The following is a 51,796-nucleotide window of genomic DNA, read 5'->3' on the forward strand; positions in this document are numbered from 1 at the left end:
AAAGCAGCGGGCCTTGAGAAGGAAAACAGCTGAGCGGTAAAACAGGTGGGTGGGATTAGGGCAGAGGAGCTGGAGGCGAAGGTCTCGGCTGGGGATCAGTCCTGTGCCAAGCAAGGTCTGCTGCACGGCGGGGGAGAAACGCAAGTGCTTTATGCCCACGAAGAGCGGGTAGAAGCTGCTCGTTCCTGTGAGCAGCGGTGCCGAGGAAGCCGGGTTTCCTCACCAGGCACCCTGAGGCTGAACTCCCCCCTGCGTCTACCACGCAGCACGAGCTCTCCTTTCTTCTTCCTCCAGCACGCTGCAGTGGGGTCTCTCTCCTCTACTCAGCTGCTGATTTTCCACAAATCCTCAGGAATGCAGTAATAACCTTTACCCTCCGGCTACGCAGGGGCAAAGTCAACAGTGAGCAGTAAGGGAGCTGCAGGCAGATCCGATCCCCCAGGGCAGCGTGGCCACCCGAGCCAAGCTCCTGCGGTCGCTCAGCACGCAACACGACTGTAAGGCACACGCAAAGAAAGCCAAGAGGAGCTTACACCCCCTCAGGTGCACCGATCAACTGAGGCAGGGGCAATATTCGGAGAGGAACTCAAGGTAACCCTGCAGCACCACCACCCCCCCGCAGCCACCGCGGCGGCGGGTGCTTGGGGACTGTTAACGACGCTGGAAAAGCTGCCGGAGAAGTTGGACACCATCATCCCACTTCAGAAAATAAACAGATAAATGTCACTCACTGTCCAAGCGCTATCAGCACAGACGCTGTTGTCAATAAATCAGAAGTATCTAGGAACAGCTTGAACAACTTTTATTTTTTTTTTTTAAAGTGCTTAAAACGTAAATAACAAGCTCTTTATAAACATTAGTTGCAACTATTAAAACACGAAACACACAGAACCCACTTCCTGCGAACGTGAAGTACAGGGAAATCAACAACTCCGAAAACCCTGACGCTTCTCTCTCCCGTTTTGGGATGTTTTTCCACCCCACGTTTATAACACGAAACACACGGCGGTTTCTTCACAGACAAGTCATAAGGCTGAGTCTACGTGACACTTCAGTATCCGCATCCCTTCAGGTTTAGTTCCAGTTTAAGGATATACCTTGGCGGTTCTTCTGGCCCATGACTCCGGGCCAGAAGGGCCAGTCAAGGCAAAAATAAATCACTTGGCCAGAGTTCTTAAAAAGCAAGAAACCCAGTTGTGGGCTGACAACAAAAGCAGAGCACAGCTGTGAGGAACAGCACCCTGCGGAAGACCTTGTGAAACAGCTCGAGCACGGAAAGAGAAAGACAAGACCAGGAGGCAAAAGAAAAATCCAGAGTAATTGTTATGGCCGTGTTTAAAACGGAACCAGTGAAAAGCTGCTGCTGGCCCATCAAAACCCTTTCGTCTGCTCGGTTCAGCAAAGAGCGACAGACCTCGGAGTGTTACCCTGCACACTGACCAGAAGTGCTGCTTGCCTCCCTATTTTTGCAAATAAATCGCTAAATATGGAGATTCGGGACATGAGCAACTTGAGAACGTTTCCCCCGCTTCTTTTTCTCATCCCCCCCTCTACGAGAAAACATCTAGGTCCTCAAAACCATTTCCCATTGGTAACTTAGAGGTTTTAACAAAAAAATTATGCAGACTCCGGCTTCAGTGCTGTTGTGTGGCGTAGCGAAACTTGCTTGCTCTTATTCAGAGAATAAAAACTGTGTGGTGGGGGAAAAAAACCCACACTTGCAGGACAGCGGGGTGGAGAAACAGAGAACGAAGACAGAAGCATCTTTAAGATGCCTTTTCCTAAGCACAAGTCATCATTTGTAGAGAGCTCTGGACTTCTGAACGCTCGAGGACAGACACGAAACATCAGGGCAGCCTTGGCTGTCCTCACTGCTTGTTTTTTTTCCATAGCCCCCCGTCTCATGTGCGATGCCAAGGCACCCGTGCCGTACCCCTGCCTCAGCCTTTGGAGATGCTCTGCTATCGCAAAGTCAAGGCGAGAACGTTTTAGCCCTGCTTGCTCCAGCCTCCTCCGAGACGGCACGGGCTCCTGCGGTGGAAGGCATTTCGGGGACTGTGGTGCGCCGCTGCAACGGAGGCAGGACACGGGAGGAAGCACGTATTGCTGAAAAGGCCGTACACCCGATACAGCCTGCTGTAGCTCTGAGATTAACTTGAATACATAAAGTGCAAAACATTCAAGCTTTGGAGAGAAAAAAAAGGCAGAGCTGACTAAGGCAGAGGGGGGATTAGGGAGGCGGTGAAACGCGATGGAAGGGAGGGGGAGAAGGCAGGGAGGAGGTGCAGCAAGATCCTTATAAACATTGGCACTTGTGTGTGGGGAGCACCTACGACGCCGATCGGTGACGGGGGAGAAGTCCCAGGAAGCAGCTATTTTTCAGGGAGCGGAGAGCCAGCGTGAGCCACTGGCCTTCGTGTGAGATTTCAGCTCTACGCCTCCCCCTTACTAATGCCCGCTTGACATAAGCCTTCACCGCTCAGCATCCCCGCCGGTCAGCGGGGCTGCCCCTTCTCCCGGCCCTCCTGCCCGCGCCACGCCGCTCTTCTGACGCTGGACTGCTTTCTGGCTGTCCACAACTCCTCCCTGCCTGCTTTCAGATAAAAGGGAGGGCTTCTCCACGAGAGATATCCACCCAGAAAAGGAACGCTGCTCTCAGGCCAGAGGATCTTTTGATTATACAGGCAGAGAGATGTTTCTGGTACTGTTCTATAAGGAGAGAGAAACACCTTCCCTCAGACCCTCACATTGTACACCAGAAGCAAAGTCCCTGCACCTGAGACACACAGAGGGAGGAGGAACATGAAGACGCAAGTAGAGAAGTGCAAAATCCCAGATTACTTCCTACGAGGGGCGAAGGCAGGTAGGAACTAAAGGCTCGTAGCCGATATCTTCCCAGGTGACAAATCCTCCTTCTCCTGTGATGGTCTACAGGCTAGATATGACCAAGCGTTGTCAGTGACAGCAACGCCAAATCTCCTCTTCACCTGATACCTCTTACTCCGACAGCCTACTTTCTCCAACCTCAGACTTTGAGCATGACCCAATATTGTCTTTATCCGGCCATATTTTGTCTTGGAACATTTGGCCTGCTCTTCCTCCAGTGTCATCTCTTAATATCTCTACCTCCCGTGTCACGTGAGCTGCCCGTGCAGCACTCCTGCCAAAGACCAAAAGCAACCTGCACACACGGGGATGGGAAGGCTCTGCTGTCTGCGTTTAAAAATAACCCTAGTTCAGATTAGCAGGCAAACGGAAGAGAAAGCTGCCCAAGACGGGCTGCGCTGAACTGAGAATTGGATTTCAGAGCCTTTTTTGGTAGGAAACTGCTATCATCCTATTGCAAAAGGCACGATTTTTCAAAGTCATGGTATACAATACGAAGGTTTTAAAAGAATCCAGTAACTTTGGGAGATGTACAGGAGAGAGAAGATGCCTTACATGTCAAGACAGCTCAAGTCCCACGCCAACCGACCCTCCGCCTGCACGGGCACCTTCTCTAGTCAAAATCCTGGCAGAACGAGAGGGAGCAACATCCTTTCTGTATCCTTCCACAGCATCTCCAAATCAAAAGCTGCGCTGTACTCTGGTGTGGCCAGGAGCATCGCTCACCAGCCTCAGGCTAACACTATCCACGGTTGTTAAACCACGTAAATCAGAGGCCTTTGGACGGTCACTCAACAGTTAGCAGCAAGAAGCATTCAACTCCCGAGAGAGGTGGCCTACAATGCCTAAGGGTGGGCCCAAGCCGCCAGAGACCTGACGCTGGCATGTGTATGTGATACGATTCAAGCGGTGTTTGGCACTAATACTGGCTTGAAGGGGGTCTACGACGATTACTGAATTGCTAGCTTTGACAGAGAGAGTGTTTGACGGCTGCCTGACCTAGCAGGATGTCATGCATAGAGGTGGCCAGGCGGTCAGACCTCCTTCTCTGCACACGAGCTTCGGTCCCAATGGCATTTTCCTGTTGCATTGAGAAAGATGACAGAAAGTCAATGGTGGGGGGGGACAGCCAGTGGAAAGCAATTCCTGTGGACGCAGGAAAGAGGGAGTGTAATACTGAGTAGAAAATTCAGCTGTGGTTTATACATACAGGAGTCCCCCCCAGGGCACACTGGTGCCAGCCAGCCCGGTGACAGGTTGGGTGGTGTGCGAGAAGATCTCCTGCAGTACTGATGGTGCACAAACCATCACTGGCCCTTCTCCCATATTGCAAGTTCAGTTTTGAGCTGGGTAACTGAGGCAGCATCGAGACTATGCATGCACACAGCGAAGGAATCGGCACCGCTCACAATCAGGCAGTGACGTCGGCTTGAGTCCTTTACGGCCTCCGACCCTGGCGCTGTCGCTTTGTGTAGCATCTCCCATACGGTCAGATACTGGCACAACTTGGAGCTGGCTCTTCAGACGAAGACTCTTCATTTGGGGGTACAACATATGGGGCAGGAAGGAAAAGAGGCATCCAACAGTAGCCCCTTCCCCTAGCTGCCCTGCCGAGCAGGCTCAGGGGACAGTAACTCGGTGGTAGACCCGTACTGAGTTTAAGCATCACCGATGTCATCAACCAAGTTAACATCATCCATCAGCCAGGGTACACCACTTCAGAGAAAAGAGATGTGGAGCGTGGGCAGAAGAGCAGCAGTAGCAGGATGAAGCCATGGGCGAGGAGGTTGGTTTCCAGCTCTCAAATGTCCATGGACCACTTAAAGCATTGGCAGGATGAGTGCCTGAGAAGAGGCCACTTGGTCACAACAACAGGAACCTAAGGAGGCCTCTGCCTCGTGTGGAAGGCTCTGCTCCTCCCCACAGGGTGGATGACAACCCACCACCCTATAGTTCCCTGGAGCCAGAGCTGGGATAAGCTTGGGCTGGGAAGGAGCAGATAACCTTTCCTGCTAAACTCTGCGAACAGAAGCCACTGGAGCCCTCTTGTAAGAGGAGGGGGGAGTGCAGGGATGTTTGCAGCCTGTTTATTGGAGAAGTGCTCTAGGCAAGTGATGCTGGTCTCTGGGGAGAGGTTACTTGGTCTTGCTTTCCCCCAGCGGGATCTGGAGGAGCGTGGGAGACTGTTCCATGATGCGCACCAGCAGCTGGTCAATGTAGTTCTCCAGTTCATGGATGTGCTCCTCCTTCTTGCTCAGCTCCTTCTCTCTCTGCAGCAGGAGCTGGATGAGTTCATCGTGGGTCAAGTGATAATACTTAGCTGACTGGTCCAGTACGGTGGGATCCTGTGGTAGAAACCAAGAGGAACATTCAGTGAGTCAAATGAAAACCACTGCTCCCTTTAGTGTTTGCAAGATGCAGCAACAACCAAAGCAATCAATGTTTTCTCTGTCTGCCTTCTTTCCAAATCTGACCTGATGGGCTGGAGACATTGTGCAGCTATCACGTTGTGTCTTTACAAAGCAGCTTTCCCACGTGCCATGCAGTCGCCCAAAAATACTGGAGACAGAACAACTGCCCAGACATCCAGGCCAATGCAGCCCTCTCCATACGGCTCGAGGTGACTGCTAAGCACTTCCACCGGCTGAGTGAATCATTTAACAGGGTTTCCCCAAAGACTGTGTCAAACCTCTTTCCCCCAGCAGTTAGAAGCTAAGGGCGTAGGCACAATGGAGCCCATTAGCCTAGCATTAATGAGGCCTGGCATTAGCTACTCCCCCTCTCTGGGGCTTCCCAGTCCTCCAGCAGCAGGCCTGGATGATGGCAGGAGAAGAGAATTAAGAGCCGAAAGACCCCTCAGGAGCTCCCAGAGGACGAGGTGAACCCCAGCAGCAGCATTTTACATGTCAAGTTGGGGAGGCAAACAGAGCAGCAGGGAAGGAGAAGGCAACCCCATGAGACTGTGCCCTCAGACACATCACACAGGTATTCCGCTTGCCTCAACATGCCAGCATTTAAAATACAGCCAGGCAAGCAACATTTGAGCAAGGCTCCAGGAAGCACCTTCCCTCTGCCTCTGTCAGCAGAAAAAAACCCTTCAGGCCTTCAATCAGGCAGCTATCACATCCTCCACCTTTCATGTCTTGCAGATAACCAGGCATTCGCTCACACACTGTACAATAAAAATCCCAAACCGAAGCAAGCAGTGGGAGAAGAACGATGGGGTGAGAAGGTCCAGAGGCCAGGTCATGGAGGGAAGCCAGTGGGAGGCTGGGCAACCAGGAGCAAGGATATCAGGGTTAATACACATGGTTCCGCTCACACTGTGGCAGGACCCCGTTCTACCTCCTCCAACACCAGTTTTCTACACCTCTGTCACCAAATATAGAACATCTCAAGCAGGCGGGAACGCAGCTCTCACCTCAGTGGCAGGTTCTTACCTTTAACTTCTTTGAGTCTGTTTTCTCCAGGTGAGAGGATGGGGCCACAGGCTGGACGCTGCTCGTGGTGACTGTCTTCAGCTTCTCTAGGCCGTTGCTCAGAGCGGTCGTCAGGCTGGACCTGTGCTGCTGCTTCTTCTCGCTGGAGACCTCTTGCACCGCAGTGCTGATGGGTTTCACTGGGTGAGGACTAAGGAGAACAAGGAGGTTGGACAGTTAACACCCTGCCAAGCTGTGGAGTGACGCGGCTGGCTCTCCCTATGGTTTTTATGGGGATGGGACCCACTTATCAAATTTAGTCAGCTCCACACAGCTAAATCCTCTGTGCCTGTGTTGCTCAAAGCTCACCTGCTCCAAGAAGAGAGAGGAGAGCCAGCGTCCTGCAGAGTAGGCAGCCCACAGCGCTTTCCAGCACTGTTTCCACCCAGAGACGAGGTAAGGAGCCCCAGGACACGTGTTCGGCCGAGATACAGAACAGGTCCCCAGTGCCCACACCTATGCAGCTCAGTCCACACTGAGAGGGCTGTGGGTCGAAGCTCCCGGCTGCCAGGTGTTGGCACAGCTGGGGGAAATTTAACCCGGGTCCAATGTAATTGGGGTCGCTACATCCACTGCCCAGAGGGGCATATTGCTGCCCAGGAGCCCCCAGATTAGTGTCTGGGGTTACCACTGACGCTTCAGGGATGCTCCTGGCCCACTGTGCATCAGTTCCTGCACTGCCTCAGCCCAAGAGCTGGGCTCCACCTGCCTGGAAGACACCACAGAGTTTGTGCCCCTCCACTAGCCAAAAGGGAAGGCGAGGAGATGGTATCTGAATGCACCTTCTCTGTCACTTAAGGAGGAATTACATTTTCATTTATTTTTGCCTCACTCTTCACCCGAAAGATTGTTTCTGGGCTTAAACAAAGTGAGTTTGCTTTTCAGCGTGATGGAAAGAGAAGTGACCTGATGCTACCTTCCTGCAAGGAACAGGCAGACCTGTGCACCATACTCGGGATGCAAAGATCGTAAAATCTACTCGGGAGCTCTGCAAAGCCTCTGCACTCATCAGATGCAGCAGCCACCCTGCAAAGGGTGATAATCCCAACTGCTGTGCGTCCAAACGACACTGCAGGGGAAGGGGCACACCTTGCTCGCAGGAGCTCTCAAGCAAGGCAGGCAAGCGCAGTCTCTCTTTACAAATGGGGACCTCAGGGTGTTGGTAGGACGGGTTGTGAGAGGAGGAATAACACCCACAGTCACCGTGTGAGCTGTTAGCCGGGCTGGGACAGACCCCTCTCAAGTCCAGCTCGTGCTGTAACCGCTCGACTGTGCTTTACTTCCGTTTCGAAAGCAGAGCAGGTGGCTTTCAACCCTGCTCCAGGTCAGAGATGATGGGTGAGGCTGGGACAAAGGTAGCATGACATAAGGCATCAGGTGGATGGCCCAAGACCTCAAGGCTGGTGTCCTCGTGCCTTGTCAGTGGTGACGGGATCAGGATGTACCAAGCAATCTCCCCGTTGTGCTGACAGGGCACGTCTAGAAGTCCTCTTCAACCACGATGATGCCTCCTGTCATCCATTTGCTAGGAGAGGACAGCAATGGTAGCCACTGACCAGCTCCAACAAGCCAAAAAATCAACAACCCTTGTCAGAGCTGTCCAAGCACGTGGACAGAGGCAAGGGTTCCCGGACAGCTTGAAAGGATGGAGAGGGATCCCACAAATCTGAGTGGGAGTCCACTGACAGTGCCAGGGGTTGGAGAAGTTGCCGTTCTGCACGTCAGCCTCAAGCACTCTCCACCCTGGACTAAACCCTTCACCAGCAGAGCTGCAAACACCATGATGCCGCATTACAAGCGATCCAGCAGTTGTCCATTTGTTATGACGTAAGATGGGGTGAGGGTGGACCGGACCAGAGGCCATGCACAGATCCTGAAAAATTGCTCATTCCCAAGTCCTTTAAAAAACAGAAGTAATGACTTTGCTTGCTTGAACTGCTGCTAGCCTCCTTCCTAGCCCCAAATGAGTGGGGTTCACTGCAGGGATATGGGGAAGACAGCTCTACTACCACTGTAGGACTTCTACCGTTCTTCAAAACACAGTGTCTGGGAAGGAGAGCGGCCGGGGAGCCACCAGGACTGCTCGTCACAGCCAGATCCGAATATAAGCAGCCCCAAATGCCACCGTCGCCTCATGCATCCCCACAGCATCCCCACAGCCAGTGCAGAGACTAAGACCAGAGTATGGAACAGAACATTGGAATTGTTGGAGTACTGGAACAGGCTGCCCAGGGAAGTGGTGGAGTCACCATCCCTGGAGGTATTTAAAAGATGCGTAGATGAGGCACTTAGGGACATGGTTTAGTGGGCATGGTGGTGTTGGGTCGATGGTTGGACTCTATGATCTTAGAGGTCTTTTCCAACCTCAATGATTCTATGGCTGCAGAAGCAGGAGACTGACACCCCTAAGCAAGAGGTCTGCAGGGCACTGACTGGCCATCACGAACACTCAAACCATTTTAAACCTCGGAAGGGGACCTCTTTTGGACCAAACTTACCAAGGCCACTCTACAGAATGAAAACCAGCAACAGCCTTGGGATGCCAGTGGGATAGCTTGGATGCATTTTGAAAGCAGGGGGACATTTCCCACTGCAAGTCTGGTCGCAGGCAGCTTTCAGCCAGTGGGAACACATCAATTTCTGCAGAGCTGGAAAAGGTATTTAAAAAAAAAAAAAAAAAATCATTATCCCATCTTTCCCGCTGAGAGGGTAGTGTGTGCAGGGCTCCTGCTGAGCAAAGCAGGGGCTCTGCCCCCTCAGCTTGTCACTCTGAGAGGTTCTGAAAGCAGGAGGCATTCCTCCACCTGCGTCCCGCCCCGGGATGGTCGGCATCGGGTACTTCCAGGGGAGCAGAGGTTACTTCACGTCTCATGGCCACATCTGAAGTCCTGACGGATCTGCTGAGAAGTTGGACCTGTTTCCATCTGCCAGTTGATGAATGTGAACTTCAGACTAGAATTAGTTGCTCACACCGACAGCCTGCCTAATCCAGTACTGCATCTCCGAGTGGACATAAGTCTACGATGAAGCTTAATGCGTTCAAGATGAAACATCTCAGGATGACAGTGGCACCGCCCTGGCCCCTCTCTCTGAGCAAGCCTTGCTGTGTCACAGTTCAGCTTTCACCAATGATCCTGAGGTCATTGCTGAGCACAGCGGAAAACTGGGGAGATTCTCCTACAGCAACTTGGAAATTAAGTCTTTATCAACCTATTAAAATGCTTCTCACAGAGAACAAGAAAACAAATCCAAGGCAATCAGTCTCTCGTGGGTAAGCTGCTGTGTCTGCAGCAGCACACAGCATCTGAGGGCCAGCCCTCCGTGGAGAAAAGGGAATGACTGAACTTGGGATCAGCAACTCTTCTCCCAGGTCTATCTGTGGATGTGGCAAGCCACTCCCTGAGCTCCAAGGGCTCCACAAGGAACACATTCAGATCACAAAGACTGGCACGTGATTTAACCTGAAACCTCGTTTTCAGAAGAGGACGATTCTGCTGCACTCCTGATGTCGGGAAGGCACAAAGCAGCGTGTGCCAATGCCACCTCGGCACCTGTGACATCCCCAATCCTGTCACCTACAAGTGCCATGACATGCTGCAATAGTCGCACATCTGAATTCCCGATCCATGGGTGAGGAGCTGCACAACTGCTGGGCTCCTCCAAGGCAGCGGAGTCCCCAGAGCACTGCCATGAGCTGTCCTATAGGTCCCACCCATACCAGGGAGGTGTGACCAGAGACACCTTCCCAGCAGTGAAGGCATCATCCCGCCCTTCCCCAAAGAGCAGAAAGGGGAGCCTCCGTACACTTGAGTGTTGCAGCTGATGCTCCAAGCACCCACCTTACCCCAGCAGCAACAGTTTTGTTGGGCGAGAGCCCTCCCTCGCTGCAGGAGAGCCGGGAAGGATCTGGAAATGCAATCCCAACACATGCTCTTCTGGACTCTGAATTCCCCGGTTGCATCTTCAAATTTGGCACACAAGAAGCTGTTCCAGGAGGGCACAACCTCCCAGCTCACTGTGACCAGGCGGTGCCCCAGCCAGACTAGGCAGGAGGTGCTGGTGTCACTCAGATATACAGGTCTACCACTTGACCTGCCATCTTGAACAAGATGATCAGCAGAGAGCCACTCTGGCCACCTGGGAAGAGACATGGGTCCCCACACTCAGTTTCCATCCCTCCCAAGGAGGGCACATAACCCCAGCACACCAGACTCTCAATAATCCACACCAGGTACTAGCTCCTCCTCTATCTGATGGAAGAGAAAGACACTTTTGACCCAGCTAAGCCTTAATGCCTGTTCTAATTTTGAAGTCTTTCCTTTCTTCTTCCACCTCTTTTCTACCGTATCTTTTCTTTGTCTGTGTGCCACTGACCAGCCTAATAGGAGATGATTCTAGGAAAGGCAAGCATCACCACGGGCACCCGGAAAAGGGCCTTTCCACCCTGCCTCTCTCCCCCTATGACAATTAGTCACATCTCCCCAACCTTATAAAGTAGTTCAGATCCTCAGAGCCTTCCACAGAGACCTCAGTAACTCTTCAAAGCTTCTCGAATCACAGCAGCAAGTATCCAAAACATCCGCGTTTTACAGGTAGAGAAACCAGAGCAGAGATGTTCAAGGACTTCTCAGACATGTCATGACAGAAGCCAGCACTGACATGACGACCAGCTCTTAGGTCCAAGCCCGCTTTCCTCCCATGAGCCAGTCAGCCCTTGGATGGAGGCACAGTCAAGCCCGAAGGTGACTGTGAGCATATACTATTGACAAAGAGAGCCCTGGGACTACACTTCTCTCATTGCCTAATTTTACCCTTTGGGATTGCAGGACACTTCTCTTTCCATGAAACCTAACAAACCACCAAAAATTCAGGTTTCTGTATACCTGCTATCTGCAAATTTTGAACAAGGTAATTTTTTGGGAGGATGAATAATCCAATTAAGAATGATTTGAGGATCTGGCCTCAATACAGAAGAAGAAAAAAGAAAATCAGCTAACAGACCCATCTCTTGCTGGTTTTTGCTCCCGAGGTCATTTTGCACATCAAACGCACGCTCGAACCAAGGAGGGATCCCCATGCAGAAGGGCTGCAGCTCAGCTAAGTTCTGTTGTCCCCATCCTCCTGCCCTCTCTCTCCCCAGGGCCATGACCAACATTGTTCTTGGGCCAGTCGGGATTTTATCATTTCAGTGCCCCCGTGAAGCTCCATTTGCCTTCTGTCGCAGAAGTGAGGCTGATCAAATAAATCACTGCTGGAAGACCCAGATCCCCATGTAAACTGTAAGAGCTTGATCCTTGATACTCTGGGCAGACAGAGCCCATGACAATCCAGGGGAAGGCGTACCAGGAAAACTAGACGAGCTGAAGGACACAGAGCAAGACTCCATGCCCTAAACTCAGCATCTTTCTCTGCTTCACGGCATTTCTACAAGCCCAAGACTGACCTGGGAGGAGGAACAGTCCCTTCTTTCCTCTGATGCACCGCCACGGTACCCCCCTTCCCATTCCTGTTATCCTTAAGGCTAAGTCCCACGTGCTTCACAACCAACGGGCATCTCGGCAGGAAGGAGGGGAGAATGGCATTTTGCCACCACCCTGGTGAAACTACTTTTTTTTTTTTTTTTTTTTTTTTTTTTGCTATGGAGAGAAGAAGGTTTTTAGTACCTGACGGTCGTTTAAAAAGGAAAGAAACCAAAGCTGAATTAATGAAAAGGGAAGGGGCAGTAGCTGCGCACATGCCATGAAGGAACTCATGAGAGCATTAACGGCTGGAAACTCTCCTGGCAGACATGGAAAAGGCACCTATTTTGCAAGCACAGGGAAGATGATGGAGCCAAAATTAGCATCGAGTGAAATGCGGATGCAATTCTGCTGTGGCTGAATTTTCAGCTGGGGCAGGTCTTGGATGCGTCAAACCGTTTGCCCCAGTTTAGGGCAAACACAGGACACCAGTGGCCATTCCCCACCGTGATCCGAGAGCGCCAAGGCTTCAAGCTGTTCAGGCTGGACTCTCTGGGACCACGGGAAGGTGAGGGGAGAGAGGACCCGCAGCAACACATGGAGCGGCCTCCTTGGAGTCAGCGCAATCGTGAGCTGCTGACACTGAGCCGGGGTCCACTTATTAGCCCCCTGATAAGAGCAGAAGGGAGACAGGGTTCACCTCTACCAAATACACACCCTTCGCCTTCCCCGGAGAGTGCTCACCTGGTCATCTGCTGGAAAAAGGGCTTCTCAGCTGGCTGTGTCTCCCTGGGCAAAACCACGAGCGCTGAAGCTTGTGTGTCACCGGACTGCGGCAAAGGGCAGGGCTGGGCGGTTGCGCGGCTGGTCGCGGCAGGGACCCCGCTGCTCGCGGGGCACGCAACAGGGGAAGGGAAATCAAACTGTTTAGGGTTAGTTGCAGCCACAAGGAAAGGGGTGGAGAAGGCCAAGGGCTGGCTGTCATGCAGGAAAGGAGGCTTGCCCAGCGGGTCCCCGGGAAGATTAGCGGGCTGGAAGCCTTGCCCAAGGGCTTCCTCGTGGAGGTTGATGAAGCTGAAGCCTCCCTGACCAAGCCTTTCGGGCAGCACAGCTTGAACAGGGAGGGGGTCTGGTGGCTTCTCCACAAAGGGATTGCTTGGGGCATTTGGGCTGAGTGCCGGAGCAAAGGGATTTCTCGGGGCTGAAGCATTCTGCTCGCACCTCTCCTCCACCCTATCTGGCTTCCAGAAATCAGCCTTCTTGAAGTCTATCCTGCTGTCTGCTGAGCATCGGCGCCATGGCCCCTCGGGCTCGCTGGCGGGGGGTCTGCCCTGCTCTGCCTCCTGGGGAGGGCCGGCCACTGCCACGGGGGCACAAGACTCAGGCTGGCCTCCCGCTCGCCCAGTGGGGCCAGCCGTTGGCTCGTGCCGTCCCTCACCATCACCCCATGCCAGCTCCGGCTGGGGTGGACTCTCCCCACACGCTAACCTTTGGGGTCGCACCGCCGGGCCGAGACCCGCAGGGTGACCGGTTGCCTCCTGCTCTTCCAGAGCCGTCCAGAAGATTTCCGGTTGGCCCAGGTCTAGCTTGGAAGGTGGGTTTAGTCCCGACATACTGAGCTCCTCAGGGAACGGCTCCTGTTTGGAGGCCGTGTCCCACTCGGCGCCGTCTGCGGCCCCCATCGGAGGAGATAAACCTGGCTGGCTCCAGCTCTCCTTAGCAGCCGACTGGCCTAATCCGTCTAGGGAGATCTTCGATGGGCAAGTCTCGAACTGCTCAGCCGCATCTGTCTTGTTTATCTCTGACCAGTCTTCCCCCAAAGAGGTGTCCCCTTTTGCCAGGTCGCTAGCTCTCGCCTCCAAATTAGCTGCTGAGTCTGCAGCGGCAGATTCGGCATCCTCAGGGACCGGGAACTCACTCCCGGCTTCAGGTATGTCCACTCCCAGTGCGGGCGGGCTGGGAGATGCCAGGACAGAGGGCTCGCTGCTCAGACGGCTCCTCGGCAGCTCCATGTCTGCCTTCGGGCCCTCCACGTCTTCTATTCGCTCTTCACTGCCTCGCTGCCTTGGCTGCGGGTTGCAAGCATCCTCCTCTTCACCGTCCCCTCCACTGCCCGTGGCTGCAAACCACCTCGGAGGTTTGGGGGGCGGCGCGGCCGAGCCAGCCGCCATCTCCTCCCTCTCTCGGGTACCTGTCCACGGAGAGAGGACAACGTGCCTCTCGCAAATGTCGGAGCTGAGTTTTACACGGCTTTCACTGGCCTCGAGCCGCATGCTAGCCTGGAGCCGGTAGACTGAAGTCCGTATGTCGAACGCTTCCTCCCCACTACCAGCACCCTGGGGCTCTGTCCCTGGCTCAGGGGCCATGGGGAACCGTTTTGCTGCCACATCGGCGAGCACCCGTGGGGGCACGGCCGCCACGTTGCTGTCCGGCGGGGTTTCGGAGACGGGTTCAGGGGCCAAGGTGCTTCTGGGCAACACACAAGCGGCGGCGCGAGATCCACTCTTCGCTTCGAAGGCGCCTTCGCTGAGGAAGGCTGGCCGCGGGCCGAACGTGCTCTCCTGACCCACGCGCTCCTGCTCAGCCACGCTTTGGGCGCTCTCTGACAGGTCAGGAGCGGTTTCAGTGGCTATGGTCATCCATCCGTTTGTCCCTGCACTAGAGAGTTCCTCCTCGTTACTGTCCCCTTCCTCCCTAGCACTATTTTCAGCAGTTAGTGGTGTTGAAGCCTCTTTTTCCCCTGGATTTCCTGATGCAAACGCGGCTGTCCAAACTGTAGGCGTGCTGCTTTTCCTCCTCCTTCCCATTGACCCCGCAGACACAGGGCTCAGCACATCTTCTATCACGGTCGCTTCCTGGGTTGTGCTCACCAAGTTTGCCCCCACATCTAAACTGGAGAAATTTGTCCAAGACCGTAGAGCTGTGGGCATTTCACTGCCGATCTGTGAATCGGCTTTTTCAAATACCTTCGTCCCCTTCTTGCGAGCCGGCTCGGCTGATCTTTCCGTTGGGCTGGCTGCATCGGGATCATCGATGAAAGCCATGCCCTCCGCTGCCACCGAAGCAAAGAAGTTTTCCTTCTTCAGTTCTGGTTTGAGCCTGCTGGTCGCAAAGGCATCAAAGGTATCGTCCCACTCCGAGAGGGGAGGGGGGACGGCGGGTTTCTCGTCTGGAGGAGGAAGGTCTTCTTGTGATGGGGGAGTAGTTTCTGGCACGGGGACACAAACGCTTTTGGCTGGAGACTCCCTCTCTGGGTCTTTATGTCTTAGGGAGGCAGAGGGACTGCAATCCTCAGAGGAATAAAAGCTCCCAGCGACCTCTGTTGAAGCATGCGGCCCAGACGGGAAACTAGAGAAAAAGTGAGTAGGTGAAGGAGAATTTAGTACCTGGTCAGCGAGGAGGTCCTCAAAGAAGGGATTGCTCTGCAGGGAGTTGAGGAATGGGTTGGTAAGGGACAAGCATCCAGACTGACTGTCTCCAATAGCGGGAGAGAGGTTAGCGCTTGGCATGCTAGCGAGGTGGGCTACAGCGGCAGGAGGAAACTGGGCAGGGGAGCAGGGAGGAAAATGAGAAGGAGCATCTGAGCTGGTTTCTACCTGAGGAGACACTTCCAGGCTGTGGAGGGAAGACAAAACAGTCCTCCTGGTTAATGCCGTGACAGTGCTGTAAGCATACACCACACACACTACAAACGCTTCGGTTCAAAGCAATGCAATGATCAAATACATACTCGTCTCTCTTGTTAGGCAGAGCAATGATTATGGAGTCAAGGCATGGAAAGGGCATGCACGACAAAAAGGAAAGGGCAGCCCTTCTTCTACAACAGTCCTTCAAATTTTCCCTTTCTGCCTTAGCAAGCCCTAAGACTCAGGAGCCTGAGAGGTTTTTCCCACCTCCTGCGGCCCAAGGACTCGGCTCATTTTTTTTGTCCCAGCACTGATGCGTACCCAGGGCAGGCTGCGCACGAGGAGCCGGGCTGGGCTCTCGGATCAGGATTACTTGAGCCAGTAAGAGCACGCAGGAGTGAGTCTTTCCCAGTTTACCCCAGTGCCTCATTACTTGTTTGGCAACATATCAGGACGACAGCGGATGTGGTGCTCCCTCTCGCACAGGAGGGATGGTAGCGTGGCTGCGGGCAGCCAAGGAACACGAGCTGAGCAGGAGGGAGCACGTGGCCAGGATGTGGCCCAGGCTCTGCTCTTGACTCTGCCCAGCCTCTCCGCATGCCCTTTGTCACGTCGCTTCTGGCCTGAGGTCCCGAGATGCCTGAACCCCTACGGGGGACCCCCGAGGGGGAAGGGATTCAGCACAGCTCGAATTCAGACTGTCAAACTCCTCCTGCACCTCGCCCTGAGTCAGGCGGCCAGTTCTTTGCTGCCTTTTCAAGAGGGACTACACTGACCTTTCCTTGGGATTTCATTGATCTTCCTTTAGGAACTCCTCCAGCAATGAGCATCACCACCCCCGTGGAAGCCTTGCCAGGCCGGGGCTGGCCGTCTTGGAGGTTTTCACATCACAAAGGGTGCGGTGTGGACACCCCGTGCCCCAGCCGGTGCTCCGACTGCTGCACTCCCTCCTCCTGAGCCCCCATCCCCTTGACTCACCCCTGCCAGGAGCAATCCCGTCCCCAGGATGGGGGCACCTGGCACCGACACACGCGGCTGTACTGCCCCGTAACCAAGCCAGCGGGATTACTTCCTTCTGCATTGGCCACGACAGCTGAGCTTCAAAGAGACCCCAGTCTTGGTTGGGAGAAATATGGACATTGATCAGCCAGCACTGGGCATATCAAAGTTTAACGAGGAATGAATATAGAGTAATTGCTTTGCCAATATGCACGGGGTATGTCCAGCCCTGGGGCTACATCACGATATTTCCCTGCCTCACCTGAGCTGCTGGTAGGGATCACAGGCGGCACTGGAAGATCACGGTCAATGCACTGTCAAATGGCAAAGTTGCTTGGACAACTGTTTTCGTCTGTTATGGATGCACAAAAAGCCTTAGACACATTTCAAAGCGCAAAAATGCCATCTTGAGGCAAAAGTTAACGATGTGTGAAGGTGCCGTCAGCATTGGTTGCATTTAAAGCAGGCAGGGTTACGTGCCGGCAGCATGCCTCGGACCATGAGCGATGCATGGATGGGCAGGAGCCCGTGCACACTGCAGCAGTGGGGTAGGACCCACTTCTCCCCACTCCTGGCAGCTTCGAAGCACCCCTCACACATCATTTTCTGTGCAGCTACCTTGGAAAGGTGCCTATTTATGCAATCAATGCCACCAAAGTCCCCTTGTCCCGGTTTTTAGGTAGGTAACACACACAGCAAGCAGCCGAGTGCCACAGGCTCAACTCCAGCACCCGTCAGACACTACGCCAGATACTATTTAGCAGAACTAGTAATTCAGGCACAAAAAAAGCCTCGAAACCTTCATTTCCACTCAAACCTGCAGCTCACTTGGTGCTGCGGGCAGAGACAGCTCGTGGGTGCCCTCTCCTGCTGTCACTAAGCAGCAGTGGTGGCCGTGGCACAGGTGCCCATTCCCATCCCTGCACAGCCTGGCCGTGCTCCGCCGTGTCTCCGCGTCCTCTCCCCGCTCGGACCACCGGTGTGTAGCAGGGTGGAAAACCCACTGCAGGCAGCCGGGCATGCACCTCTGCAGAAGATAACTCTGAGCAGCCCAGCTCTCCCTGGGTGTTTTAAGCTCTCAGCAAGCACAGAAAACCTCCAGGAGAAGTGATGGGAGAAGCTGATGGACCTTTAGGCACAAACCACCCCAGAGAGACCGGCAGCTGCTCTCTGCTTGGGAGCCAACCTCTCCGGTCATGCTGTGATCTGGGGACCGGCATGTGGTTGGGGTGCTCTGCATCTGAACCGTACCTCCAGCACAAGACCCACTCCGGACCACCCACAGGGCATCCTTGCTGTTCTGTAAAAGACCATCCATGAGGCAGCAGTGGCGCAGCACGACAGCGTTTGCGCAAGGAGACAGGGCAGCCCATCTCTCCCCAACTCTCTGTCACCGCTATCTGGTGTTTGCCATCCCAAAGGTCTCGAGGTTATGGCTCGTATTGACAAGAGTCTCTCAATTCTTCTGGTTTTTTGAGTGCAGAAGGTGCTGACAAATGCTTGCAGCTGCTGGGGGGCTCCATGCTCCTAAGCTGAACACACACACTGGAGCACAGGATCCTGTTCACTGCCACTTGCTGCAAATTGACCTTTCTCCCTAATCACCCTCAAATTTAAGCTCTCCAGAAGAGGAGCACAGCTGCCCGTGACCCAAGGTCCAGCTGGGTGAGTTCACAAGATCCACAAACGGGTTTTATCTGTGGTGGAACAGGGCAAAACACAGCAAATTTTCCTTTCCAGCTGGAAAGGGAAGGTGGCAAGGTCCAACCTGAAACACCACGATCTCAAGGTGGCTGCAAACGGCACACACCGCTGCCTTACCTCTGCTTGCTCCTGCGATTGCTCCTTCTTGCTGGCACTTGCTTTAATGTTTTGGTCCAGATTAAGATCCCTCATTTGTGATTCTGCTTTAACAGTATTTAGTGCTGAGTAAGAGCAACCGAGGCCTGATCCAGCCAGCTCTGCTGGGCTCTAGCACTAAATGGCTACAGAGCATTAATCAGCTTCAGGCTCCTAATGAGTGCTCGCTGCTAACGACCTTCACAGCTGCCAGAAGACTGAGTGGTTGAAGTTCCTTCCCCAGGAGATGGCTGGTGCCAGAGCAGCCCCTCACCCAGGCAGACACGATGGGCAGTGCCCTGAATTGCGCTGATCCCCACCCGCACAGGTGGAGGAACAGCTTCAAGGTCTCTTCAAACCCACCCAAGATGACCCTGTCTTCCTTCCCCAAGTCATGATGGGGCTCACGGGGTGCTGGACCTGCTGAGAAAGAGCAGCTCTCGGCCACGCCAGCAAGCTGGTCCCAGCCCCGAGCGTGCTGCCTGTGCGGTCCGGGCCACCAGGAATCGGGATGGTGCTTTCAGCAAGCCCCTGACTGCCCCATGCCCGTCGTGACCTACACATCAGTGTCAAGATGCAGCAAAATGAAGGCTGCACTTAGCCTGGGAAACAAGGTGGGTGAACATGAATCTTTTCTTGGAGGGAAGGAAACCAGAGCGATGTAGCTTGTGGCTCTGGCGCAGGAGGACCCAAATTTCTCCCCTGCCAGGCAGTGGTCCCGTATCAGCCTCCCCCAACACGTGCAGCCCAAGCCAAGCTAAAGATATAAAGACAGAACTTAAATCCAGCTTTTTTTGTCGGATTCCGGTTTTCCTCCTCCAAAACCCCCTGCTGAAGTTTCCTTTCCACTGCCCATCCTCATTCCTGCTGGGACCCACCGGGGCTTGCTCAGGGGCTGCACAAACCGCTCTCAGCCGCAAACTCCTGGCAGCAGAGCCCGCGTCTTTCCCCTGGGTTTTCAAAGCACCGATTGCACCATCACCATTCGATGCCTTTCCTTAGGACAAGCATCCCCTTTTGGTTACCAGCCCGGCGCTGGCAGCAGACCTGCTCTCCCCGTGAATAACCCACCCCACAAAAAGCCCCGATTCCCCTCTCTGATGAAGGGTGCTGGAAGTGCTCAGCAAAACAAGGAGCCGAGAACGGTGTTTTCCTCTAGAGGGAAACCTCCGCTTGCAGCAGCCTGATTGAAGATCTTTGCTGCATTGAAACGCTGACTCACCCTCCTCCTCCCGTACCCCAGCACACAGCTCCACCAGCCAAAATAAATAGCGGGTACCTTTCTGCCCTCATTTATTTGTTTGGCAGCACTTCAGAGATGCGTTTGAGCTTCTCAGCAGAAAAAATAAAATAAAATAAAATATTGCTGAGCAACCCCCTGATGAATAGTCTGTTTGAAACAGCTTATTCAATGCAGGGAGATTTTTTCCCTACAGATCGCAGCCTGAATTTCAGGCTGAAGGCAGCCGTCCCAGCTCCGCAGTCACAGAGCACCATCCCCAGCCATCGCAGGCCATCTGCAAGAGGGTGGGTAACTCTGCACTGTGAAGATAAAGACGACAGCACATGCGCTGAAAAAGCAGGGGTTTGGGGAGGGCAGGGCTCAAATCCAGCCATAATGTGCTGAGGTTAAGAGCTGCGCTGAAGATCAAGTGGAAGATCCCTCCTAGGAGGGCTGGATCCAGGGGAGCGCCGTGACCCTACCACTCACAAGCTGCTTTCTGCCCCATTTCCCCGTACACAAGCACGCAGCCGGGGCTCGCTGTGAGCGAGCCAGGGAAGGTGGAAAACCAGCAGGCCTGGGGTGCCGGAGGCCCCAGCGGCAGCTTCAAAGCCTGGCAGGGATCAGGAATTCCCTCCCACCAGCATGAGCAAGGCTGGCACGGCAGGATTTGCGCAGAAGGGGGTTGGGAAAAGATGGGTACAGCAGCCCAGGACATTTTTGTACGGGGTGGGAACCCAAATGAGGAGGAGTCAGAGAAAATATGCGAATGCTGCTTTTAAATAGCAATTTCTGAGGCGAGAGCAAGGGGTTTAGCTATCTGTGCAATAACCACTTTGGTTTCCTCTTGGTCCTCACCTGCCTGTCATCCCAATTAAAACAGACAAGTCCTGCTTTATAGAGATTTGCCCCAAAACCACAGGAATAAAAAAAAAAATAGCAGAGAGAGGATCTGGGCGGTAGGAGCCCAAGTAGATGCAAAGTGCTAACCCCAATACCCACTTTTAAGGGTGGAGGCAGGGCTGTGCTCTACCTGGACAGCCACAAAGCAGATTTGTTTCACCAGGGCTGAGCTGGTGCCAGCTTAGGATCCGATTCACCATCCTGCTTCATGTCCATCCCTGGGAAATGCGGGCTCAGGAGGCAAAAGGAAGGCAGAGGCATTTTAAGAGCCATTTTTCACCCTTGCAGGCTCCCTGCACCCCTCGTGCCAGAGGGAAAACGTCCAGCTCCGTCCCTGACGATTTTTACCCTGTGACTGATCCAATACAGGCGTGCAGTTTTGCAGCTCGCGTGGATACAAGACCTGTGCCAGAGATGTGACCCTGACGGCTCCCGCGATGGACTCATCCGCAGCATCACCGTTATCCATGACGCCCTGGTTCTCACGACACGGTGCTCCTCTTCATCAAACTCTGCAGCCTCCCAGGTTCTGCTCTGAAAGTCCCCATTAACGGTGCTTTGGAGGGGGCTGTCGCACACATCAGCGTTCAAGCCCACCGACAAGCTCTCCTGGTCCACCTGCGCCACTCCCCGCTGCCAGCCCGTCCGAGGAGTGTGCTCCAATCATTCAAAACCTTCTTTCCATTTCCAGCACTTAGGAAATGTACTTTTGGGAGTACATGATGAAGAGTGAGGAATTTGAGTCAATATTTGGCCTCACTGCTGGATACAAGGGTAGGGACTATGGAAAGAGGAGTGACAACCAAGGTGGGGAGTGATTTTACATTTCCCCCCCCATGAAAGCAGCAACAGAGGGAAGGGCCTTTAACCTGCAAATGGCACTAATGCAATTATTTTTACAAGAGAGAGCGCAATTTCTCTTTTTTCCTACTGCCAAGCATGAGATGCAGCCTCATTTTATCATCCCGATTCACGCTGCAGGAAGCAGGACCTGTGGAGCTCTGATAACATTGTAGGAAAGCCTGAAAATAGTTAAACCAATTGTTTTAGCCCCAGGCCTTGCTTCAAATAAACCTGCTGAGCTTCTTCCTTACATACAACCCTTGACCACACAACCTTAAAAACAACAAACCCCAAACAGTCTTTTATTCAGGTCTCCAAAGAGCAAACACTATCTTCCTACTGCTTCCATTCAAGCCAGTATCAAAGCCCGGTAGCCGCCACAGATTAGCAAAGCCGGGGCAGAAAGGCACAGACCTGCTTCCCCGTCAAGAGTCAGCGAACAAACGTGTAAATAAGGGCTGAAGGCAGAAATGTCCAGCCCTCTCCCTGGGTAAGAGAGCGGGCAGGTTTGCAGCTCGCAGGGCAGCGCCAGCTCACACGCGCTTGCCAACGGGTCAGCAAAACCCGCCCACAACAGAACAGAAAACCTTTTTATAAAGCTGAAGTGAAAACCAGCAGAAAGTCAGTGGCTTCCTTATTTTAGAAAAGGTGTGGTTTTGCAAGAGCAAGTGGTTAAAGACAAGCTGTGCCAAACTTGTCTTAGCTGCAGGCTAATTTAAACCTTAACTGTAAAGCATCTTTCTAATTACAGACCTTTTAACTAATTACAGGTTGAGCTTTTTGGTCTTGCAAAGGTGACTGCTTTTGATGCTCTCTCCCCACGTTCAGCTCTGGATGAAACTTGACCTATCCATGGTGGGCAAAAAGGTGAGGAGATGCTGCTTGCTCAGCTGACAGGAGCTGCAAAGCTGAAGCTTCCAGAATCAGGAGAGCGGGAAGGAAAAAATCCTTTCTGCAGATAAGTCTAAGACGTAAAACTGCTCGATTCAGAGGCTGGTTCTCTCTACAAAGCAAAGGTTAATCCGTCTTCAGCTCTAGAAGTTACACTGGTAACTGAATAGCTCCTCCAGATGCAGATGGACATCCATAAAACACCCACAGATAAGCACTGCTAACTTTTCAATCGCACACTTGAGGGACCATACGCATTTGATTGTCACAACACAGATGGCACCAGACAGTACGTTCAACCTGACACCATCGAGACCTAATAAACTCTTCAACAGCTTGGACTTGGATCAGTGGCATGGTCCACAAGGTCGTTCAGCGTAAGGAAGGAGAACAAAATCAGAAAAGTTAGAGTTCTGTATAATTAGAATAAGTAGTGGCGTTGTAATTAATGGTCAGAAAAAATGAAGAACCAGGAAAGCCAGACTAGAGAGAGTCCCTCTCCCTGTGATGATGGAAAGGCCATTTTTGCATCAAATTAGACTCGGTCACCATCTCCCACTGCCCAGCCTGGGCCATATGCTAGGACAAACGCTTCTTGTAATGTTCCCCAAAGGCCTTCATCTACCCCGGTCCCCAAAGCCCCAGACGCTGGGTTTCCTCCTCCCAGCCAGGCAGCTCTAGCACTTCAACATCCTCCACAAGAGACTTCTCCTAATGACTACCTTAAATCTCCCTTGCTACAGTTTAAGCTCATTACTTCCCATTTTCAAATTGCGAACTGCAATTAAAGCCCATTCAGATGCTTATAAACGCCCCAAAAGGGGCCCCTATGAATCTGTTCCCTCCAGCCCGTGCTGCTTCAAAGCAATTCCTAGTTTTGGGAGAGAAAACCCCAGCCAGAGGAGCTGCTGCCGCATGGCTCATCCAGATTTCTCCTTAGAAGACAGACGTCTGCGGACAGGGTCCTCGGCATGCCATGGCAAACTGACTCTAAGCAAAGCTTAGCTTCAGCTTAGCTTGAAATGAAACTGTGAGCACTGAAGTAGATAAAAAAACAAAACACAGAGTGAAAACCCTCTGGGAGAGGAATAACGCTGGGAATGGGTCCAGCAGCTGTCATCTGAAAAAAGGCAGAGGGTTGTTAGAAACCAGCAGTGTTTAAGGGCACCTCTGCCCTCACAGCGATTATCCTCTGGGTTGGATGCTACAGGCGTTCGGGAGCCGATTTACAGCCGGATCGGACATCCTTGCCTTGAAGACAGCAGCATCCATCAGAGGAGTGGGGCAGGCACGGCGCATGCGTCAGGTTGTAATGCACGGCCTGTGTCGGCCTCCTTCCTAGAACTGCAAAGCAGGAGGAAACCCGCAGGTTTCTCACCCATTTATCGAGGAAAAGGCCCCAGAGGGAGATGCAGAGCGCATCTCCCATCCCATCACACGCGTACATCGTAGGCTCACAGTACTTTGCTGGCTGGCTCAGGCAGCTTGTGGAGTCACCGCCTGAATACAGTAGGATTTTTTAATGGGTTTATTTTTCATACTGTATCTTTTCTATTCTAGGACTTAAATCAAACAGCAGGTTTATTATCGCAAAATGAAAAAAAAATTAAAAGAACAATCTTGAGTGGTAATATTCTGTCCTTCCTCAATCACAGCATTCAGAGACCTGAATCCATTAGTCTCATCCAGAAACAAACCTTGCACCGGGATGTGACACCAAGTAACTACTGGGGTTTCAAGTCTCCTGGAAATGAAAGACCCGTACGCAGGAATGCAGCCACAGCAGTCCCAGGACCTCGCATTCATTTCTCCTGCTGCCGGAGCAGCTCGAGGACTGAGAGCCCACATCCTGCCTGGTCCTTCCGTTCCCCATTGCCTCCCCCGTGCGAGCCGGGCTTCGCTCCCCAATGAAAGGCTTTGGGGGAAAAGAGCTCCAGGCCCTGTGAGATGGGATGTTCGTGACTCAGGGGAGCAGCTCCCCGCCTGCCTCGGTGTCCCCAGCTCTGCCCCTGCAGCTGGGAGCGCTGGCAGCGGGCAGGACCGAGCCTTACCAGCCCTTGCGGCTCCTCTCCCATCCTCGCACCGACAGCACATGCTCCTCCCGAGGGACCGCGTGTGGCACGCAGGACAAGGACACATGGCCTTCGGTCCTTGAGAAGGGGGGCAGCAGCACGTTCTTGCCTCCCGTTGGCCTTAAAGATCACTACGAGCACAACATCTTCTTGTGGGGTGAGAAGAGGAGGACTTTTGGGGCTGCCCCTGTTCTGAAGCCATATTGAGCGATGTGCTCACCCCCTCACTTATGTCTGAGGAGCACTTTAAAAGCAGTTTAACCCGTGTGGGAATCTGGTTAGGTTGAATAAACCATGAGCCTCATTAAAGGAGGCTTAGACTGAATTAAAACCCTTCTGCTTAATAAATTAGGTTAAAGTCAGCCCAGATTAGAAAATCCCTATAATAAATCAACCCTGTAGATTCAACCAGCTCTCAACTGCTAGTTATTTTCCCTGGCTGCTTTTAACCCCGTTTTCTCCCTCTTACTGAGCAATGATAACCGCACCGGGCTCTCGGTCGACCTCTGGACTGCCAGCTCACCTGCCAGGGGCCACAGGGATGGACGGGGGTGACACACTGTCACGATAAAGCCCGCACAGAAACAGCACGAACACCACGTTTTGTGTGCCACAAATACAGTGCTGAGGATTTGGAGGGATGAATCATCACGCGAAGCAAGAACAATTAGAGATTCATAATCGGGAGGAGGGAAGGCTGGGGTGGGATGAGAAAGGGAAAGAGCAGGGCTGGGATTAGTTACTTCAGAAATATTAATAATATCTCGAGTTACCAAAGTACCGCACCCCCAGGCCAGACCAGTGACGTAGAGGGGGTGCGATGTTAATAAAAAAATGTGATTACATGTCAGTATGTCCCGCATCCTACACTGACTGCCAGGGAAGGGTTTTTAGCTAATTAAAGGATAACGATCCTTTACTTTGAGGCCACAGAAATACTTGGCATGACCACGCTGAGCCTCACCTCTGCAGAGGGAAATGTCTCCCTCTCCATGAAGGGGATCCCTCCCTTCCCCAACCGGGAAACACGGCCCGGGAGGGCAAATGGAATTGGTTTGTGGCAGAAGCCAGGGGAGGATCCAGGAAAAATCACCCTCCCTTTGAGACATTTAAGACCAAGGAAGCATTTCCCCCGCTATCATCTTGTCTGAACAATGGGGACCGGTCCTCCGCTGATGCTGGAGAGCATTTAACAGCACAGCCGTTGAAGACGGGAGGCTGGGGCAGCTAGTTAATGGCCTAGACGTCAACACACCCGTTTCACTGACCTGGGTTTCTGAGGGGATTCTTTGGGCTCCTTTGAACTGAACCAGCCGCTGGTTTTATTCCTCTCATCTCCCCCTGCCGTCGCGTGGACGGACGAGTCGTGGGAGAATCCCACTTTCTCCCCCTGGCCTTTGCTCCCCACGTCACTCTTGTTGCCCCCGTGGTGGAAGAGGCCGCCCTTCGCCTTCTTGTCTTCCTTCCTCGTTTCCTCAGGTTGTTTGTCCTTCGTCGTTTCCGTGGAGAAGACCATGGGTGTTGCAGCTTGAGTCGGCTTGTTCTCTAAGCGACTGTTTTCTTCCATCTTGGCTCTGCCCAGATGGTTACTGAGAGTGACGGCTTTCGTGGAGACCTTGAGCTCTTCTTGCAAGGCTAAGCTGGGAGGAGACGGGATGAACCTGGGCTCGTCTCTCTGCTGTGTCCTCTCAAAGTTGCTGATCCCCCAAGGCACCTCGTGGAAGTCGGGATGGAGGGGAGTGAAGCCGAAGCCCTCCTCCTGCCGTCTGGGGACGCTGGGCACGGACAGCGGCGCAGAGCTCTGCGGGACAGACACGGGGCTCTTTGGTGCAGGTTCATCGCTGTAAACGTGGCTCCCGTTGATGCAGAGGGAAGACCGGGACACGGGATCGTTCTTTGGCTTCAGGCTTTGGATTGCTTTGGGCTCCAGGACCGGGCTGACTTGGGAGACATCGTCACTGAATGCTCTCTTGTGGGTCAGCTTTGGAGATGGCAAGTAGTCTTTCACTGGGGGGAAATAAAACACAAAATGAAGGTGAGGCCATCTGAGTAACAGGCACAGGTACGACAAGCATCGTTATCTTCTACTTGCAAACACTAAAAAGATCTGTGAAATCATACTGGCTTTCTCCCTCCCAGGCTCTACCGGATTATAATTAAATCACTAGAAATGCAAAGCACAGGTCACAAGTATGTGGCTATACAGGCTATATGATATTCTCCCCAAGCACATCACCTCCCACTGCAGGATCCGGAGAGGAGTCTCTATAAGACGACAAACCCCTTGTCTGAGAGGATCTGAGATCAATAATAAATGCAAGAAACTACCCAGAAGCTACTTAAAGGGTTTATGCTTCCGTGTGATTTAAGAGTTTGCATTGAATAAAAGACGACAAGCCCCCGAGCTCCGCTCTGACAGGCCAGGCTGCTGCTGTGCGTGATATAAACCAGGAGGGTCCAGCGCCTGTTTCTCCCTCCCACTGCCTGACCCTGTGGCTACTGCTAACTCTCAGCAGATTTTTGGGGTTACGTGGAGAGCCCAGTGAGAAGGACTGCCTGGACTTTAGGTGACACGCAGCTGCTCTCCCATTCTAGACGGAGATGCTGCCTCCTTCACCACGACACGAGGATGACGGGGCCAGACCGGTGCCTCCGCTTGGTCTCCGGCCACGCACGGGAACGTCACCCAGCAGAAACCGAGAAGCATCATGTGGGTGGCTTCACCAGCACAGTGAGAAGCAAGCACGTACCCAGGGACTACCACCCAATATGGGAATTTGCTGTCTCCAGCCAATTAAGCCATTTAATTATATATTTTGTTTTCAAGGGACGGCAAGAATTAATTCACTACAAGGGCCTTTTTTGTTTGCAAATCGCCGCTCTCCGAGTGCCAAGAGCTCAGATTGCTTTAATCACCAGGAACCGGTCACTGTTTCAGCTTTGCCTCCAAGCCGGAGGCGTCTCATTAGACAGCCGGGCAGCAGCGCAGCAGTAACGTGCTCTGCTTCGCCCAGCCCTCTCCCAGGGGCTTACTGCTATGAGTCAGTGTTAGCGACCCACTTTTAGGGGGCAGAGAAGAAACGGTCCTAAAGAACCCTCGTAGCCCGCAAGCTCGTGGTGCGCTGCAGGGAGCACATGCAGCATCAGCCTAAGTCAGGCTGTTCGTATACAGGCTCAGCATGAAAAGCAGAATCTTAGATGTCTCCCCCCGTTCTGGCAAGCACGTTACTGCCAGCATGCAGAAGGTCTCGGAGGGTTTGTGCAGGACGCCGCTTCTTAGGTAAGCAGTTAGTTAACAGGTTTGCAGGAAAGCCTCAACAGTCCCTTACAAAGAAAAGAAAGGGGAAAAAAGTGTGTGGGGGGAGGATTAAAACCGTTATCCTCTTACCAGAGCGCTCCGTGGACAGACTGCTGTGTCTGCTCGGGGATTTGGTTACCTCGGGAACATTTGCAGCCAAGCCCAGGCTGGCAGAAGAGATGGTGCTGTCAGATCCCAGGGAGGTGTTGGATTGCGTCAGGGATGACTTGCGCAGCTTGTTCTTCAAGAAGAAGCCCTTGACTTTGGACTTCTTGCCCCCGATGTCGTAGTCATCCTCCATGTCGAGGGCGCCCATGCTGCTGGGGATGATGGCAGAAGCCGACTCCAAGTCGTATTTCTTCTTGCCTTTCATCTTGTCCTTCAGCTTGCCGAAGGGCGACCGCGGCTTGTCCTTCATGGACAGGTCGAACATGCTGGCCGTGAGGTTGTTGCGCGTAAACTGGATGCTCACCAGGATCTCACCACGCTCCTTCTCCTTCTTCCCAGCCTTGGAGTGTAGCTTGTGCCACCTGGAGCCAGAGAGGAAAGAAAGGAGAGGCCCCTCCGTCATTTCCAAGAGCCGCAAGCCAGGAAGACCTTGGGGAGGATGCTGCTGGGTGGGAGCTAGCACAAGCGCCCCAGAAGTCACCTAAGACCTGAGTCAGAGACACGCAAACACCAAGCATGGAGGTGTCGCACGGAACCAGACCTCTCCCTGAAACGCAGCGGCTTTACAAGAGCTCTGTCTCCATCCCTGTCCTCAAGCACTTCCACTAAATAACCTGGCAAACACCACCTCGCTCACCCTGGCATCAGATACCGCCGTGAGTTTCAGGGGAAAGTTACCAGTGGCCAAATTTTTGTATGGTCAGTTGATACATTGCTGTGAGCCCATGTTTAAAAAAAGACGGTGCTTTGTGCTTGCGTTTTAAATATTCAAGAGCCAGTGACTCAGAACAAATCCTTTCAAGTCAGAGACAGTACCGTAATGGCAAAGGCACTCAACAACATTCATTAAAATAACTTTATGCCAGACCTTCCATGCCTCACCCTAAATAAAGATGCTGAAGTTTGCCTAGAAGTGTCCTTGCATCAAGCATTTAGAGGATGTTGCATCCCAAGAGCCCTTCAAGGGCAGGAGGAGCTGCCGTGCAGCACCTACCCTACCCAACCCTACCCTACCCTACCCAGGTTGCTGGATTTTTGGGAAATATCTGCATCCCCACAGCCTGCCGATGGCAGTCTCCAGCCTGTGGTACAGCTTTGGGATCTGTGATGACCTGATGTGATCGGTGACGGTGGGGGATGCAGCAAACCTATACGCCCATCACCTTCCCCTCCTCCAAATCCCTCAATTCTGCTGAAATGTCTGTAAAATTTGAGGCAACCAGAAGCCTGAGCCAAGGAGGGAAAAGGACTTTATTTTAACACCCCTCGTGCCGGTCGCCAAAGCCCAGCACCACGCCGCTGGGGCTGGTGAGAGCTCCCAAAGGAGCTATTGGCCATATCCACCAGCGCAAAAGCTTCAACCAACTCCGCAGCAGGTTACTGGGGGATGCTCCCCGCTGCTCTGCCCCAGACGAAACCCATAACGCAGACTTTGCTCCGTAGCTTTGCACACAGGGATGGAAGGAGCATGGGAAAAGCCTCCAAAACATTCACTGCAGAAGGCAAAAAACCCTCCCAACCTCCATTTAGGGCCCGATCCTTCCGCAGGGAATAGCCTGTGCACTAGCAGGGCATGGAGCAACCCCTGGTATGCGATGGGAGAGGGGACTTGCCTCCTGCCAGCTGGAATGAACGATGGGTGAAAGGACACCAAAGCAAGAGATGCCTGGAGACACCTTCTAGTTCTCCAGTTCACAGCAGTACCACGCTCAGATGGGGCAGCACGAAACACGGGCCACAAGGGAACCGTTTCTTCCCCAAAACCGCTGCCGACCCAGTGGGCCTTCGCTCCCTTCTCCTCCAGCGAGATGCCCCGTCTTTGTGCCCTGGTTCCAGGTGCCGCTTCCCAGGGTGGCTGCAGCAGGATGAGCGGGTCTGCAGCACAGCCGCTGCCCTGGCAGCTCTGATCCCTCCCGGATCAAAGAATTAAAATTCCCCTTAACAAGGCGCAAGGAAATCTGTAGGTTCAGGACAGACCCTGTTTCTCTGTGACATGCTTCACTGGAGAAACACGCAGCAATGGGAGGTGGAAGAAATTTCTAGACCTGGGTTAACAATTTCCCATTGATTTCCCAGAAAATAAAAATCCCGGTGGTGTTTTCCATCCACTCAAAAAGTAAAGTCACTGAAAAGAAAAAAAAAAAGGGGGAAGGAAAATGTGAAGGGATGGAGATGGGTGTGACCATGCTGAAATCACCAGGGCGAGGAGAAAACTTGAATCACGTCCTCCAGAAGTTCCTGAATTACTGCTGGGGAAGTTATCGCATCTCAGATGAAGGGAGGAGCTGGAAAGCCTGAGGAGGGCTTGGGAAGGGGGCACAAAACCCCTAACTCCCTGCTGGGATGCTAGGATAAATAACAGGAGCGTACAGTTGGAAGTACCCAGGTCCTTCGCCATCCAATTCTGCTGCCGCCGAAATGCAAGAGGGACAGCGCCTGGGACTTTGCTGGGCACAGACGCGGGGTTAAATCCCCAGCGAACTCATTCCTATTCCCACCATTTGCTTATTCCACCCCCATACGATGCCCTTTGAAAAATGTTCAGTACCCAGGCTTCAAGCTTGAAAATATCCAGGCATACAGAAAAAAACCCATGAAAAAAAGCAGCATTAACCCCTTACAGCAAGCCAACGGCAGCAAAGAGACACTCAAACGGGCTGATCCGCTGCCAGGGAGCAGTTAGGGGAGCAGGAGCAGGTGAGTCAGGCGGACCCTTCCCGTAGGAGCAGTGAGGAAAAGGCTGCTTGGAACAGGCTGTGGCCACAGCACATCAAATATTACGTTGCTCAGTTTGATACGAGACCTGGAAGAAGTTCAAGAAGGAAGGGCTGCAGCAGCCTGCCAGCTGGGAGAGGAGAGATTTGGGGGCTGAATCATTTAGCAGGAAAAGAAAAAAACTTCGCGAGTAGTTTTTATATCTTACGTCATCCCATGGAAAAAAAAAAAAAAAGAAAAAAAAAAAGAGAGAAAATCTGGGTGGATTAACATAAGGAAAGGCACAAGCTTGAGGATGATGAGATGTAACAGCCCGTAAGAGCCCTGCACTGGCTCAGCTCACATGGATGCGCTCTCAGCATCTCCCGTCCCATCACTTATAATGTTGTGGTCATTAAAATTAATTTGGGTGCTCGGCGGCGACACCTTTGAAAGAACAAGCCTTAAAACCTGATCTCTTCAAAAAGCATCCGTTCAAGGAAAAACCTCTGCTTATGCTGGCGCTGGATTAAGGAGCTATTTTTGGTTCCCTAGACCTAATCAGCAGTCAGCAAGCAGTCGGGACTACACCTCAAACAGGGAACAGAGCTATTTTTAGGCTGAGCTCTAAGTTTATGGCACAAAATGGGTGTTTGGGATGATTAAGTTGTTCCATGTTCGGTTTTTCTTTTTTTTTTTAATGAATCAGTTCCAGTGGAAACAGGAGGTGCAAACACTGCCTCAGCCGGGATGCGGCAGGAGGGCGGGTTTCAAGTCCCAGCCCAGCTAAACACAAACTCCCGCAGCATCTTTTCGCTATTAACCCCATCCCACACCCCTCGGTTCCCCATGTTTCTTCCACGAGCTGCCCTTGGGGGGAAGCCCTGGGTGAAGGGTTTCTGAATCAGGGCCACCCGAGCCCAAGCCTCAGAGGGGGACGCGATCTCTTTTAAGGGACTAGATGATACACCTAGGGAAAAAATAACAGCTTCTGCACATACAAACCCTTTTCCAGGTCTGAAATAGCAGCCATGGGCTTCGCAGCTCAGGCTCAGACCAATCGCTCTGAATTTAACTGGGTTATATTAATCAGACTGTGGAAGAGGTGCTGGCACTGAGGAGCGTGGGGAGATTGAGGAAGCCGTGCCAAGCACGTCCAGCACCGGGGACCCAGGACTGCAAGGACCCGCTTCTCGGAGGTGTTTTGGAGGCCTCTCTTGAGGAAGGTGCCACCAGTTTGGGTCCAGCTCCTCACTGCACGGGACATCCAGGACAAGCCACCCATCTCTGGCCACCTAGTCCCGGGGGGCTGTTCTTAGCAAGGTTTGGAGGGGCCACAGCCTGACATGGATTTTGCTAGTTAAAAAATGTTAAATTAAAGAGGGTCTCTTCTCCCGGTGCCAGAGCTGGTGGGGACAGGGAGAAGGATTGCTCCTAGCTAAGGAGATGTGTTCGGTCCCCGAGCCTGTGCTCCTTCCCTGCTCCCTGCAACTGGAAACGGGTCTCCCCCTGAACACAGAGCGGAGGATGAAACCTGCAGCTTCCCAGCCTGCTGGTCCCATATCAACACCCTCCTCCTGCTCCGTGGAGAACTTCTCCTTTCCACCCGCCAGCTGCTGCCCACCTCCACTGCAAAGGTGATGCTTCTGCTGAGACACCTCGGCCCTGGCCGTATGGGGAGCCAAGCTTGCTCAGAGATATCTCCAACGCAACAAATCCAGGGAACGCAGCTCGAGCCAGCTTGAAGACACAAGCTGCAAGTTCAGGCAATTAGCTTTTGCTAAAAAAACCCCCATTTCTTCCCTCTTATGCCCCACAGGTCCAGCGCCTCTGTGCATGGGGTGCCGGCTTGCAGCATTGCACCATGCTGGGCGTGCATCCCCCCAAAGGCAAAGGACTTCTCCCAGCATCACCCCAAGATCTGCCATCCACAGATGCTTGCGGCAGGCGGACACCCAGGCCCCAGGGATCTCTGCAGGGGGAAGGAAGCAGCAAGCCACCCCAGCACACAGGGACGGGAGAGGAAACCTCAAACAGAAAACTCCCCACAGACGCCGCAGAGAGGGGAAGCAACTGGAGGCCCCTGCGAGCTCTCGGGCAGCTCCTGGGAAGTGGGACGTGCTCCGGGGGTTTGCAAGCTCACATCCTGCTGCAGTAACACTGCTTGTGAGCACTGATGTACGGCGAAGGGCTCCCCAGCCCCCCTGCGTGACTGTGCACGCTCATTTAGGTCACCGTGATTAATCAGCACATCCAAACTGCCTCCAGACAGTTTCAGGAAAACCCTTTCCTGTGCAAAGGCTCCTCTCTCCTCCCATTTGCCTCCACCGAGAGTCAAAGAGAACAGCGAGCCACGGAGCACGGCTGCCAAAACACAGGTTTGGGAGAAAAAGCAGCAAGCACCCGGCATCTATTTTTACATTTGCTGTTGCCAGGATCAATTGGAGCAGCAAGGGAGGCACGGACAGCAGAACACAAAGCGCTGCTGTATCTCCAGGCCCCCAAAAAACACGTGCTTTCCCTCATCCTCTAGCAGCATCCCATACCGGAAAGCCAGCTAGTGCTGAGCAAAGGGAAAAAACACCCTGCCATGGAAACAAGAGCGTAGGAACTGTTTGTTAAGGAGGGAAAGCAACCCCACGGAGGATGCTGACAGGATGGATTTGCTCGGGGTCAGCGCCTGGTTCGCACCGTCCCCCCTCCTCTGCTCTTTGTCCTCCGTTGGGCTGCAGGTGACCGTTTATGGGGGGCACGGGGAGCCCCCACTCCTAAAAACCTTGCGTTGGGTATCTGAGCTACAAGGGGAAAATGCTTGGGCAGTATTTTCTCCCCATCGATGAGAAAACTCGTTTGGTTTTATGTGACACCTGGTCTGCGTGGGCTGCCCCACACCTCCCAGGATCGGAAGACAAGCTGCTGGGATGACCAGGAGGACAGAGAGCCAACCCTTAACAGAAAAGCAATGCTGACCGTGATCCGAGGCTTTCTGTCACGTTGTCCCTTCCACGTCCCCCTCCTGATCAAGCAACTCCTTCAGCACAAAACCAAGCACAAAGCCGAAGCCCCCATCCTGTCAGCAGCTTCATGGGTCGGCATCCCGAAGCCCTGGCATGATCCAAGCTCATTCCATTGGTTCAGGATTACTACAGTCGCATGCAACATCACGCAGGGGAGAAAGCCAAGCAACACCGGGACGAGATCAGGTGAGCAGGGCAGTGCACGCAACATGGCTCTCAGAGGTGCCGTGTGCACCATCAGGGCACCATCCTGCCCTACTTTCAGGGAGGACGTGGGTCCTTCCAAGAGGGATGTGGGTCCTTCCAAGGAGGACCACCTTTGCTCTCCCATGGGTCCAGCTGAGGTCCCCAAGAGATCCCCATCCACCCTCCAGCTCAGCTGGACCTACCTCACCCCAACAGACCTGTCCAACGCACACTAGGTACCTTCAGCAATGGTTCTCCAGTTTCGCTCTCGGACTGGTCCTAGTGCTTTACTAGCAGTGAGTTCAAGAGAGCTTCCTTGGGTGGTTAAGTCCCTTAGCAACTCGCAGTGTTCATGGATGCACACAGGGAAAGATGCACAGCTGGAGCGTTTCTAGAGTGCTTCAGGCATCAGGTGCTTCCCAAAAACCTCCCAAAACCACTCAGCATTGCCAGGGTGGTCAAGGTTTGCCTCAAACTGAGCAGAAATGCTCCTGCCCCACACAACTCAGCTGCCCAAGCTGCAGTACGGAGCTCAACGTGGAGCCAATGCCTCTTCCCCGACTGCACCAGCCTGTCATTTACTGCTGATTCATCCCTGCAACAAGGTCAGCCTGGCTTACGAGAAGAGCCCCAAGTCTTTAATTAAAGACTACTCGGGCCCCTACAGTGACAGAGCAGGATGGAGCACAGAAAAGGCAATCCAGGGGAAAACACGAATGCTGGCAGAAGGGGCACCGCTCCTCCTGGCACGACCCCCCTTCGATGGGCACGGCACGGGCAGCGAAGAGGCATTTCGGCGAGACAAGAGCTGAAGCAGCCCTGCGGAAACACGCACATTGCATCAGGGCCAGGAGGAAGCTCACCTACCCAAGAAGGGAAGTGTAGGGTGGAAAACAACCCAGCCCTGGGGAGTTTTGTGCTTTTTGTCTGGCTTTGTGTTTTTGACACGGCTTCCCCCACCGGTGTTGGGAAGCTTTTCTGCAGCGTAGGTTCGTTTCGTGTTGGTTTTGGATGGCCTATTTTGGAAGGTGATCCCTGTGAGCTGCTAAAAGCACAGAAGGAAAATAAACACAGGCTGATTCCCCCGCAGATGGGGAAGAAAGGACGCGAGCAGCTGAGGTGGGAAGAAGTTCATCTCTCCAAACGTTCCTCTGAGAAGTGCTCGAAAACAAACTTGAACAAACCAACCCCCCACAGCTTGTTAGATAATTCAGCTCACTGCTAACGAAGCAACTCAACCCTGCTCCTCTAATGGCTTCCAGCTTTGACACGACCAACTCAGCTGCTCAAGAGAGTGCTGGCTAAATGGGATGTCAGAAACAAAGAACAGGAGCTGTGTGCAATGAGGGGCGCAAGAGGATGGAGCTACGGACTCGGCGCTGGTGCTCCAAGCGATGTATTACCACAGCCAATGTGGGAGCACGGAACAACCGGGAACCCGCAGGAGAAAATCCCAGCACCGACTCACACCCGCGCTGGGACAGAGAAGCCGTCCATGCTCTGCCGTATCCGTGCCCTGCTGCGAGTCGTGGGACGAGACCTTCAGGCCAGGAACAGAGATGATGTCACTCCAGTGGGTCTCGATGGCAGGGAACAGCCTGCAAACCTGCAAGGCATGATGAAAACTAGGAAAAAAAACCAGCTCTGCTTGTGTCCACAGCTTACTGGCACAAGCCTGGTGCAACACCCGGGCTGTGCTACGGAGCTGGTGCTCCAGGCACGTATCCTGCGGCACCTCAGTGCTCCATGCACAAGGTCCATCCCGGAAAGGTCCTGAGCATGCTCACTCCTGCATCCCTGGAGCAGTGCCCCACAGGACCCTGCTGCCTGGCACCTCCCCTTGGCTTTGGGGGGACTGGGGTGGCCCAGACCTGTGGAGCCCCCAGACAGGCTGTTTTCTTGACCCCGTACGCAGAGGAGAGAGAGGATGGCTACCCAGCCACCCCACTGCCCCCAAATCTGCCCCTACGGCCTCCGTGCTGGCTGGCAGAAGCAAGCAGGGGTGTGTGATGGCATGGAGGGTGACAGTTTTAGGAGCAGGGATGGAGAAGAGCTGTCAGCCACCAGGACAGTGCTGGCATGAGAGCAAGGGCGGGTAACTTCATCGCAAATCAATTTAGGCTAAGAAGATCAGAGGCTTTCCCCTCTCTAGCGCAGGATGGGCAGGTAGGAAGAGGAAAGGAGGGAAGATTTAAGAAGCTGTAAAACGGAGCATGAAACATTTATGAATGGAGATAGTAATAGCAGGAGACAAAAAGAGGTCTCATCAGCTATATTTATCCGCTTACACTCCAGAGCATCCAAGGTTTGCGTCCTCCGAGTTGCAAACAAGCCAATAAGCCACGTTTGTGGTCACCGAATGACCTGAACTGCCGGGCCAGCGCTGCCCGGACATAGTGAGGCTGGGGGACGAGGGCCCCTGTGTGCGAGGATGGGAGAGGAGGCAGTGCTTGTGATCCGCTGACCCAATGCACAAGAAACCAAGGGCACAAATAAAAGTTAAAAAAAATGAGCCCCGAGCTGACTTTGCAGGATTGCAAAGCACGACCGACAGCGAGGAGCTGCTCCGCAGGTTCCCCCAGTGCACCTGCTTCCAGGGAGCTACTTCGTGCACAACTCAACGTCCACGGGATGGGCAGGAGAAACATGTTTTTGCTGTAAATCCTTTTCCGCTTCCAAACGGGAAGAGCATCACGGCAGGGCTTGCATGGAGAACCTAGTACCTAGAGGCAACGCAAGGCTTGGGAACGCAGCGCCTGTCCTCCAAAGGGGAAACCAATCCCAAGGGCTTCACACAGCTTAAAAATACCAGCTACACCCGCTTCAGCAACAGGTCACGCGTTGATTGTTCATTCATCCCATCAACAGATGCTGCAACCCGCTCTCGGGCATGAGTCACGCACGTGAAAAAGGGGGAAAAAGGGAAAAAGGAACGGATCTTAACCCAGCAGCAAGTTGCTCTAATTACACACACCTTTACCCTCGGTGGACTTGCCGGCAAAGAGACTCATGTGCTGGAAAGGCAGAGCTGGGGAGGCCGTGGGATGCTGCTCCGGGGACGGGGCTCCCAAACCCCCAGCCCGGGCTGGAAAGGCCATCCCGATGGAAACCCAAACCCCGTGTCCCCGGCCAAGCTTCTGACAAAGAAAGCGAATTCCCATGGCAGTTATTTGCACACCTTTGCCAAGCACAGGCTCCCACAAGCCCTGGAGCAGGAAGAGAGGTGGCAGCAAAGGTTTAAAAGCTATTTTCACTCGACAGACCGCATGCAGAAAGGACACAAAGTCTTTTTTGGACTCCAATTGTCAAGAAAGCCCCGTGCAGCCGCCATGCGGAGGCAACAGCCCGTGCCAGCACACCTACAACGGAACAGCATCCAGAGCAAGAGGATTTCAACAGGCGAGACGACACCAGAGCACCCAGAGCCTGCAGGGTTACTCAGGGCAAGGAGCCCGTTTTCCCGTCGCGCAGGCACCTACATAAGTGCGTTCGTGAGTCAGCTACAGCGGACGGGCAGAATAGACTAGACTCTGCCCGGTCTAGACTCTGCCCTGGCAGCAGCCACGGCACAGACACGCTCTCTGCCCCAACAGATGCTCTCCCTCCAGTGACAGTGACAAAGAAGGGGGATGCCTCCAGCAGACCCGAGCTGTGACACATCGCTCCAAGGGACCAAGCTGCTGGGGTGCAGCTGAGGGCACCTGCAGACGCCCTCCTCTGGGGCAATGCTACAATCGAGCAGATGCCCCCAGGAACCATGAAAAGCATCCCCCAAAAACTCCTCTCCTGCTTGCGGGCTCACGGACGCTGCCTGTGAGCCATCCAGCTCAGCCTAGCGTGATGACACGGCCCCTTGGAGGGCGAGAGAAGCAGAGAGCAGAGCCCACCCTGCTTTCCGGGTCACCAAAGAGGAAGCACTGGCAAGAAACATTTTGGCAGACCCCATAAGGAAGGGAGGGAGTCACCTTGGAAAGATGAACTGAGGCAGCAAGGCTCCTGGAGCACGGCGTGAGCACGAGCTGAACTCGGCACATGCAATAGCACCAGCTCCACCCGTGTCTGGAGCTTTGTACCAACAGGTCCGAGGCATTTTCTGAGCTGGCTGTGGGTTTTTCTGCAGCTGCTAAGGGAAAAAGACAGCTGGAGGCGGTTAGGGCTCTGCAGATTAGTGTGAAACAGAGAAAGAAGCCTGAATCTGCAGCTTTTTGGTTTTTAAGATGATGGAGGGTGATGGGCCAGTGCTCTCGGCCACTGACAGTCCAAACCCAGCATGCCAGACTTGCAAAGCTGGGATCAAACTGCTCAAATATCTTTTAAAAAGCAACAATGTTGTGGTTTAACCCGGCAGGCAGCTAAACACCACACAGCCGTTCGCTCACTCACCCCCACCCCAGTGGGATGGGGGAGAGAATCGGGGAAAAAAAAGTAAAATTTGTCGGTTGAGATAAACACAGTTTAATAGGACAGAAAAGGAAGGGAAAAATAATAATAACGATAAAAGAATATACAAAATAAATGATGCACAATGCAACTGCTCACCACCCACCGACCGATGCCCAGCCAGTTCCCAAGCAGCGGTCGCCGCCCCCCAACCAACTCCCCCCAGTTTATGTACTGAGCACGACGTCATACGGTATGGAATAGCCCTTTGGCCGGTTTGGGTCGGCTGTCCTGGCTGTGCCCCCTCCCAGCTTCTCACTGGCAGGGCATGGGAAGCTGAAAAGGCCTTGACTACTGTAAGCACTGCTCAGCAACAACTAAAACATCGGTGTGTTATCAACTTTGTTCTCATCCTAAATCCAAAACACGGCACTGTACCAGCTACTAGGAAGAAAATTAACTCTATCCCTGCTGAAACCAGGACAAACAAAAGCGGAGTCTTCACGGAGCAGAACACAGCAAGAGTGTTAAACCCCTTAAACCGATCTTGGCAACTGGGTGAAAACAGGGTTAACTGGGCAGGTAGGAGCAAAACTAAGCACTGCCACCATTTCGTAAGCAGCATCACCATCACTGCAGCGCCTCGGTAATCTCCCCATGGGCTCCCAGCCTAGGGGTAAAGGCTTGCCCGGGACAAGCTGGCCACCAAGGACCCTATCCCAAGGCCTGGCTGCCTCCAGCCCAGCCTTGCCTCCGGCAGCGCAGAGAGCACCTTGACCTGATTTTTGGCAGGACTAACCCTCTCCTCCCCCTGCTTGGCGGTGTTTCGACACAGCAGGGTGTTTCCTGGCTTGGCTGAGATGCAACAACCCCTCAGAGCTGCCTTTCCAGCACCGAAACAAGGATTTCATCACAGCCCAGGGCATCCAAGGAGCTCACTGCTGCTCTCAGCCACCCCAAAGACCTTCACCAGCCTTGCCGGGCACCTCTGATCACAGTCCCCAGGGAAAAGGGCTCTGTTTGCCCTCGTATTAAAACTTTCCATCCCAAAACTATCACGGAGCAGCTATTTCCCCTCCGTCCTGCTGCAAGGTCTCTTCCTCTCCTAGGCTTAAGGACAGACATGCAGAGGACACGGCTGCAGCGATTTGGCCTCGGCTCATGTCTGATAGGGAGCAGAAAGTGGGCTCAGACCCTGGGTGCAAACATCTCCCCTAGCAGATGCAGCCAGAAGCCAAGGCCACAGTAGGAACGGCAACGAGCACAAACCACCGCATCCGAGAAAGATGCCACAGCCAAGAGCCCGCAGGCCACAGCGCGTGCTCTGCTGCTAATGAACTCCACTGATGTTAATTTAATAAGGGAGGGCGACGGCCACAAGCACACCATGGGCTGACAGCAGTCCAGAGGGGTTGGCGGTAGAGACGAGAGTGGGTCCGTGCCCGAGGGAAACACGAGGGCAGTGCCACAGAAAGCACATTACCCGTCTGCTCTCACCACAGCAAGGAGGGGATGTGATGGGTACAACCAGCAAGGGGAAGGGAAAAGTGCCTGCTGTGGGGCTTAGCTCAGGAAGGACCAACAGACAGCGAGGGAGCCCCGGCAGGGATTCGGGGACTGCCCCTTGGCCCCAAGGATGCTTCTCATCCCTCCGAGGTTCCCACGCTGCTTTGCTGCTGAGTGGACGGGGCAACAACGTGAACTCCCGGAGGGCTTCTCAGTCAGCCCAGAGCCAAAACAAATTCAGAGCAACGTCCACCTGAGCCACCTCCGCCTCAGCCCGTTCCTTCCCCGCAGCCGTGCTGCTTCTCCCTCCCCATGCCAAGCCACGCAGCTGCACACAGCGACGGGGCTGACGGGCTCCCTCTCCAACCCGCTCTGCCAGCCGTCTTGGCCTGGCTCCATGACATCTTCCCCCCAAGCCCCCGAGGAAATCCCCATCCCTTTTCCACTGAGCCTTGCCCCAGAACTGAGCTCCATCAAGACATGGCGGAGAGAAGCCCCGGTGGCCTCAAGGACTTCAGCTAGAAAAGTTTAGCACCCAGAGGAAAGGTTTTGTAACCCGAGTAGCTGCTTTGCTGATGGAGAGCAAGAAGGAGAGTCTCGTTCCTGCTGCCAGGGTGGAGATGCTGCAGCTGCCCAGGTGAAGGGCTGCACGCAAGCCCAGACCCCTCCACAGTTGCGGAGGGACGGCAACGAGTAAAGGGAACTGCAGCAGGGAGGGCTTTGGGGAATTTGGAGCTGGGATAATGTTGCATGGGTAACAACTCCGCAAGACAAGTTTCCTGTCACAGAGGCACCAAAGGCCACTCGCTGCTGTTGCTCCCCGTCCAAGGCAGCAGCCAGCAAGCAACTGCAAGTCACTGCAGGAAAACACCAGAGCCAGGAATCACGACTCCTCTGCTACGCTTTCTGTCCCCTTACCCACAGGATCCCAGTGCTGCAAAGCCCTGAAGTTTGCTCTCTGGAGATCGAGCTCCAGCAGCCTGGTCTTTGCATGGCAAGCGGAGCTTCGCCCTGGAAGGCTCACGGCTTTAACCTTTCCCATTCATGAGGGGCTGTGAGGCCTTAGGGAAAGAAAGCAAATGAAAATGAGATTTCAAAGGGGGAGAAAGGAGGTAATGACAACTGTCGTTTTTCTTTACCCAGCCCAGTAAATCTTGGCTGCCCACTGCCCCTCCCCGCCATCAGCCTCGCAGCCCACGGAGCAAAATCAAGGCCCTTTCGGAGCAAAATCAAGGCCTTTTTGGGCCCCCACGCAGCGAGGTCCAGGGTCCAACCCCGCAGGTGTTACTGTGTACCTCCCAACACCAAGCCCCCACCATGCCACCCACCCAACAGACCACGCTGGCCAAGGAGAAAACACAGCCTGACGGGTGTCAGATGGAAGCTCTTGTCTCGCTGCAGCTGGAGGCATTTCCACCCTCCCCAGATGCTGCATTGACAGGGATGGACGTGGAGATAATGCTCCCCGGCTTGCTGCCACGCCGCAGGGAAGGCAGGATGAGCCCCTGCGGGGGACTGCAACGGCATTTCCTGGATGTCAGGAAGCAGAAGCGATAGCTGCCTTCTGAATACAGAAAAAACCCTCTTCTGCTGGACTGAGCCCTCGTTTCGGAGGGACTGACCACCCCGCTCTTCACCTGCCGAACTACCACGTCTCCCCCCATGCCTGTGCCGAGCCGGCAGCGCTCGAGGACCCACCAGCAGACCGTTACGGTCGGACACGGTGATGGTCACCATGCCGGTATGCAAGCACTTTTATTGCACAGCCTCATCCTGACGGCAGCACTGGGCTTTGAGCTCCCAAAAAATGAGGTAGGACAGAGAGCTGCAGGGACCAGGTCACGGGGAAGGGAAAGGTGAGGACCGGGAGCATCCCACCCGGGCAGGGCCACGGCGAAGGGTTTTCCTGATGGTAACCTGATTTGGAGGGTTTTTCTTTAGCCTGGAGAAAAGGAGGCTGAGGGGAGACCTCATCGCTCTCTACAACCACCTGCAAGGAGGTTGTAGCGAGGTGGGGTCAGTCTCTTCTCCCAAGTAACAAGCGATAGGACGAGAGGAAACGGCCTCAAGTTGCGCCAGGGGAGGTTTAGATTGGACGTGAGGAAAAATTTCTTTACTGGAAGAGTGGTTAAACATTGGAAGAGGCTGCCCAGGGAAGTGGTGGAGTCCCCATCCCTGGAGGTATTTAAAAGACGAGTAGATGAGGCACTTAGGGACATGGTTTAGTGGACATGGTGGTGTTGGGTCGATGGTTGGACTCGATGATCTTAGAGGTCTTTTCCAACCTCAATGATTCTATGATTCTATGATTCTATGATGCGGAAAGGTACTGCATCCAGAGACGCACATCAGGCTCAACAGGGCAGTAAAAGGCATGCGTTAAAAATAAAAGCACTACACAGCTCAAGTGGGAAGGGAGAAATGATGCTCGGCACTGTTGCTTTGCTTGCCAACCCCAAGCCCTGGAGCTGCCTGAGCGTGGGACAAGCCTTGGGATGCCCAAAAAAGCCATGAGAGCTCTCAGGCTGCTCTTGGGCAAATCCAAGAGTTTATTTTCTGCCGGGCAAAACACTGAAGTGACCGAGACGTTTGGCTGAACAAGGCAGCTCATAAACATCCCTGGACGCTGGCTGACGGCTCGTTCCGGGAGAAGAGTCCAAGTTTGACAGAGTATTTTCCATCAAGCTGAAAACAAGCATAAAAATCATCACCGGTAAAGTTTCCGTGCAACAAAAATCAGCAGGAAAATGGGAGCAAGGTCAACACGCTGACAATCAAGGCCTTTTTTTAAGCGAGGTCCCATTCCAGCTGGCAGCAGGTTTTATGCCCAGGAGCGAGGACTGCAGATGGGGTCCTAAAAAACAGTGTACGGCAGAGACTCAACTTATACGTCCCTCACTCGGGGGCCAATGGTTATCTCTGCTACACAGGCCTGGGTGTGCTCCACGGTGCAGTCCCAGAGAGGGGGAGCCTGTGTTTGGTTTGCTTTTTTTTAACCTGGGACTAAAATTTCCTCCTAAACAAAGCTGTTTGCAACGGGGCCGAACCAGATGTCAGAAGTTGGTTGGAAGCTTACGCGGCTCCCAGAGCCAGAACCCCAACCCTTCCCCTTCCCCCACCCGGCTGGACACGCTCCAGCACTCGGGACTCCCCTCCAAAAAAAGAAAAAAGTGCAGCCCCTTCCACACTGCAGACCTGCCACCCACCCTCGAGACACCTTCCAGCTCAGGGGTTCGAGTGCACGGACACGCTCGGGGCGCAGGGTGAGAGCTCTCCGTCGTGTTTTCTGTCTCACTTCCATCACCGGGGGCCACGGGCAAAGATAAATAGCCTTAAAAGCTCTTGCCATCCTGAGGGGAAGTTAATTTTTCCTATGCAAGCGAAGCTACAGGAAGGGAGGGAGATGGACAGCAAAAATCCTGGGGATCTCCTGCCTCGCAGCCCAGATCCCCTCCTTGGGCTGCAGTAACAGTGCTGCCGGGGCGACCGGCAGCCCTAACAGGCAGCACGGGGTCCAGCCGCTTTGGACGTTGCACCCGTGGGATTAACAGCCCCTGACGCCGAGACCTTTGAGACAAGACGACAGGCTCAGCCTCCCGAAACCTTCGCCGGACCGTCGCAGGGCCCCCCGCTTTGCACAGCTTCGTAAACTTCTGCTAACAGGAGCACGGCTTTCCTCGAGACACGGCTCCTACCCCGGCTCCCGGCACAGGGCTTGCTACCCGAACCGCAAAGAGGACGGGAAGTTATTTCACATTCTCCCATGCCAAAACAACACGTCTCTGCCGACGCACCCGAAAGGCCGCGGATCGGCTCGCTCGCTCTGAAGTTTGCGCACGATGCTGGTTTGAATTAGGCCCGAAGAATTCAGATCCAGCTCCTCCGACACCACCCATTCTCCAGGCAGCGCTAATAAAAGCAAAATAAATGCTAGGCGGGGGAAACACTCAGACACTAACTCCGGGGTTAGTCACTTTTCCTCTGTGCCCACGCTCCCATTTTAGGGCAAGCAGGAGCCTCCATGGGCTGCAGATGCAAACAAGCCGCATTTCTCCACGGGAAAAGTTTTTCCAACCCCTTTTCACGCTAATCCCGCTCTCCGGGAGCGAGGCTGCACTATCTGCCAAGCCCCGGCACGCCCTCCGCCGCCTCCCCGGCCGTGCCCTGGGTAGGAGGGCGAGAGAGGCTCCTCTCCAAGCCTGCAGCTTCGGGCAGCGAGCCAGCCGAATTCCTGGGGTCCGGGGAGCCAGTGAGCGGCGGGGACGCTCCCGGAGGCACACAGCAGCCCAGCCAGGTCTGCGCGGAGCAAAGCTCAGAAAACTTCTTCCCTAAAGGAATTTCATCCACATTCCTGCATTTCTCTGCTTGGCAGAGGCTGGAAAACATTATTATTGTTTTAAACCCTTCTGGGAGAAGGGGGAATAACAGCAAATCCCACACACACAGGGATTTATGCTGGAGGCAATACAGGGCTGGGGTTCAGTCCCCCGAACTGGGGGACCCTCCTGCAGCAGCACCGCGACAAACCAGGTCATGCTCACAGCCCCACCAAGCCGGTGGGGGCTGCAAAGCCACCGCGGCTGTCGGAAGGACAAACCACCGCGGGCATCTGTGCCACGGCTTCCCATGAGTGACAGACCCCGGGGGGACCCTCCCAGGATGCGGAGGGACCTCGCGGCACCCTGTCCTCCGGGACCCCCTACCCAGAGGGAGGAAAGATCCCCTGATGCCTTGTCCCACACGACTCCCTTCCTGGGGGTGGAGGGACCCCGAGACACCCCATCCTCCACAACAACCTTCCTGGAGCACACGTGACGTCCTATCCCCCGTGATGCCCTTCCCAGAGCATCCACGGATCCTGCGATACCCCGTATCCTGCGATGCCCTTCCTGAGTCATACATGGACCCCATGCCACCCCATCCTCTGACACCCTTCCCAGGGCACCCATGGACCCTGCGATGCCCCGTCCCCCGTGACACCCTTCTTGGGACACGAACGGCCCCTGGGATGGTGGATGACCTCCTGCGAAGCCCATCCTGGGGCATGTCTGGACCTCATGACACCCTACTCCCTGTGACACCCTCCCTAGGGTGTCCACGGACCCTGTGATGTCCTACTTCCCACAACGCCCTTCCTGGGGCATGCACGGACCCTACCACACCCTACCTCCTGCAGTGCCCTTCCTGGGGCATGCCCGGTCCCCATGATTCCCCGTCCCCAGCGACACCCTTCTTGGGGCGTGCAGGGACCCTGTGATGCCCTACGTCCCGCAAAGCCCTTTCCTGGGGCATGCATGAGACTTACCACACCCCACCTCCTGCAGTGCCCTTCCCGGGGCACGCATGGACCCCATGACACCCCCATCCACTGCGATGCCCTTCCCAGGGCACGCATGGACCCCACGACACCCCCATCCACTGCGATGCCCTTCCCGGGGCACGCATGGACCCCATGACACCCCATCCACTGCGATGCCCTTCCCGGGGCACGCATGGACCCCATGACACCCCATCCACTGCGATGCCCTTCCCGGGGCATGCACGGACCCCGTGACGCCCATCCCGGAGGCCTCCCCTGCTCTGTCCCCATGGGCGTCGGGCGATGGCCGGCAGGACCCACTCACCGCTCGTCAGGCGCGCGGCCCTGCTGCAGGGTGGGCTCCAGGGGCACCAGGGCCTGGCCCAGGAAGCGGTCCATGCCCACCAGGGCCCGGTGCATGACGGTGAGCACCAGGCCACCGCGGGCCGGGGCGCCCAGCTCGGGGGGCAGCTCGAAGGCGCACTCCTCCCGCCATTCGGGGTTGCCGGTGCTCTTCTCGGCCACCGAGGTGCTGTACTTCTCGCGGCCCAGCTGGATGATGGTGTAGGCGTCGCTGGTGCCCGGCTTGCCGCCGCCCTTGCACCGCAGCCCGCGGGCCCGCACCACCGTCACCTGGACGTGGGTGGGCAGCCAGGCCGGAGACCCCTCAGCGGGAAGCGCGGCCGCCCGTAGCAGCGCCATGGCGGGACGCTGAGGAGGCGCCGGGCCGGGCTGGGCCGGACAGAACCGGACCGGGCCGGACCGGACCGGGCCTCGCTCCGCCGCCGCTGCCGCAGCCGGGCCGCAGCGCGAGCGCCACCGGCCGCCCCACCCCGCCCCAAGCCCCGCCCCCGCCCGGCTCTAACCCCGCCCCAGCCCCGCGCCAACCCCGCCCCCGCGCCCTGCCGTGGCACCGCCTCCCCGCCCCGCGGCCACGCCCCACTCCGCCCCCCGGCCCCGCCCCGCCTCGCCGGACGGGAGGGGTCGCCGGGGGGGCGGGGCGCGGGGGCGCGTGCACGGGGCGGGGCCCGGGGGGGGGGGGGCGTTCACCGGGCGTGCGGGGCTGGGCGTGCAACGGGAGGGGGGGCGTGCAACGGGGGGGGCGTGCAACGGGGGGCGTGTAACGGGGGGGCGTGTAACGGGGGGCGTGCAACGGGGGGCGTGCAACGGGGGGGCGTGCAACGGGAGGCGTGTAACGGGGGGGCGTGTAACGGGGGGCGTGCAACGGGGGGCGTGCAACGGGGGGGCGTGCAACGGGAGGCGTGTAACGGGGGGGCGTGTAACGGGGGGCGTGCAACGGGGGGCGTGTAACGGGGGGGCGTGTAACGGGGGGTGAGTGCAACGGGGGGGCGTGTAACGGGGGGGCGTGTAACGGGGGGCGTGCAACGGGGGGGCGTGTAAGGAGGGGGCGTGTAACGGGGGACGTGCAACGGGGGACGTGTAACAGGGGGGCGTGCAACGGGGGGGGAGTGCAACGGGGGGGCGTGTAACTGGGGGGAGTGTAACGGGGGGGCGTGTAACTGGGAGGAGTGTAACGGGGGGGCGTGTAACGGGGGGGCGTGTAACTGGGGGGAGTGTAACGGGGGGGCGTGTAACGGGGGGGCATGCAACGGGGGGGCGTGTAACTGGGGGGCGTGCAACGGGGGGGCGTGTAACTGGGGGGAGTGTAACGGGGGGGGCGTGCACCGGGGAGGAGGGGGCGTGCACCGGGGACGCGGGGCGTGCACCGGGGCTGGGCGTGCACCGGGCTGCCTACCGGTCCGTTCCTGCACCGGGCCGGACGCGGGGGGGCTGCGGGCCCGGACACGCAGCAGGCCGGGGCCACCGCAAAGCCACCGTGGGCCACCCAGAGTGTGGCGACACGTCCCCCGCGCCGGGGCGAGCCGGAAAGAGGGGGGACGCGTTTGTGTGCCCCGACATCCCCCCGCACCCCTCCGGGCGCTGCTGTTCCCGGCGTTTCTCGTGCTCCTGCCCGTTACCTGCCCCACGATGTGCGTGCGTGCGAGTTCGTGCACGTGCACGGAGGTGCACGCGTGTGCAAGCATATGCACGCGCTTGCTTGCGTGTGCGAGCACGAGCACGTGTGTCCACGCACGTGCAAGCGTGCGGTGTGGGTCCACGCGCGTGCAAGCACCTGCGTGCACGTGCAGAAGGTGGGGGTGCGCGCGCGTGCACCATTTGCTGCTGGGGCACCCCCTGCACCCCGGGGACGACCCCCTGCCGGTGGGCCGCACACCCACACCGCCACCAGCGGTTTGCAGGCCGCTTCGCCCTCGAACACGTGCAGGCGGGAGCAGATTCCCGGCGTCCCCCCCCCCCGGGTTTATTCCCCGGGGACGACGGTGGCGTCGAGCCGTGCGCAACCTTTCCCCTTCCCGAGCTTCGCTTTAAACGTTCAGCAGCATTTCCCACGCGGCGGCCGGGCAGGGGGACAGCAGTGTCCCCAACAGGGCCCCAATCCTAATAAGCAATTAAAAACCTCTCCGCTGACCCTAATAACTCGATCGCGCGGCCAAACCCGACTTTCCCCGGCCCCTCAAGCAAGGTCACGCCGAAAAGCCGTGCCGGGGTGCGCCGTGCTCGGTACCGGCATTTCGGGTGCTCACGGCCGGGTTATGACGGGGCGATCTGGGCCCCGGGGCTTTGATGCCATCGCGATAAGGGGCATTCGGGGCCACCTCGGTTAATGGGACGGGGCTGGGCTGCTCTGCTCTATCGCTCCCATCTCCGGCATCAAAACCAGCGGCAATTTTTTTTGCCTCCTTCTGCTTCGTGTCCCCTCCCCGGGGGCCGGGGCTGTCCGTTCCGCTCGGCCGCGGGGACGCAGGGTGCTCCGACAGGGTTGCGGGGCATTGCACGGGTGCAACGGCCCCTTTGGGATCGCTGCGTCTCTTTTGGGGCTGCTGCGTCCCTTTTGGGGTTGATGTGTCCCCTTTGGGATTTGCTGCGTCCCCTTTGGGGTTGCTGCGTCCTCATTGGGGTTGCTGCATCCCTTTTGGGGTTGCTGCGTCCTTTTTGGGGTTGCTACGTCCCCTCTGGGGTTGCTGTGTTCCCTTTGGGATTTGCTGCGTCCCCTTTGGGGTTGCTGCGTCCCCTTTGGGGTTGCTGCATTCTTTTGGGGGTTGCTACCTCCCCTCTGGGATTGCTGTGTCCCCTTTGGGATTTGCTGCGTCCCCTCTGGGGTTGCTGCGTCCCCTCTCCTTGCTTTTGGGGGTTCGCATCGCTCCCGCTCGCCCCAAACAGCTGCTAACGAGACCAAAGTCGCTGAGTGCAGGAATAGCCGCATTCTGCCTCAAAAAGCCTCCCGGCAAGTGCAGAAACTGGGGGGAACGGGCTAAAAAAAACCCTCAGCAACCCGTATTTTTCCGGGCGGGATGCGCTGCCCCGGCCGTATTCAAATCTCGCATTAAAATATGCTGCAAATAGGGGAAAAAAACTACACGGGGAATTTCTTATCGCCCCCGAGACGAACCGAAATCCAATTATCCCTCCAGTCCGGTGCCCAGCCCCGCTCCACCGGCCGCCTCTTATCCCTGCTCAGCATCTGCTTTTTATTTTGCCTTCTTTTGATTGTTTTCCCCCCTTTTTTTTTTGCTTTCTGATTATCTCTCCTCTCAGTGCATCTCCTCCTCTCCGCTGCTTTCCATCCTTGCCCCCGTAATTGGGGGTTTTTTTCTGTCTCCCTTCACCTTCCCTGCCCTGCTCTGCTTCCCAGCTCTTATTTATTCATCTCTTTGATTTTTACCTCCACCTTTGCATTTTAGGCATAAAGAGGTTTTTTTAATTACCCCTGAAATCAATGTTGGGTTTTTTTTATTCTTTTCTTGGATCACAGGGAAAACAGGGGTCAGTGGCAGCGCGGGGGCCGCGTCACCGCCCGTCGCACCGTCCTTGGCGAGCCTGGGCTGGGTTAAATTTTGCTTTAACTTTTGCTTCAACTTTAATTTTTGCTTTAACCTTAATTTTTGCTTCAACTTTAATTTTTGCTTTAATTTTTGCTTTAATTTTTGCTTAACTTCAATTTTTGCTTCCTCCTGCTCCGTGGCAGCCGTGCATCTCCCCCAGCCCGCTCCTAAATACCATTGCAATGGCATCCCCGACGAGGGTCTCGCCTAACCCAGCTGCCTGGCCAGCGAGGAGCTGGAAAACGATGCTAATTACATGATTTTGCTCCCCCCCTCCCCCTCGCTTTGGGTGCAAAATGCCGCTCTCCATCGTGGCGGCCCCAGCAGCGCCCGGTGCCGCTCACCCCCAGGAGCTCCCCAGCCCGGAGCTGACCCTTCCCTCCCCGGGGGTGGGAAATGCACCTCGTTGGGGTTGCAAAGAAATTGCATTTCCACGAGAGCGAAGCAAAACACTGCCGGAAGGTTGCGGGGGATGCACGACGGGATGCTGAGCCGGGCTCCGCTTTGGGCTGGCAGCGGGTGCTGGGATCATCTTCCCCGGGGCTCGTTTGCTGTTCGCGTTCGTTTTAGGATGGGTGCTGAGACCCAGGGTGAGAGCAACTGCACCATCGCCTGTGCAAACAGCCCTGGGATTAAAGATGGGGGATGAAGGATGAGCCGGAGTTGGGGATGCATCACCCCAAATCTCCGCGCTGGCGAGGCACATCCCCGCAGATATTCACGCCACCATCAAAACAGCACCCAAACGTCCCCCGGTTTGAGGACGGACACATGGACCGGGACTGACAGCAGCACCCAAACCTCCCCAGGCTCCAATTTTTGGGGGGACAAGCTGCAAAAAGCTCCCTGAAAATGAGTTGCAAAGGGGATGGTGGGTCTGTGCCAGCGATTTCCCACTGCAAAATCCCGGCTGGCAGCGCAAGGATGCCCGGGAATGGAGGGGAGGGGGGGCTGGAGCCAAGACAAATAAAGAGTTCAAATGGGAAACGATTAAAACTAAACTAAACTAAAATAAATCGAAAGCGGGGGAGATAAGACGCGGGCGCCCTCGCTGCCTATTTAACATTCATTGGATTGAATAATCAGGCCTCATTATCTCAAATTGTCTGCATATTTGCCCTCAAAATGCTAATTTGAAAGTTGGCTGCGAGCGCCGTCTGCCTATTTTGACTAAAATATTATTTTGCTTTATTGTGCGTTGTTTGTAGCTCCGGGGGCCTTTCCCCTTGCAAACCGAAAGGGAAATAGGAAAAAAAAAAAAAAAAAAGGCAAAAAAGAAGAAAAAAACCCCACCATTTATCAAAAGCTGGCCGGGGAGGAGAGCGGCGCCCTGTTCTGCCTAGAAATGGCATTTTTAGGCCTTCCAGTAAAATTAGAGGCGTTATCAGTTTCTTTTCGGGGATGGACAGTTTATCGTTCATCTCGGGAAGGAAAATAGGAGAAATAATTTGCTTTTATTCTGATTGTTTGGCGGAGCGGGGAGGGACGGAGGCTGCCGCTCCCCGCGGGTCCGTCCCCCCCTCCCCTTTCCCCATCTCCTTGCCCCCCATCACCCCTTCGCCCCCATCCCCGCTTCGGGGGGCAAAATCAAAGCTCTGGGCTTTATCCGCTGGAACCCACATGGAAAATCAACCGTCGGCTCCATTTGATCTCTGGTCGGGATTCAGAGCATCAATCTATTTACGTTATTACCCTTTCTAAAAGTCAATCAATAGATAATAAGGTGGGAATAATGGCCAGGAGTTAAAAACCCCCATTCACGGCTGAGGATTAGGGTTATTGAAGGGCAATTGCTTCGAAATTGTTTCAATCCGGTGTTAGCGATGCCGCGATTCGCTCGCTGGCTTACCCACAAGGCCGCCGGCCGCCCCCAAATGACACATATCTCATGCAAACCCCACGCTGGCCCCCCCCAAAGCTGTTTGCACAGCAAACTGCAATTGTATGGGAGATTAACGGGGCTTTGCGGGGTTGGGGGGGAGGCCAGCAAGCCTTGTTGACAAATAAGGGTGGAAATCCGTCGCCATCAATTCTGCGGGTGCCTCTGGATTTGGCAATGACACTGCTTTTGACTTTCCCGGCTGGGCAGATGGATGGGGGTTTTGACTCGCTCCCAGATTTTGGGGGCAGATGGTAGCGCGAAGGGGGGACCGGAGAGATGCTGGTGGCCCTGGGGATGCTGCAAACCTCCTGCACCGGGTTCCAGCCAGGGATAAATTGGAGGAGAGATGCTGTCGCGGGGCACGTTTGGCCCCGCTGCCCCATGACCAGAGCATGGAGGAGCACAAACCTCAACCTTCCCGTAGCCCTTGGTTGATGCTACCCCATGGGATGGTGGGGACGGGCATGGCCTTACAGTTCTGCCCAGGGGTGTGCCCTTTTAGGGCTGATTAATACGTTTTTGAGGCTGGTTGGAGCCTGCATGTGTTCTCCCAGCTAGCAATGGCCTGAATTTGGCCAGCTCACCATGGGGGTCAGCCAACAAGTGGGGTGGTCCGGATGGAGCCATCCCCGCAGCGTTCACACGGCTTGGCTGAAGTCACGCAGCTTGGATCCAGCTCCAGGGCAGATTTCAGCCCCTAGAAACACGGACGGCCTGGGGCACAGCAGGGCAGTGATGCTGTCCTTGGTCTGCCCTTGGCTCGCTTGCACGCATGGTGGGACCGTGCTTGGCTTTCTCCTGGAGATGGTCCTCATCATCATCCAAAAGCTCAGCCAGAGCTTGCATGGCCAACGGTGGCACCTGTGCATGGAGAGGAGACAGGTTGTCACCCTCCACTGGGACCCTCTTTACCCATGCAGCATCTTGGGAGAAACCTCCTGGCCCTGGGGTGTCCCAGCCCCGGTGTGTCACATCCCTGGGGTGTCCCAGCCCTGGTGTGTCCCACCTCGGTGTGTACAAGCCTGGTGTGTCCCAGCCCCAGTGTGTCCCAGTCTGGTGTGTCCCACCCTGGTGTGTCCTATCCCGCTGTGTCCCAGCCTGCTTTCCTCCACCCCACTGTCCCCCACCCCGCTGTCCCCCACCCTGCAGTCCCCCAGACGCTGTCCCCCAGCCCACTGTCCCCCAGCTCGGTGTACCCCAGCCCGCTGTGTCCCGCCCCGCTGTCCCCCGCCCCGCTGTCCC

At 55.1% G+C, this 51,796-nt stretch overlaps 1 protein-coding gene across 4 annotated transcripts; it reads right to left on the reverse strand.

Moving 5' to 3' along the window:
• Window positions 1-781: 781 nt before the first annotated feature.
• On the reverse strand, window positions 782-45,498 carry RAB11FIP5 (RAB11 family interacting protein 5). Of its 4 annotated transcripts, XM_076335634.1 has the most exons (7): window positions 45,093-45,498; window positions 27,608-28,047; window positions 25,488-26,226; window positions 13,313-15,172; window positions 12,569-12,709; window positions 6,327-6,516; window positions 782-5,231 (listed from the first exon to the last, which is right to left on the reverse strand). In XM_076335634.1, the coding sequence occupies exons 1-7, from the start codon at window positions 45,467-45,469 to the stop codon at window positions 5,022-5,024; spliced, it is 3,957 nt and encodes a 1,318-aa protein (XP_076191749.1). In that variant the 5' UTR covers window positions 45,470-45,498; the 3' UTR covers window positions 782-5,021. The 4 variants fall into 4 exon arrangements, with proteins under 4 accessions (XP_076191749.1, XP_076191750.1, XP_076191748.1 ...); XM_076335635.1 differs by lacking the exon at window positions 12,569-12,709; XM_076335633.1 differs by having other exon boundaries at window positions 12,569-15,172.
• Between the last annotated feature and the right edge of the window lie 6,298 nt (window positions 45,499-51,796).

Source organism: Aptenodytes patagonicus, chromosome 4, assembly GCF_965638725.1.
Source record: "Aptenodytes patagonicus chromosome 4, bAptPat1.pri.cur, whole genome shotgun sequence".
NCBI lineage: Eukaryota > Metazoa > Chordata > Aves > Sphenisciformes > Spheniscidae > Aptenodytes > Aptenodytes patagonicus.

What these genes read in the sequence shown, in the direction of transcription:
- RAB11FIP5 (XM_076335633.1), bottom strand. Translation starts at nt 45,469, where the DNA reads ATGGCGCTGCTACGGGCGGCCGCGCTTCCCGCTGAGGGGTCTCCGGCC. An exon ending in TCTGTCCACGGAGCGCTCTG is followed by an intron (nt 26,227 to 27,607) that starts GTAAGAGGATAA and finishes ATTTCCCCCCAG; the next exon opens with TGAAAGACTACTTGCCATCT. An exon ending in GAATCCCCTCAGAAACCCAG is followed by an intron (nt 15,173 to 25,487) that starts GTCAGTGAAACG and finishes CTTTTTCTCTAG; the next exon opens with TTTCCCGTCTGGGCCGCATG.